Source organism: Equus caballus, chromosome 1, assembly GCF_041296265.1.
Source record: "Equus caballus isolate H_3958 breed thoroughbred chromosome 1, TB-T2T, whole genome shotgun sequence".
Taxonomy (NCBI): domain Eukaryota; kingdom Metazoa; phylum Chordata; class Mammalia; order Perissodactyla; family Equidae; genus Equus; species Equus caballus.
Window position 1 is genome coordinate 197,014,700 of NC_091684.1, and position 72,089 is coordinate 197,086,788.

General features: G+C 43.1%; 1 long non-coding RNA gene across 3 annotated transcripts; it reads right to left on the bottom strand.

Moving 5' to 3' along the window:
• Positions 1–21,026: 21,026 nt before the first annotated feature.
• Positions 21,027–55,131, bottom strand: LOC111769301 (uncharacterized). Of its 3 annotated transcripts, none has more exons than XR_002802202.2 (5): positions 54,784–55,131; positions 39,410–39,507; positions 38,912–38,983; positions 29,577–29,725; positions 21,029–25,836 (listed from the first exon to the last, which is right to left on the bottom strand). It is a non-coding gene; the product is annotated as an uncharacterized lncRNA (long non-coding RNA). The 3 variants fall into 3 exon arrangements; XR_011441209.1 differs by having other exon boundaries at positions 21,032–25,836; positions 52,251–55,098; XR_011441208.1 differs by lacking the exons at positions 39,410–39,507; positions 54,784–55,131 and having other exon boundaries at positions 21,027–25,836; positions 38,912–39,061.
• Between the last annotated feature and the right edge of the window lie 16,958 nt (positions 55,132–72,089).

Sequence of the window (72,089 nt, forward strand, 5' to 3'; positions counted from 1 at the left end):
AAAGATGCAAAAAAGGTGTTCAATAAATTCCTGAATAAGTGAAAGAATACTATTAAAGCCATGTGTGGGAAACCGGCAGGGCTTGACCCTACCTCTCTGCTCCTCTGCTTTTAAGGAAACCATAAGAAACAATGTGAGGAGTTAGTAAAAATAATGAGCTCCTTCCTCAGTGTCCTAAAAGGAGTTTTTCACAGAGATGTACCAAATGTTTTGTGAAAGTTCATTAAAAACACACACTGATGGGTCAAGATGCCTATATAACTCTGAATGCCTGCAGGTCCTAAGTGCACTAACCAAAAAATACCACTCCTGGACCTGGGCACCTGGGCCTGTTGACTCCGGCCTCTGTCTAGTGGACCTGTTCTGGCCCTCCACCGGCCAAGCCTCTCCCCACAGAATGCGGAGGGCACAGGGCCAAGGGCATGAGCCCACCTGGAGATGTGCCTCCCCTTCAAGATATCACCCAGGTGCCCAAACATCCCTGAGCTGGAACCTACATATGCCTCTTCCCGGGTCCATTCTCCCAAGGACAGATAGCACTACAAGCAACCATGTCCATAAATCCAACACACAGCCACATGGCCACAGAGTGACTGTTTTGGGGTAGAATGGAGGTGGGAGACAGAGCCTGTACCTGCATCCTGGGTGTCCACAGGCATATACAAGAGGTCCCTCCAGGACAGGGCTGAGCTCAGGGTGGGAAGACAATGCGGTCAGGCAACAGACCAGGGGCCTCCATTTGTATGAAATAAGTGAAAGAAATGACAGACTTAAAGCTATGCAAATATTGGGGCAGCCACATCGATTGGGTGTCTATCCTTATAACAAAACTGACTTCAGTCTCTCCCCATCTGCTCCAACCATTAGGCCAGAACATTCTTCATGGCTCTCTCTCCCTCCTTCAATATTTTGCAACCAACTTTTTGCCTGCTCTGAGGAATACAAGCTTCCCTTGCAAGCCCTCAGAGCCACTCCCAGGGAGCCACCCTGCATGGTCCTGCATTTGCTGGAAACTCTTCCTAGCAAGCCCATTAAACACACACACACTCTTCATTCACGTTTCCAGCTCTGTGCTTTCACCTCTGCTCCTCCCTGCCTCCGGCATGTCTGCACCCCTCAGTCTATGCAAAAACCATGCCCACATCTCAGAGCCTTCCTGACGTCCGTGTGTCTCATCAAGCCTCTGTGATCACCCAAAGCACGTGCTCAGTGTTCTTGTGCCTGAACTTCCATTGCCGGGATGTCATCCAGTTTCAGTTGTGGGCCACAGAATCAGAAAGCCGGCTGTGCAGGGCCCATTCAAGCCTTAGAGCAATGGCAAGGAACTTATCTTATTAACTAGCCAGAAATAGGGATCTAAGTGCCGTCCCAAAAAGGATCAACTTTATTTAGATGTAAGTGCCAATCTAGCCTTAGGAGTAACCATTAACCATTTTACCCAGAGAGCTCCGGCATTCGGCAAACTGAGCTATTCTTTAAAACAGTGGGACGTTTTCAGTCGGCACATCTCGCAGTCCCAGCTCCAGATCTTCCTGACCAGGGTGATTCTTGGCTTCCCTTTCAATAGTTTCAGAAAAGAGAACGTGCTTTCACAGACTTTCCAGAGACAAACACATTGTCCGGGGATTCGCACACAGCAAGGATTTCCAGGAGAGTTCTGAGGTTGATATTCTCTTCGCCAAAACCCCAAGAATACTTCTGGAGGCACACAGTTTGTTTCAACTCCTTCCGTTCTTTAAACTCCCCTTTTCCACACGCACAAGGCCTCACGGAGCCGGGCTTCTAATAAAGCTCAGTAAACACCTGCGGCTTGGTCAGTGGAGGCTTGTACGAAACCGCAGTGTTTCCATGTTGCCCTTAACTGCAGTCACCTACCCAGAGGTGGGAGCTGAAATACTTGGCTCTTAGACCAGCAAACAAAGGCAAACCACGAAGACGTCTTTGGACGTCTTAAAAAACAGCACTAATAGATATAGACGCTATTTTAATAAATGTTTCCTGACATGCGATTTGCTACATTTTTCAGTGATAAATTCATGTAACAAGTCACTTACCGGCACACGCAGATAGAAGTTTACTGTGTAACAACTAAGAAGGGAAATCCAACAACTCACAAAACCATCAGGGGAAAAAGCACTGTTAGTTCTACCACTGTAGAGGAAAAGCTTTTTGTTTGTCTTTTTTGGTTCATCCATCACTCCTAGTCAGGTATATTACGCACATCATAACCTTCTGAACTGGGACTTTTACATTTTTGGCTGATTGAATCACAGTCAAAAGAAGAAATAATAAGAAAAGAAACAAATCCTCTAAAGAAATCTGGACAAAAATTGTTTTCATATTTTCCCTTTATTATGAAATAGGCAAATAAAAGAATATTGAGGGGCTATTTACCTTTTTATACTTTATTTTGATAAACAGTTGCCTCTGTTTCTTATTAAAACTAACCTACTCACCAACAGGTAGAAAAAATTGACTTAATCTTGCTCTATTTCCACTCTAACAAGATATTTGACCACATTATGTTAAAGAACTTTGTTGAGTTTCTATGCTTTAATGTTTAAAATATTATATATATACATGAGAACAAGATTCCTGTTCAAATGGCTAGAAATTGTGAGCTGATGAGATCTTGCTGTGATTAAATGAAGAAAAGACTCTGCTAGACTGAGAGGCAGATAGATGATAGATGGTACTGTAGGTAGGTAGGTAGGTAAATTGATGATAGATAGATAGATGTTCAGTAATTTTTTTCTGTATATGACGTTTTAAAGATCTTATCAATTTCTCAGCAATGAAAGTTTTCTTTTCTTAGAGAAGTTCCTCTTCAGATTGTTTTATTTTCTCCAAGTCTTTTAGGTGAATTTACACAGTGAAGAGGACAAGAAAACGGACCATGGTGTCAGGCTTTATTAAGTGTTTTCAAATATATGAAGGTTATGAGAAAGGCCCAACTCCACGAGAACCAACAAGATAAGGGGGTTACATCACTTTAAGGTGTTTCCCTGTCTGTATTTCAGACGAGGGAGAAATCTCACTGTGTATAAACACACATGCGTATAATCGGCATGGAATATGCGTTGTCAACTCTCACCCCACCTTACAATTCCTCTAACCTGGTCCCTTTCTGTATGTCTACCATGAGTAAATCTTATCAAAGAACCTCTGCACAAATAAATAACTGTTCACCAAAAACACGAGACTATCTATTGTGAGTGAATATAAAACTGCAAATAAAAATGTTCCAGAATGTGAAGGCAAGTCAGAAACTTCTTATCCTCTGAAGTGAGAAATGAAAAAGCCACCCTAAAAAGAACGTTTATTTAAATTAGTTTAGGACATTTCTCATATTTAATAAGGTGGTTGGGGCTGACATCAAGCAAACAACTGATGTGTAACTTGTTAAACAAATCAATGAAGGATCATCCACCACTTGACTTGACCTTGACAGTGGGAGACAGAGCCACGGAGAGCACAGAGCAGGGATCTGTGTGCAGAGAGGGAAAGGAGACCCTGAAGGAAGAATTTGCCAGTTTCCGCAGATGCCCATGATGGAGGGTCCTCTTGTAACAGGCAGAAACATCCCTGGTGTGTAGAAGAGTGATCCATCCTTCCGGCCTGAATCCTTGTAGATATGCCTGACCGTCATCTGATCCCCTTGGTTTAGAGTCATGCCTTCATTCAACAGCTCTCCATTAAGTGCTGACTTCTGGCGGGTTCTGCTCCTCCTGAGGAGGGTACCGAGAAGAAGATGTTCAAGGTGAGTCCAGTCTAGAGAGAGGAGACAGTACACCCACACCGCGTGGCGTCTGACAACTCTGTTCACTGCGCCACTTGATGACGTATATTCTCTCCCTGAGGGCCTACGGTTGTTGTCCTGCTTCTTGAGTTGGGTGTAATTTCTACCACAAACTAATAAAGCAGTATTCTGTTTATCAGTAAGTCTCTTGTGAATTTATTAGCAAAGCCGGGCTCCGTGTAGGCGGATATACCCAATTTAATTTCTGCATATGCCAAGTTGAGGTCCAGACCCCAAACCCATGAAGATTCCATCCCATGAGGCTCTGCGTGAAGCAGCCCACTGATATCTTCTTAAGAACGCTTAGATGCAAGAGAAACCACTTATCGGCAACGCTCAGCCCTCACGTGACAGGACTTCTATTACACAATAACATTTCCCGAAGTCATTTTTCATGATGAATGCTCGTGGACTTTCAGCTTACTCTATGCCAGTGACTCTCAAACTTTAGCGAATATAGTATCAGAATCCCCTGCGGAGATTATTGTAAATGCAGATTCTTGGGAACATGAAGAGATTCTGATCCAGAGAGTCTGAGAGTGGGCCCAGAAATATGCTTTTTTTTTTTTCAAGCCCTCCAGGGGATTCTGATATGGATGTGTCAAGCCATACTTCAAGAAACATTCTTTAATATGACACAAAATGGTGTCCATAGATTCAAGGTACATGCTTTATTGTGGAGGTGCTAAGTGACCTCCATAATCTTATTTTTAATAGTAATTACAGACTCATGACCATTAGTTTTAAAATTCACCTCAGAGCATCGCAGGATAGGGTCTGCTTAGCCCCATGGCTTTGCTCAGGCATGCCCTGTCCTACCCTGTCACCACCACAGCTGGGAACACCTGGCCTGCTCTGCCGCTCTGCCTCCCGAGTCATACGCTTAATGTCTCCCAGAAGCCTCTGCCCAGCAATAAAAACTCACGACGGCTTCTCCTCTCCCTGCTCATCTCTAGCTCTTAGTGTAGTTATGTAGATTATTCCACATGATACACATTTGTATAAATGTCGTTTTGTTTTTGTACATGGTGTACAACAGTTAGAAATAACACACCAAATTACTGGATGATTTTTAAACCCAAGTGATGGTTGGGCACAAGCAGAAGCGAATGCACTCTCCCTCTGAGACTGGGCCAGAATGCGCCCTGTGATCTCCACACCAGTGTTTCCCCTCCTTCTAAACTAGATTGATCTCGTTTGCATCAGTTATGCATTTGGTCTGGACACGAGCAAGTTTAACACCACAAGGGGACCACGTGTGACTAGACGAAGCAGGAGAGCATGAAGAGCTACCAGGTCTGAAAATTGCAGGTACAAAACTAGGATTCTTAATAGAAATCAGAGGTAACCTCAGCGCTTCAAAACGTTGAGGGAGAACTTAGACTGTTGCCTCAGAAATGGTTGTGTGAAGACAAAGGTGATGAAAGAGACATCAAACACTCCACCTTTTAAAGAAATCTGCAGAAAATGGAGAGCCAGACACGCTCCACTCACTAAGAGAAAGCCAAACCAGACTTGCAACCCCTCAATGATCACTTTAGTCCCCAGACCCTCCTCCACCCCACCATGGAAGGACACTAAGGAAAGCGGGCGGAGAACAGTTAAGTGCTGTGCCTGGTGAGGAAGGAAGGGCTCTAGCTTTCAAATAACCCATTTGTTAACTGGCTTCCTTATTGCCCTTTGTATGCCGCACGCTACTTGATAGCTCAGTTGAGGACATTTCCAGTCGTTGCACAAAGATGGCACCTAAGAGTCAACAGTTCACTTTCAACAGAGTTTCCATCTTTGTCGGTACAGCACAGCAACGGCTGAAGGTTAACGCCCATAGTCTGAAACACAACTTTCTATTGCACAGCCTTTGTAACCCTGTGACTGCAAGTCAAACATTTAAAAGTTATTTTTACTCTTCATAGATTCATTTTTTTTAACCCTGTGCTGGTAGGGGTTAGCCCTGAAAATCAAAATACCCTGCTTGCTTAGCAAATTAATTTCAGGTCTGGTGCCACCCAGGTTAAGCACTCCATTGAGAAGCAGACCTCAGCAGGGTGCTCCTCTCACCAGATGTGCCAGCAGAGCGATTCTCCAGGTTGATGGATTGTTAACCCTCAAGTGAACTGGAAAAATAATCCGAGGCTTCTGCCACTGTCCAGAAGACATTCAAGAAAAAAGGAGACAAGAAGCGCCATATTTCTGCCGTGAGACGTTGGATGGAGAAAAAGTATATCAGATTGAGTAGCCTGGCGGCTCTGAATGAGCCAAACGATTCAATGATTCATTTTGTATCATCCATTAAATGAAAATGATGCTCTTAAGCTTTCAGACACAGTGCCATTCTGTCATCGTCATCCCCACATGCTAAGATGAGAGCAAGAATCCATTTATTTCCAGAGTTCTTTGGTGAAAGATGCTGCGATGTGTGATGCGGTGTTTACCAATGTATCAATTCACGATTGATTGCGATTGTCACAAAAATGTGAAACTTCATATAACACAAAATAGAGATGGACCTTTGCCATAAAATGCAGAAGATGATCATCCATCTGAGTGTGTCTCTGCCTCCTTACTTTCAGTAACTCAGCATGTGGACATGTCTAAACTACATTCCATTTCCATCCAGAACACAATCTGGACCATGTTACACCAAACACTTTACCTGATGGCAGCTAAGACATAAAGGCAAACCACATTGGCCCTCGAAAAATCTGGACTGGGTCCATGGCTTCATTTTGTCACTTACCAGCTGGGCGGCCTCAAGCACATAGTTTAAAAACGCCCAGAACCTCAGATTTCCCATCTATAAAATTCGGGCAAGGTTTTAACTCTTTGGATTGTTAGGGAGTTTTAAGTTAGAAATAGTTGTGGAAACACCTAGCACAGATGTTCAGTAATTAATCTTCTCAAAAATCTATTAATAACAGTATCTTTCTAAGTTATTCTCCATGTCGCTCATTCCCTTTCCTTCTACCTGTAGCTGTGGCGCAGTTTCGGAGTACATATGAAGTGACCCTCGTCAAGCAATAAAGAAACGAATTCTAGAACAGCTCTTTCCCGTCCGACAGTTGGTATGCATACGCTTCACTGACTTGACTGCTTAGCCATGAAACCTTCATCATAAGTGTCATTTGGCTTTAACTTTGCAATAAGGTAATTATACTGCTGGGCTTATTAAAAACAGATTCCATCACAGGAGACTTTGACGGATGCTGGTTGAACTTCTAACTTGACAGGCAAGTGAGATGAGCAAGTGCATGGCAGAGCGAAAGACATTATATTGCAAATGCTGTTTATTTTCTGTCAACTATAAACTATGCAGTAAATAACACATTATAAAAGAGATCCAGAAATAACATTAAGCTAAAATGGAACCATCAATTATTCTCCCTTCTTAGCTTTTGGAAGATTATTTTCCCCTCACTATTGGTATTTTTTTCTTTATTCGTTAATTGCTTTTTTCCCTCACTCCCCTGTTCTGCTCCAGTGCCTATAAATCACTGTAAAAAAGATAAAATGTTACTATTATGAAACGAGTGTAAAAACGGTATTTAAATAAATTTGCTTTTGCCATTGAGCCAGCTTTCTCCAACCGTTAAGCAAAAGTTTAAAGCTTCTACTGAGAGTGTGGTAAACTCTTTTCAGAGATCACGCATATTTCCAGCACCAACGCTATTTGGGGCACTGGGCAGAGTCCACAACTGAAGCAGTCATCAGAGTGAGGGTTGAAAGTAAATTGAAAACATACTAGAGAGGAAGTTTAAGGTTTTACGGTAAGGGGAGCAACTCCGAAACATATTCACCTATGCAATTGAATCACAAAGGATCCTGGATTAGCCAGTTGCAACAGCGGAATGATAACAAGTGGAGTAAATGGGAAGAAGGAGAAGAAAAGAGTACGTGAAACTTAGGTCTAACCTACTCGGCTCCACACTGGCAGCCATGCACACACGATGCCACAGGAGGCGTTCCAGTTTCACTCGGTTCCACACTGGCAGCCATGCACACGCGATGCCACAGGAGGCGTTCCAGTTTCACTGGGTTCCTTTCCCCACTGGAGGATCCAAGATTCACACCTGGATCATAAGTAGTTTCTGAAACTCTACCACATGCCCAGCATCGTGCCAAACACTGCTTCTATAAGGGAGTCATTCATTCAAACCTTTTGAGTTCCTGCAATATGTCACATATTGGGATCCAGTTGTGGATGAGACAAGAGTGGCTCCTGTTCTCAAGAAGCTTACACTTTTCTTTATCTGCTCTTAAGATACTCAAGCTTAATTCTGAAAACACTTTCATTTTCTCCAGGATAATGCCCACTGGATATACCCATGTTGCCACTATGGAACCCCATTATTACACAATCCTTGATGAGCACTGTTACAGGTAAAACAATGTGGGGCTGGAAGCCTTCAGTTACTCCAATTAAATACACCCACATATGTGGGTCAAGCAGAAAAATCAATGGAATTGAATGAGATGGAATTGAAGAAAGTTCTATAATGGGGCTATGTACATACCTCAATTCCATCAATAGGTTATAGAATTACTATTTAGTCAACAACTCTATGCATAACAGAAACCCACGAAGACAAAGACACATACAGTAAAACCCGTTGAGCACAGTCCTGTATTGCAGCTTCTCTAAGAGCTCAGGTTCTCACTGAAAATATTACATAGCTGCAGGGATACAGTGGTACAAGTGGCAGTGGGCACTTTGAATAGTGGCTGAAGTTACTTGGAATCAAAGCAAAAAGGGCTACCAGTCTCTCATTGGCTTTTTCAGCCATATAGAGATAATTCATCCTATGTTAAAAATAGTAATAAACAAATTCTAATACATTTCATTAGAGAATTTTAAATTCTTTGTATCCCTGCAGATAACTGGAGATCACCTAAAATGTCACAAAATGCCATGATTAGGAAGACTATCTGCTTCTCAAAGTGTTACGTGAATTACAAGCCTTTTGGAAATATTAATTGAAAAGAGTGTATATGGGAGTGCAAACTGGTGCAGCCACTATGGAAAACAGTATGGAGATTCCTCAGAAAATTAAGAATAGATCTACCATATGATCCAGCTATTCCACTGCTGGGTATTTATCCAAAGAACATGAAAACACAAATGTGTAAAGATATATGCACCCCTGTGTTCATCACAGGCTTATTCACAATAGCCAAGGCTTGGAAGCAACCTAGGTGCCCATCAAGGGACGAATGGATTAAGAAGAGGTGGTATATATACACAATGGATTACTACTCAGCCATAAGAAACGATGAAATCGGGCCATTTGTGACGACATGGTTGGAGCTTGAGGGTATTACACTAAGTGAAATAAGTCAGAGGGAAAAAGTCAAACACCATATGGTCTCACTCATAAATAGAAGGTAAAAACAACAACAAACAATCACATAGAGACAGATGTTGGATTGGTGGATACCAGAGAGGAAGTGAGGAGGGAAGAGGGCAAAAGGGGTCATTAGGTGCATGTGTGGTGATGGACTGTAATTAGTGTTTGGGTGGTGAGCAAGACGTAATCTACACAGAAATCGAAATGTAATGATATACCCCTGAAATTTATATAATACTATAAGCCAACATTACCGCAATGAAAAAACAAGTGAAGAAAAGAGTGTGTGTCTCTTAGAGGTTTTTGGCTAGCACAAAGTACCCTGGGAATAATTGGAAAGTATTTGAAAATACTACCTATGACTATAATTCAACAGGAATAAGATCTAAGAAACACTGATGTACTTGGATAACAGGATTAAATCTCATTGACAAAGTTCCTCGAAGCCGTCTCACCACACCAGGCCAGCACAGAGAAATGCTGCCCCTTCTTTACCTCTCGGATCACTAAAATCCTCTAAAACTGTCCAATGGGGCTCTGTTAATGCCATTGAAGTCCTCCACTGTGAGGAAAGTGAGCACTGTGATAAGCAAATGTGTCTGCTCACAAGAGGAATGCCTGGGGAAGGCCTACGCGGCACTGAAGACACAGCCAGCCGCACTGAGTCCTCCTCAGTCTGGGAGCTTCATAGAGCTGTCCCCTCTCTAGAACGTAGACATTCACTCCCTGCTGATTCTGCCACTTTTCCAGCAGCATATCTGGGTGCATAGGTCTCCCTACATCTTAGAATATAAATGTGTTTTTGACACTTATTGGCGAGGTGGGAGGAACACAGGGACAAACAAAATCAGGGAGACTCAAATAATGACGTCACTATGAGTTATCTCATTCGTGATGCTTTGGTTTCCTCAACTATAAAATGAGGACAACATCAGAATCTTCGGCCCGGGCCTGTCAAAAGGAGCCAATGAAAGAATCCATGCCAAGGGCCTGGCACTGTGCCAGACATGGTGGTTGCCGTAATTACTATTATGGGTGCTGTTGATATGTTGATGATATCTTTACGAAGAGTCTAACTGACATGTCTATATCAATACTTATCTGCATATACAGAGACAGACAGATAGACAGTCAGAGACAGAAAGACAAAGGATTTATGCAGAATGGGTGGGAAACAGGGCTGAAAAATGATGCATTTTTGAAATAACTGAAGTCTGACTTTCAGACCTCAAATCATCTGAGAACTTCTAAACAATAACTGCATCTTCTTCCAGGTCTCCAATGCGTGGACTTCTACCCACGTATCCCACTGATCCCCGGCAGCCTCCTGCTCCTCCATCCGGCCAACCCGGGTACCCTTCGTGATCGTCGCTCCCGCAGGGCCTGGGCCTACCTGCATGGCAGCACTGCCCACACAATGCTGAGATGATTTCTCCCCCCAGACATCTCCCCACCTCATGGTCCACACCTGAGAAGTGCCCTTCTCTATCTCTGAGACCCACAGCTGTGACACAGTGCCCCGCCCCAAGTCTGAAGGAGGAGGAAAGGAAGAGAAGAGAGCCGAGGAAAGGCAAAGGGAACCAATGAAAGGGACAGAGAGAGAAGAGGCAGGAAGGGCACAACCGAATCTCTAGGTTCTCGTCTCAGAGGACGTTGTCACTGATTTCGAGATCCCACTCTAGAACTCAGGCTCTTTGCTCTGGGCCACACCCTCGGAGATTGTGGATGCTACTGGTCCACAGGGAGACCCAGGAAGCCACAAGAGAAATGGTAAGAAATATCTAGCTATGGGGCTGGCCGGATGGTGCAGCGGTTAAGTTCGCAGGTTCCGCTTCTCAGCGGCCTGGGATTCACCGGTTCGGATCCTGGGTTCGGACATGACACCACTTGGCACACCATGCTGTGGTAGGCATCCCACATATAAAGGAGAGGAAGATGGGCACAAATGTTAGCTCAGGGCCAGGCTTCCCCAGCAAAAACAAAAAGAGGATTGGCAGTAGTGAGCTCATGGCTAACCTTCCTCAAAAACAAAATAAAAGTAAATAAATAAATATCTAGCTACTTCTTTCTGCATATGGCAAGAATTCAAGAAAATATAAATCCTATACGTTTTAAGAAACTCTGATGATGTTTTTTCATGAACTCCTGTCACTGTTTACTACTTACCATAACCCAGGTTGCTTCATTCGTTCCACTGATGTGCAAATCACCTACTGTGTGCCAGGCCTTCTTCTGGGGACTGCAGCCTGCCTTTGTGAAGCCTACATTCCAAAGGGCGGAGAAGGACAAAATATCCCTAAGTAAATTATTAGATGATAGCTGGACTGGGGGTGCGGGAGCGCACAAGGCATGGGATCACCTTGCCGGGTCAATTCTCAGTAGGCTGCTCAGGTAGGTGACTGAGAAGGTGGCATTGGAACAGAGCACACAGGCAGCTATTGGGAGCATTCCGCATGAGGGGAAAGTGACACAAACGTGCCTGGCACCCTTGAAGGGCAGAAGGAGCCCAGTGCTGGTGGAGCATGGTGTGCGGCCATGAAGTCGAGGAGGTCATGGCACAGAGCATGCACAGCCTTGCAGCCACTGCCAGGACTACCATCTGACTCTGAGTCATGGGCCCACCCATTGGAGAGCTGGCCTTGACTCATCTTTCTGCTCCCAGAAGCCTCTCTAGCAGCCTCAAGTTGCTGCCCCAGCCCTCTCTGGATGGTTAGGGGCTTCCGCAGTTGACCTGCCTGCTCCCACTTTGTTAAAGCTCCAACTACAAGAGCAGTCAGTCTGATACCAAAGCTGCATTCCTTACCCCTGGAACCTGGGCCCCTGTCCTGGGGCCATACTTCAGCCCTCCTGCCCTGCTCTGGCCCTCTCCCAGTTGTGCCTGTCATGGAGTGAGGAGTCCAAGAGATTAAGGGACTCACTCACCCACACCTGCCTTCCCCCTGCTAGACCACACTCCACTGCCCAGGAACCTTCCACCCAGAGAGGAGACTCTCACCCCCAGGGCCTGTGCAGCCCGTCTCCTGGTCCACCCTTCCCAGCCAGGCATTGTCACCAGTGTGCAAACCCCGAGGACGGGGGGCCGGAGCGGCTGTTTGCAGAGGGGACAGAGCCTGGTCTTTCAGGTTAGGGGAGGGGGTCACATGGATTGACTGGGGGCCCCCTGAGGTGTGGATGGAGCCAGAGGGGGCGGGCTGGGACCAGTACCCTACCCACACTCCAGTTCCAGCCCTTTGCGTGTCAAGTGGACTAGGTGTCACGGCTCTTCAAATGATCAGTGAGCACACTGGACCTCTCCAGCCCAGAGTCGGGGTGGAAGCTGTCCACTCCAGCGGCTCCAACAGCAACGAGGAGCTGCCCTGAAGTGCCTCTCTTCCCGCTCGCCCAGCTCATCACTTCATCAAAACAGAGCTCAGATTCACGGAGACAGGACTCCTGCTGCTCCCTGAGCACCTCTCTCCAGGTCCCCATGCTCCCAGGCGGCAGCTTTCTATGAGATCAGTCCCAACCACCCCTGAGCTTCTCTTTTCAGCCTCAGGTCATCAGACACACCTCGGAAGTTGATTATTCTACTCGCTCCAGCCGGGAGGCAGTAACTGTCCATCAAAGCGGCCGTCACCCGCAGCAATCACTTGTAAAAGGGACTAAGCACTTAGGAACAATTTTAACTGAACAGAACACATTTTCAACAGTTAAATAGTAGCTTTCCCCAGAAGAGTACTTCTTTTTAGAAGAGCTTTCCGATCTATCATCTTCGTTTATTGTCTTAATGTCTCTGTGAAGCCGGTAAAGCAGTTGAAGGAACAGAATCCCAGGGAGGACAAGGGTTTGACCTCCGCCATGTACAAAGGGCGTGCTCCTCCCAAGTCTGTACTTCACTCTAGACCCACTCTGATCACCTCCCCAGCGCGCCGTGCAAATCCTCACCCCTCATCTGCCTTCTGAATCCCTCCCTTCCCACCAGAACATCCTCAATTTCTTCAGCCATTTCCAAATCTCATGCGCTCTCTCCTCCTTCCTGGGTCTGCACGTCAGTGTTCCCCGCCTTAGAATGAAATAAACCTAAGAGGCTACACGTTCTCCAGCGAGACTCCATGTCTCTTCATTCACTCACTAACGTTTGTTGAGTGCCTCTTCTGTTCCAGGTACCATGTCTGGGGAATTCGAAACTGTCAACATCCCTGCTTTCCTGGAACGTACATTCTAGAGGAGCACAGTGGATACAGATGCTAGAACGCACCTACAGGCACAGGAGGGGCTCTCTGGCTCCTCATCTCCACACGCACCGTCCTAGCGCATGAGGTCCGACAGCATCCTCCTGTCAGCGCCTATGGCTTCACTCTGAGACTTTCTCCCCCTTGCCTGCCCTCACACAGGACAGGCCTAAGGGCTGGTGACTTGACAGGCCTGGCAACAGCCCTCAGCCCATGACAGATTAGAGTGAATGGGTAAACACCTCGGCTTCCTCACCTCCCAGGGGGACAACGGTGGGGCCTGCTCTTCCATGCCATGTCTCAGGCCTCCCAGCGGCCAGGAGCCCCACCTGCCCACAGCACTCACCTGCCCATTAAAGTACCTGCATCCATGTCCATTGCTTCCATCCTGACTTCCACACTCCCCTACCTGTGCCCCCTGGGATCACCTAGCAAAAGTACTTAATCCCAAAGCCTTGTCTGGGGGCATTTCAGCACAATGAAGAGAGAAGTCAGTGTAACGTGAAACAAGGAGACAGAGGGAAGAAGGGGCGATATGAGACTGCGTGCTCAGGGAAGACTAAAGGATGAGGTGCTGCTGAGCTGAGACTTGAATGACCAGGAGGAACCTGCCGTGGAACAGGGGACCTACGGGGCAGTGCTCCAGGAGAGGGAACAGCAGCCGGGAGACCCCAAGGCTGGAGGAAGCTCGGGTGCTTGGAGAACACGACAGGCCAGAGAGGCTGGAGCAGAGGAAGTCAGAGAAGTGAGAAGGAGCTGTCCCAGAGCCCTGGGGCCACAGGAAGGATTACTGGATTTCACACTAAGCACGATGGAGAAGCCGAGCCACAGAGTGACGCGACGCAGTCCAGTTCTTTCAAAGGTCATTCTGGCCGCCGTTCGACCCTGTGCCCTCCATGCCAACACCACACAGTACACACAACCAGTTCCCTCAGACGGCTGAGCCAGACAGCATGGGAAGTGTGGTTAGAGTGATCTTCAGCAACAATCCAAAAGATAGTGATTCAAGAATTGTCCTCTGGTCAACAGAGGACTTCCCTAGTCTCTAGCCCCACACGTCCCTCACACCCGACGTCAGAAACGCACTCGTCAAGCCCTCTGGGAAGAAAGGTCATGGCTATAGCACTTGGCACATTCTCACTCCCAAACTTGTCTCCAGCAGCAACGTGCTCAAGAGTTCTGCCTCATGTACAGGAAGTTTAGAGAATTCAGGTTCTTCCCCAATAAGCCATTTAGAAGGAAAAGTACAAGATGTGTTTTGCTAATGGGAGAGAAACGAACGTGGCTATATCTGACCATCCAGCCCCGGATTTCAAAAGATCACGGCTTCAAAGCCTTGCTCTGGTCGGGGCTGGACCCCCACAGACGCCGCCTGACGAGAATGGCTTTGCCATTCTGTTATTTAATGCCGATGTGGTAGAAGCAAAGGTTAGACTCCTGCACCTTTTAGGGCAAAAGATAAGGCTAGTTAAGCTGATGCTTGACAAGCAGGCAGAATAAATTGGTTTCCCCTCTCTGAAATGTGCCTTTGTCACCACTTTAGCTCAGCTAACGCTGTCAAGAGCAGAACATCCGAGAAAGAGACGCAGCGAAGCCTACTCCAGACCACTGCTGGGGTCAGAGGCTCACGGGGCCCACGCCCCCGGCCCTGACAGCAGAGGTGGGTCCATCCTCACCCTGTTTCCAGGAGTGACCACAGGGAGGCAGATTCTTTTGTGGGAGAATGTTAATTCCTTAATCCATGCACTCTCTGAAGGAATTATCCAGGGAGAATTTCTCTCAAAATTAAGCAAAAGAAAGCCATCTCCCACATTTTTTAAAGGGAGATTTTGTTTAAAAGAATGAAAAATAGCAGTTTTATTCACTTTTAATTCTGGATGTTTTAGATCACGAAAGAATCACCCCTTGGTTGGATGTGTTTGCAACTGCAGCTCTCACAGCATTGTCCTCTGTGATCTGAGTGTGGCGTCACCAGGTAGTGATGGAAAGTCACACATACCTGAGATCTGAAAGGTGGTTACGTTCAGCTGGAGAGTCGTGTCTGCGTTCCGTCGTCGGCTACGAGGATGCTGACGGTGCAGGAACAGGCAAGGTCTCCTGTGAGCCCTTCTGCGTTCAAAGTCACTGTTGGTGGACAGGCGTCACGTGGTTCGTGATTCTGACCCCATCTGAGCAAAATGGGAAGTGACATTTTGACTTTTGAACTTCTGCTTTGTGTTTTAAGTTGCATCACTTTTTCTTTATTCTCAAAGCAATTATCCATTTTGTAATATTTTGTAAATAACCATTCAAGCTTGTCAAGTGTGTCTGTGGAATAAACCCCAGTGAAATCACCTGTTTTAATTTATACATGTGAACAATGTAGAAAAACATTGAGTACAATTTCTATATTATTAATGTGTGTCAGTATAGTCATCAAAACAATATGGGAGAGTCATCATTCCATCATTCATTCAACAAACGTTAGGGGCAGCCTGTTCTGTCCCAGGCACTGTGCTCGGCCCTGAAGAGCAGCAATGAACATGAAAGACAAACCCTCCCCGGGGGAGCTTCCATTCTAGTGGGGAAAGATGCACCAGCAACAAGCCAGACACGTGTATGTTTATGCTGGAGGCAGTGAGTGGCAAGGAGAAAAGTAGAGCTGAGATGAGGAACACAGGGGCTATTTTAAATAGAGGGTCAAAGAAGCTCCACCGATGAGGCAAGATCTGAGCGGAAACCTGAAGGAGGAAAAAGAGCCATTCCTAAATCCAGGAGAAACATTCCAGGCTAAAAGAATGGCAAGTGCCAAGGCCCTGAGGTAAAAGCAGGCTTGCGATGTATGAGGAACAATGTAGAGGAAAACGTGGCTGGTGCTGAACGAGCAGCAGGAAACAAGAACGAGAGGCAGGGGCTGGCCCTGTGGCCGAGTGGTTAAGTTCGCGCGCTCCGCTGCAGGCGGCCCAGTGTTTCGTTGGTTCGAATCCTGGGCGCAGACATGGCACTGCTCATCAGACCACGCTGAGGCAGCGTCCCACATGCCACAGCTAGAAGGATCCACAACGAAATATACAACTATGTACCTGGGGGCTTTGGGGAGAAAAAGGAGAAAAATAAAATCTTTAAAAAAAAAAAAAAAAGAACGAGAGGCAGAAGCAGAGGGCTGCAGAGACCACGCAGGACTCTGGGGGTGGCTGTAAAGGACCGTGTTACAAATGCCAGACACCAAGGTCATGGCAGCAACCAGGACAGCCAAGGGCCCTGCTGTACAGAGTTTACTCCTGGTGGACACACACACAGACATACACACAGACACAGACACACACATAGACACACAGACACACACAAAGACACACACAGACACACACATACACAGATACACACAGACACATACATATACACACATACACACACACAGACACACACACAGACATAGACACAGACACACACAGAGACACACACATACAGACATACACATACACACAGACACACACACAGACATACATACAGACACACACATACAGAGGCACACACACAGACACACCTAGAGACACACACACAGAGATACACACACAAACATACAGACAGACACACACACACACATACAGAGACACACACACAGACACACCTATATACAGAGATACACGCACACACACACAGACGTACACTCAGAGACACGCCTACACACCCAGACACACACACAGACATGTACACACACATACACAAACACGCACACAGAGATACACAGACACACACATACATACACACACACACAGAATCTGCTTCCCTCCCTCACCCCTTTCCTAGTCCTCCAGCCACTTCATAACCCTCCCCAGCCAGTCGAGGAAGCCAGACCAGATTCTGCAGGAACTGAAACTGCCTGCCCCCACTTTGCCCTGAGCGTGGCTGGCCCTGACTCCCAGCTCGTAGGGAGCCGACGCAATACATCACTTGTATTTTGTCAGTAATGACAGCAAACACATTTTAATATCAAGAAGTTATTTGTGTTAAAACAAGATATTGTTAGCAAAACTAAAACAAAGTTCAAATATAAAAATACCTCTTCTCTGGAGTAACATTTTAAAAAGCAAATCTGAACCTAAGATACAGACCATTTCCAACAGCTCCCAGGACTGCTGGGCATCATGTTATTAATAATTCTTATGAATTCTTGCTACATTTTAACTTGGAAACAAGCCGTCGCTGTCTGCTCTAGCTCATTCCTTGGTTTAGGTTAAGACTTCAAAGCCCTCAGTGTTTCTACTTTGTTCCTGTCAGGAGCAAATTCACCTGCCACCCTCCGATGTTGTTCTGGCAACAATTAGCACTGCAAGCATGGGGCCACCCACTACCTACCACTCACCACCTAAACGGGCCACCTGAATAAGGGCAGCCAGGGAACACCTGTGTCTCTCGGGCCGTGTTCCCAGACTGAGCGAATCCAGACCTCCTGGACCCCACAGCACTGCGTGCTCTTCCTGCCCGAGCTGGAAGGAACTCTTAGCCATCCAGGAATTTCACAGCTCTCACCCACCGCCCCCCACTGATACACACACACACACCCCTGCACACTCAGACACCCCACACACATGGTTAATAGGGCCCTGTTACCACCTGCGAGGCACTAACCGACAGCTCATTTCAGGCTCGAGCCTTCATTTTACTCCCTTTGAGCATCTCTTCTCCATCAAGGTCCTGAGTTCACACCCTGCCTCTTCATCCTTCTCCCTCACAGACTCCTAAACCACAGCTACTAACTTCCTATTGGGAACTAGAAGTGGACAAGGCAGGAACCAGGAACAGGGCTGGAGCCAGGCTGCTCGTCCCCAACCGCCAAGAGCAGTGAAGCACTCCCGCCCTGGCCCTCTGCTTCCAGCCGGACTCAGTGGCTTAATCTGTACACAATGACAGAGGTTAATTAATTAGCTGCCACTGCCCTGGTTGCCCCTAGCAACAGGCTTGGCTCATAACTAAATCCCGGCTAGAGATATTTCTTACAGATTTTGTTAACCTATAATAGAAATTTGAGCAGAATTTAGAGCAGAAAATTAACTGGTTGTAAGAGAAAACTTTTCCATTGATTAAAATCTCTAAATCCCCATCTTCTAACAGCAGTTATGTCCTCATTACTCAAGGGCACAGTGAGAAAGCCCCTGATTACCTGATGTTCTGTCGAATTAAAGAAACAAACATTTATTGGCCTTTAAATCAATCAAAAGCCCCTCCTTGCAGGGTCCTCGAACTCCAATATGAACCAAAGCGAGGCCCTGTGGGGGCTGCCGAAGGCTTCACAATTCCCGCTGGCCGGGCTCGGCCGCGGCCATCGTTGACTGATACACACCCCAGCCAGCTCTCCTCTCCGTTATGGAAATCACTCTGTGCCATTATGGAAACTGTTTGTGCCTTTTCCAGCCCATTAATTTCTCTGTATTTAAGTGGAGCAGCATTTCCATCTCTTAGATTAGATTTTGTTCATTAACCCCTCATCTCACTTCCCAACCTGCCAAATTTTCATCAGTAGAGATCTGGGATTCAGACACCACAACCTATTAACCACAACATCTTGGAATTTACAATTTTGCTTTACAAAACCCTCTAAAGACAATCTATCTCACATATCTGAGCCCAGGAAAAGATTAAATATAAATGGATGTTTTCTAAAGCATTTTGACTATATTATTATCAGCTTAACACTTTACAAACTAGTTCCACTTCGAGAATATTCTTAATCCTACATAATACACAAAGACTGCTTGTGTTTAATTATAACTACTTAAAGTAACCATTCGTTAACTTTCTTTTTTAAATTTTTTTTACTATAATTAGTGAGGGAGGGAAATATACATGATGGTTTGGGAGCATGTTGTTTGAAAGTAGAGGACACTGATGATCAAATTGCACCGCGCCAGAAAGGGGGCACTGAGTGGGAAAGCCTGATGCCATGGAGGGAACAGGAGAGCCCGGTCCCTCTGTTTCCTTGGGTGTGTCCCCCGTGATCAAAGGAGGCTGGTCATGGAGGGAGGGTTAAGTAATTCCAGGGGACAGCTGGGCAACATCACCCTTCCAGGTCAGCCCTCAGACTTCTTCCTCATAAGCAATGGGGCATCACCTTCCAAAGAAGGAGGCGCCAAGACCAGTTGGACGGATGTTGCTTGCAGATGCCCGAAGCGTAGAGACCCCTTCACCGTGATGGGGAAGGAGAGGCCCCAGAATAGAGTTCTGTCCCACCCACCCACCCCCACCTCTGTCCCCCTGGAAAGACAGCCCAGGGGCAGACAGCTGGGAAAACTCACAGGCGGCAGGCTTGATCCAGATGAAGATGAGTTTAACAGCGGGAGGAAGCAGCGTTAGCGGTTCTGCAAATAAGTCCTCAGCCTCGGGAGACTCGGGCAGGGCTGTCCTCTGAGGCAAGTCCTGTGCAGGGTTACGTATGGGGACCCGCATTCTAATGTGCAGTTAATCGTATCAGCAAGGAAACAACTCAGATACAATTTCTCACGTTTCCTGATGGGGCTGCTCCGTATGTGATTAACACGGTGATCACAATAAAAATGTTTTATTTCGTGGCTGACTGTAGGTGCCGGTATCTACGGTTTCCAAATGTCTCCTTTTATTACCCTTGTTCAAGAAAGTCTTAATATTGAGGTGATTTACTGATCACTTAAAATGCCAGCCTCGCCATTAGGAGGTACATTCAGTATACGTTGCTTAATTTTATAGTACATTATTTCTTTATAAACAGACACATTACTGTAGAACGTTAATTAAGCCTTTTCCCCATTACGCACTCCATTCTGAGGACACCAGTGTGACTAAGTGTGGGCCTGACGCGTGTGCCTGTGACTCCATTTCCTGGCTCCCACAGAAGGCGCCCTCCATGAGCAGGGGTGCTCCTGGGACTCCGGGAGAGGCAGCAGGCGACTCTGATTCGTGAAAGGCCGGCCTAATGAATACTGCATGCCGATGCGCCTCCACAACCCAGTTTGCTGAACTATTTAGCATCAATAACCTAGCTGCAATAGAAACAGCAGGCCTTTTAGAGCCAGGTTAGGGGGAGAGTTTTAATAAAATGACATCCCATCACATCCGCATCAGTAGAGCCTACTGTTCAGATTGGTATAAAAAGAAAACTTTTGAAGCCACTTTTTTGGGAAGCCCTCTCCCAGAAATACGTCGGCAATGGTGCTGTGCCAAGACCAGCCACTGGGGAAGGATCTGAGGAAGCACTGAGCAAGTCCCCTCTGACAAGGCCACGTTGGACCTCAGAGACGCTCTTGAAAAGGACTCTAGTGAGGAGCACACAACCACAAGCAAACTTCCCATCTGCTCGGAGATGGAAGGACAAGCACTACATCAAAATTTCCTGTGGAATAACGTATTTTCTAACGTTAATGGAAAAGGGCAAGAGCAGTGTCAGAAACTAATCTTCAGTAAATCATTTGCTAAATGTATATGAATTACCTATTTCATATCTCCCAGTGGACCCCTACTCTCCAAAACTAAGAAGCAAGAACAAAGCCCATGGCCTAATACCCGAGAAACCATGAAAATGCTGTGAACAAGGTATCCAGCTGGCATCATTTAAACGACAATTTGTAATTTAGTACCTTCCCATTGATAAGAATAAGAAAGACACACCCGCGTCAAGTTTCCCGCAGACTAATAATAAATGGACACAACTAAATTTGACAAAAATAGAATTTTTCTGTTGCATCAGCAGCATTTATTGAGTGAACAGAGGTGAGTTCAACATTCAGTATTAATCGTGCACAATCTAGAGCAAAAGATTGGTCTGGACCCCTTGCTCCATACACAGTGGCCAAAGCCATCTTCCAAGGGGAGCATATTAAAATTCCCCCCAAACCCAGGCTTGCTGTGTCCTGAGAGGTCTTGAAATCCAGTGACCTCTCTGAAGCCTAGCAGTTGGCCAAGCAGGAGCTGGGGCTTGGGTTCAAGCTAAGAGCTAACCCAGCTCTAAGCAGACTCTGCCATGGTTCAAGGTTTTCTAGCCTTTGTAAAACATCTCACATGCGCGTCAGACCACATGTGGGGGAAAGCTCTGCCTCCGCAGGTGACTTAACTGCTGTTCAGATGTGAGCAATTAGGTCCTCGGAGAAAGCTGTAAATGCAAGACCTCAGGCTTCTGCTGAGAAGGGAACTGAGGAGTGCTGAGTAGCTTCTACACGCCAGCATAGAGCTGGGTGACCCACACACTGTCACTAATGATTAGAAAAGACGAATATTGGAATCGACAAAACAAAATGAAGGTAAAGTGCGTGGAGGAACCAAAGGAGATATTTTTCTGATGAGGCTTTGAGAGAAAGATAAACTGAAGTAAAGACAGGCCGACAGGGGCCTGTGGCACTACACTCTTGTCTGTCTTGGAGAAGGTGCTGGATGAGCACATTAAGAGGTTCTGCCACATCCTGGCATGGCATTTACCTGAGCAGCAGGAAGTCATCTGTCCCGTGTACTGAGGAAAAGGATGGAGAAATAGCCCACAGGCACGTTTCTCCTTAACAGCCCTGACCTCCGTGGGTTTATAAAAATGCCCAAAGCTTCTCCTAAGCCAGGTATCCAGACTGTTCTGCTGAGGAGTCATTACTCACAAGTGAGGCAGGACTCTGGCTGGGGAATTAACTCATATTTTACCTCAATGAGCCTCTCACTTTGTAGGAGAGGAAACCAAGGTTTCTAAATGTAAACTGTCCATGTCACAGACAGCTGTGGAAATTAGATCTGGCTGGCCCCAAAGCCCTGAAATAGTGCCTCCCAGGTCCGAATAGAAACAGAGCATTCAAGCCAGGGATGCAACAGCATCCAAATACTGTGACTGAGTCAAAGATTCTCATTTGTGCTATGAATTAATTTCAAATCCTATCTTAAAAGAGGAAAAGATATTGCAAAAGTCCCTTAAATTCAACATGTCCAAGAACAACTCATGACTTCCCACTCCCAACAAAGTCTGTTTCTACCCGTGTTTCCTCTCTCAGTGAGTGGTACCGACACCCGTCTAGTTCTGCCAGCCAAGGATGTGGAAGTCATTCTGGACCTTTCCACGACCCCCACAGACACACACACGTACACACCATACCCAGTCCATCACCAAATCCTGCCGATTCTACCTTCTAAATATCTATCAGAACTATCCACTTCTCTCCATACTGGCTGCTCCCTCTACAGTCCAGGATATCACCTCCCCTGGACATCTGCAGCCTCTCAGCATCTCACCCCTACACCAACCATAGCCTCACCCAGCTCCTTCCATTTCGTGTATTGCAGCCAGAAGGTTCTTTTTGGAATGTAACCTGACCACATCCACACTTGGCTGCCCTTTCCCCAGTTCTTAAAACATCCCAATGGCTTCCCATTGTTGATAAGACAGAGAACAAAGTCTTCAGGATGGCCCTGCATGGAGTGACTGCCTGCTTATCTCTGCAGACTCAAGTCGAATTATTCTCCTTCCCTGTGTGTTCCAACCACTTGCAGTCTTATTTGCAAATGGTCAAACATCCCAGGCTTCTTCCCTTCATAGACCTTTGTAGGCACAAGGAATCCACACAGAACATTCCTCCCCACCCTCACCCGACTGGTGACTGCTCTCCATCCTCAGAGTTCAGCTCAAATGCTGCATCCCAACAGAGGCTTTCCTTAAGCCCCCAAGCTGAGACGTGCCTTCTCCTTAGACCCTCACATAGCGTCTGGCAGCTTCCGATCGTCACCCTCATCAAGGCTTAAATTACACTTGTATGTACGTGATTGTCTGCTCCTCACCTTTGCCCAGGCGTAAGCCCCGTGGCGGCAGAGATGCATCTGTGTTCCTCCTCTGAAGCACTAATACCAAACGCGATCCCTGACACCCAGGAGGTGCTCACTAAGTTCTTGTAGAGGACAGAAGGAAAGAAGAAAGGAATGTGCTGGAGACTGCTAACCTGCATCCTAAGTCTGGGATTGCCTTGGGACGTGGGCGGGGTCAGGAGCCCAGCCACTAAGAGCGAGAGAAGAGCTGGTTATGAGGAGGCTGCCGCCAGGGCTGCTCTACCCTCCCTGCAAATCGCCTTGGTGGCCACCTTAGAGAGGGCCTGAGCTGGAATCTCCCTGATGGGACCTCCTTCAGCATCTGTCCTACTTTTATATGGGGCAAAATCAGAGAGTAGTTAGGATCTGAAAAAACATTAATAACTTGCATTGAACTAAAATTCTGACCACATTTATGTGAGCATTACCTGTCCAGTACAGTGACTACAGAGTACTTGGTTTAGGTAATCCTTGCATGTCTCACAAAGTGACTGCAGGGTACTTGTTTTAGGTAAAGCTTGACCTGTCCCACAAGGTGACTGCAGGGTACTTGGTTTAGGTAAGCCTCACCCATCCCACAAGGTGACTGCGGGGTACTTGGTTTAGGTAAGCCTCACCCATCCCACAAGGTGACTGCGGGGTACTTGTTTTAGGTAAGCCACACATGTCCCACAAGGTGACTGCGGGGTACTTGTTTTAGGTAAGCCTCGCGTGTCCCACAAGGTGACTGCAGGGTACTTGTTTTAGGTAAGCCTCACCCGTCCCACGAGGTGACTGCGGGGTACTTGTTTTAGGTAAGCCTCGCATGTCCCACAAGGTAACTGCGGGGTACTTGTTTTAGGTAAGCCACACATGTCCCACAAGGTGACTGCGGGGTACTTGTTTTAGGTAAGCCTCGCGTGTCCCACAAGGTGACTGCAGGGTACTTGTTTTAGGTAAGCCTCGCGTGTCCCACAAGGTGACTGCAGAGTACTTGGTCAGTCAGTGTTGTGCTGTGTTTTCCCTCGCAGCTGTTCAGTACTAATGTTTCTGTGTGGCCCCACCAGACTCCTTTTCCAGGTGTCACCACTGCCCAGACTCTCTCCCTGCAGCGTCACCTTCCCTTCCCCCTGTTCCCTGTGGGGACTGCAGTGAGGGAACCTCATCTAGTTCCACTTCCAGTTCCTGGGGTTGCTTCCTGCCTCAGACCTCCTCCTCTGTGAGGTTGGCACCTGGTGGTTCTTAGAGAGACACTGACTCCCATACGAAGCATAACACGCCTCTGGGCTGCCATGTCTGCACCATGTCAATCCTGCTTCTGTGCTCAAAGGGCTCCAAAAGCACGTTAATTACAGTCCACAAGCTGATATCCTGGGTTTAGCGCAGACAGAGAAGGATGTCCGTGCACACGGCCTCGCCTGCGCCTGAGCGCTCTCTCCTGCTCAGGTGAGAGGACCACTTGAAAAGGCACTACCCGTCGCTTCCCTGCCAGGGTGGCTCAGCAGCACCACATTGCAGACACTCAGAAAGCTCCTGCCACTGGCACCAAGACAACGTTTCTGGGAAACAGAGAGCAAGAGGCTGCAATAATGCTGGTAGCACCCAGGGCCCATCACTTATCTACTGATTGCGAAACAAACCAGGGCTTCAAAGAGAAGAGCGTGTGCTGAAAAGTCTATTTGATCCGCCCTTTAAAGTGAAAATGAAGCCTCTTCATGAGGAGCAGACCGACCCCATAAGCTTATAGCTCCAGTTTCTTCCACCCACCAATACAGCGTGCAGGTAGCTCACCAGGAACTAAGACACCATCTTCAAACCGAGCTCCCATTCTGGAAGCATCGGCTTCAGCAGACAAAAGGGAATGCAGACCCACCAGCTAAAAAGAGTAATGTTTTTCCTGGCCTAGAGGCTTGAGTACTTTCATCAGAAAGAACTGGGTGGGAGAACTCTCGGGTACGACTTGGGTGGGCCCCTGCCCAGTTCTGGAGGGGAAGCTGCCAGGAGAACATAGACTAAGTAAACATGTCCCCACTCCACCACAGTTTGTGGTCTGGCGCTTGCTCCATGTGGCCCCGAGAGGTGGGAGCTACAAACACAATGGGACAGAAGCTACAAAAGGACAGATTTGGGTTCAACATGAGCAGGAAATAAGAGAGCAGCCTCAAGACAGTGTTGGCACCCTCTGCAGCCACGAGCTCTCAGTCAGTGCATGTCCCATCACCCATATGTGAGTGAGGAACCTCAGGCTGGATGGGGTGAGACACCTGGCATCCTCCTCCAAAGGAATTACATCTGTAGGCAGCGTCTCAATGGGAATCACAATCAGAAAGCCCAGAACATCGTCCAAAGGAGAAGAAAAGGAAAACAAATACATCCAAAAGAAACAGACATGCAGGAGAGAATCCTTATCCAAAGACAAAGGAAGAGAAGCAAAAGCCAAGATTTAAAGTGAAGGATGAGAAGCAAAGCCTTGCAGGAGCTCCTGAGGTGAGCAGCAGACTGAGACAGCCTTCTGGTCTCGGGTTTGAAGCACCAACGTTGGGCCGTGACTTGATCGATCTAAAGTGGACAGCTTCTTGTTTGGGTGTCATAGAAGGCAGCCAAGCTTTGGGTGAGTGGTGGGACTTCATCAGTGTTCCGATGGAACTGCTACATCTCCAAATTACATGTCGTCCTTCGTGAGTGCAGGCCCATGTTTTTCTGGAGAGTTGACAGCTTTTGTCAGATTCTAAAAGGTGAAACACCACAGTTTTAGATAAACTTCAAAGCAACTTCAAATTCTATATGCATATTTAATATCGAATACGAGGATATTTGGAAATATTCACTTTCTTACTTGTTATTAAATAATTAAAAGTTAAAAGTTGTAACTAGTATTAGTCCTTGTTCTTTGGGGGCCTAAGAATAAAATAGTAGATAAATAGTCCTCCTACTGAATGATTCTACTTCGGGTGGTCTTCAAGTTTGGGAGCTTTATGGAGTCCCAGGAATACAACATAACATCATGCCTATATATTGAGTCCAGTACAAGGGGGGATCGATATGGTGTGTGCAGTGGACATTTGCCCTTTGCCTGCCCAAACTCCTTCCCCCTTTCTGACAATTGCCTTAATTTTTGTTTGAGGATCTGCCCCTCCCACTCTTAAACAATGTAGTCTGGGTGGGCTCCCCCACAGTTTGTGGGTGACGCTCCTTCAGTCAGAGTCAGACCTGCCGCGGCCACAGTGACTGGTGTAGGGTCGGCAGGTAGCCTGAGCCCATCTAGTCCTGGTGACTCTCAGGACGTTCCCTGGGAACACTGGGACAAGGATCTGCACGTTTTCACTGGATTTAAATCTCTGAGTTGCTGACAGGCACCTCGCAACTACGTGACATCCCAAAATAGAGCCAACAGTAGAGAAGCAGATCCAAGAAATGAGTAGCCGGAACTCACGCTTGGTGTGTGGTCTGAGCGTGAATCAAGGTGCACCTGAGGCTGGGTCTCATCTAGGATGTGCCAGTAAACCCTCTGTCAAACAACCCAAGACAGATGGGGTTGGGTGTTCCATCACTTACAACCAAAAGAGTTTTGACTAAAATAATCTGTGAAAATGTAAAAGCTACAGTGTGACAGTTGCCGTGAAGTAAACCTTGGTCAATTAACATGGCTTTCCCCAAGCACACCAAAATGTGAGAGCCTTTGACCTGCTTTCTCCTCATTTACATCTCTGCTTCCTCTCTCCTCTTCTAAAGTGCCTCCAAGACAACACGAATTCCCATGAAGATCCACATTTCCATTTAAAACACACTCTGAAAGGCAATCAGCTCTTGAAATCATTTCACAGAAAGCTTAACAAGGCAGAGCAGCAAAAGGAAGGTAAAATGTAATATGGCCAAGGGTTTTGAGCAGGGGGTGTTACAGCACGATGAGGAGACAGACCTCCTTCCAGGCTCGTGTACCCCAAGAAGCCAAAATCATGGGAAAGGTAACGATACCTTTACACAGAAATAAATTAATTTTTTCATGGAGAAAAAAATTAGTTTTATACCTTGACACCTAATCCTCTGTTTATAATTTGTGAAATTTCAATTCAAATGGCAATTAGCAAGTGACCAAAAACCAAACCTTGTTCCCTGAAGACTTGAAGGCTGTTTACAGAAGAGGCAGAAATGAAGTTAAATAAATGAACCACTCTGCCGGTTTAGTCAATGAGCTCACGAGTACTTAGTAAATTGCCAGTTAGCACAGGCCTTTCTGTAATTATTTAAACCACATACAGTGACATGGTGGTCAGCCAGACACACATAGTCACACCTAACTGATCATCTAATTAAAATTAGACAATCAATCAATCAATAAAACTACTGGCCTAATACAGAAAGTTTTTTTGTGAACAACTGAAATAGCAGCAAAAGGAGCTCAGAACTGACAATGTACAGAATTCTGCATATTGTGAAATTAGTCTAGAAGACAGACTATTTGATAAAGTAGCCATAAACAGGAATAAAAAGGAGTTTGGACAATCTCTCCAAGATGTCTTGAGTCTGACATAAGAGTTCACAAAAAAGTAAATATATGTAAATCCCCAAATAGCTAAGAATTTTTCTCAGTGGGATATTTTCCTAGACTGATTTATATACTGTCATTCTAGAAGTAAATAAAATATCTGTTGAATGGGTTCTTGGGTTTTCTCAAGTTCATCTAGAGACACATATGCAGATGAAATAAGTGATTAAGTCACCCAAGTAAATTAAACTCAAACATATACAGTTTCCTAAATTTCTCCAGTTCTAAAGGTTTCCTTTTGTACTATACTTAATTGCAGAACTTTTGCCTCATAAAATCATCTCACCATCCCTTTAAAAAGACTAGCTCAGAGGAATATTGGTCAGGCCCAATGACTCAAAGCCCAAAGATTTGGAAAATTGTGGTACTAGATTTTCCAACATCCTTGCTCTCCCATTTCCTATGAATTCTGAAGCATTCAAATTGAATTCTAAGCAAGTTAATTTTAAAACTTTTGTAACAGATTTTAGGATAATTGGACAGCCATACCGTCTGATCAGATCAATGTTGCAGAGCCCTCTCAGAGCAATCCTAACCCAGCTCTTAGAGAAGCATGGGCTGTCCTGGTCTTGGGGCCAAGTTCTGCCCACTTGAAGGTCCAACATCCTTAGAATCGACTAATGTCAAAATATAATGGCTGAAAGTAATCAAGTCTTTAAAAGATATTTAATTGTGTTTACACTAAGCACAAAAGCTTATGAATAGCAGATCAAAAATATAAGCAGCTCTTTATATGGCTCACAATTTTACAGTCTGTAAAAGAATATAAAACTAGCCACTTGAGATTTGATGTGGCGATGGAAATGGGATGTTGGGAAAAAGCGATACAAAAGCATTCCCCAAAACCCGTAAGCATTTAAAGCACAAAATATGCTAACGTATAAAAATAACATCTTACAAATAAGCTTTCAAACCTAAAATAAAATGGAAATACAATGAAGAATAAATTCGGAGCCTAACACACAGTTCAAATGAAATTATTTCATTTTTAAATGCATTTTAAATGCATTCCTTAAGTAGTTTGTTCCAGGAAATAACACTCATAAATGAATCTATCTTTTCTGTAAAATAGTAATAGCTAATTAAAGTTACCAATTCACACAGCTGGAATATGAATTGCTAATGAGCTTAGGGTTGATAATAAGATAACATAAGAGGCAGCTTCACACTGTAAAATACCAAGAAACAGGAGAGTCAAGGGAGGGAAAACCAGCTCTCCGAAGGAAGAAAAACAAAGCAATCTCTACAATTGCACTTCAAATATTCATAAAGCAAGGAAACTAGAGATTCCTGGTAAAAGTAAAACCCAATAATATAGTTTTAAAAATCTATTAACGAACATTATTGATGGAGTTAACTCCTAGACAGAGTAATAACTATTCTACAGTCAGCACAAGAGATATAGGTTTTTCTTTGTATTGGTATGGCTATCTACTTGTTAATGTCTGGGGGCCAGCCCATGGCTGACTAGTTAAGTTTGGCCCAGGGTTTCGCCAGTTCCGATCCTGGGCACAGACATGGCACCACTCATCAGGCCATGCTAGCCTGGCGTCCCACATAGCACAACCAGAGGCACTCACAACTAGAATCTACAACTATGTACTAGGGGGCTTTGGGGAGAAGAATTATTAAAAAAAAAAAAAGAAAAATGTACGTTTGAAGGACTATTTTTCAAAGCATCATATAAAGCTAACCAGCAAGTGAACCAAAAATATTAAGGCTAGCTCTGAGTTACAACTGCGTAACACCAAAATTCCCGCCTGGAATATCCTTTTAGAAGCCAGCGCTCCACAAAAGAGATTGACTAGCAACAGCACAGAAAGGGATATGTGTATGCCAGGCAGAGCCAAGAGTGTAGGAAAACAGGACAATTTGGGACCGCAAGGCAAGAAAAAAAAGGCTGTCTTTCATCACTGCCCCACCTTCCAGAGAGTTCTCATTTGTATGGATTTATCAGCAGTTCCCATTCATCAACTCAGCAGTGCAAAAGAAGCCAGATTCATCATCCAGGTTCTGACATCCACTCCGTTTCCAGGTTTTCAACCAGAGTGTGTATCCATAGCCCTCTTAGCTGAAAAATTTTAAATGAGAAAATTGGGACAGTTAACTATGGTTAGAAACTTCGAGCAGGTAATTCATTAAGGTACTAGCAGGAAAGAACCTCAGTTCAATACTACTGCATTCTCACACTGAAATTGAGAAAGTCAGGCAGCCTTCTTGAAGGGACTTGCACGAGAGCCTTAGATCAGTAAGTTGTTACCCACGGTAGCCCTGTGTTTACCCCACCCGTTCCATGAGTGTTAAAATAAGCAATGTGACTTTTCCATTCACATATGTGTTTTTTAACTTCTCTGATTGTTGTAGATCTTCAAGTTCTATAATCTGTGGAATTGAAAAACTCAGGTATCCTTGAAAACAAAGGCAATTATTATCTGCCCATACAGGAGAAATGATATTTAACTCAATTGTAAATCAGTTAGCACTTAATTAGTGCCTACTATGTGTCACAGTCTATTAATAGAAAACGTAATGAATGAGAACACAGAAAACTCTAATCACAGATAATTTCAAAACTTTATTTTAGCCGAAGTTGCAACCTAATAACTGATGACTCGGGTCTTTTCCAGACCCTTCGATGTTGGTGGGAGTTCTCATCTTCCCTTGCCTCTTGCACTTCTGGTGCAGGGTCTCACAGGCTGTGGCAGATCTGAGGGTGAGACAAAGAAGTGGAGCAAAGCAACAAGACTCCATAGATCACCACCCATCATCTCTCTCTGGAAAAATCTTGTCTTGAACTTTTATCTGCTGGTGACCAACATTATATTCGAGAAGACCAAGCTGGCCTGAGGCAAGGCTCCCGAGGGAGTGGGCTGACTTTCAGAGGCCCGTCACTTCTTTCAGCACATCTCTGTCCCCAGAGAGTGGCTGGCTCCATCCCAGCACAGAGCACAGTGTCTGGCCCAGAGGAGGTGGTCAATAAATATCTGTAGCATCAACTAATTACTTACTTAATAGGTTGATTATATTCCTGGATTCCTTGGCCACCATCGGCCAAGTTCTATACCACCAATGAAGCGTGGCCCCTATCCTTGAGCACCTTATCACAGCTGGCCATCCTGTGAGAGTCATCTCAGATTCAATTAAAATGCTCACAACACGGAGTGGACACTCAAATTTGAATATCCCAGGACAGATAAATCAACCAACAACTTTTTACCTGAGAGCTTCCATTAATACAAGGAATCTCCAGTGTTAAATTCTCAGACATTATCAAAAGCTGAGGCCAGTGGGGAGTCCCTCAGATCACATCACACCTGCCCCTAATCAACTTGCCCCCTCCTGAAGGCAAGCACTACCAGCTCTGCTGGAGAAAGGAAGAGAGGGGAATTTTTTCTTTATTTCTGTGTATTTTCCATTGTGTTCCTCATTACTAACAAATGAATTTGAAAGCAATTATGCCAAAATCATTTTAAAATATATCACCAGGCCAACTCAAGAACAACAAAATAGTCTCTTTTGTTTACTATTAACACACATGCTATTCACATAGAGGCACAACGGTACACTGGATAGCAGCACAGACTCTGGAAGTCGTCTTAGTTGTGCCCTTGGACAGTTGCTTAACCATTCTGTGGGCTCCGCCTTCTCGTCTTTCAGGAGACAGTGAAACACCGTCCTCACAGAGCTGTCATGAGGATGAAGAGCGCCCGGCACAGAATGACCACGCCGTAAGGCAGCCATTTTGGTTTTTACAACGTAATCACAAACCTAGGTACGAAAACAAGAACGGGACTTTCAAACAGATGAGCAAAGACTTAATAGTTGGGGCCTCAAATTAAAATAATAAGTGAGGAATTCACATTCTAGAAGTGCTCAAATATTTTAAATTAGCATGATGAGTTATTGAAAGTATAAATTCAGGTCTCAACCAACAAATGGGAATTTTAAGAGGTAATGGCCCTCCTAGCACCTCAAAAATACACTGCAGAGAAAGTTAATCTCTCAACCCAGCCATGATAATTAGCTGAAAAAGATATTAAAATATTAAAATGCTTCCCTACCAATTGGTAAGTAGCCTCTGCCTCACACATGTCCCCAGCCTCCCCTCAGCCCCCTCGCTAAGGGCTTCTAAATATCCTCACCACTCAGCCCCAAAGGCCCAAGCCTGACACAAGCTCATCCAGGGGCCTCCAGACCTGACTCCAGGGCCGCAGCAAGCACACATACCAGCACATACCATTCGTTACAGGTTGAATTGGGTCCCCAAAAACAGTATGTCAAAATCCTAACCACCAGTACCTCAAAATGTGACTGATTGCAAATAGGATCTTTCCAGAGGTAGTCTATTACAACGAGGTCATTATGGCAGGCCCTAACCCAGCATGACTGGTGTCGTTATAAAAGGGAAATTTGGAGCTGGAGACAGATACGCACACAAGGAGAACACGTGTAAAGATGAAGGCAGAGATCCAGATAATGCATCTACAAGCCAAGGAACTCCAAAGACTGCCAGCAAACCACCAGAATCTAGGAGAGAGGCATGGACCAGATTTCCCCTCACAGCCTCAAAGGAACCATTCTCCTAACACCTCAGTCTCAGACTTCTAGCCTCCAGAATTGTGAGATGATAAATTTGTGTCCTTGAAGCCAGTTGGTTTGTAGTATTTTGTCATGACAGCCCAAGCAAGCTAATACACCACTTCTAACTGTACCTTTCCATGAGGTGGGCTCTATCTCCTGGCCTTTTCATTAAAGGTAAGCATGGTTCCTCAAATCCTGGAAAGATAAAAACAAGACTGTTCTGCAGCCCCCTGAGTATATTCTCACAACCCAATCAGAAGTCCAGAGCCTTTAGGAACTAGACGGGATTTGAGAATCAAAGGTTAAAAAAAAATCTGGATAACCAGGCCTCTCAAAGTCTGGGACAGGGCAGGTCTTCCTGTTCCCGGACATTTCAGAAGCCGGGTTTCACTAACAAGCATTCCTTGCAGCCCCACCTGCTCTTTAACCCCGCTCAACGGCTCTGTGACACCTGAGAGACATGAGTAAGTCCCCTGGGGAACCCATAAAACTGGATCAAGTTCAAATACAGGGTCCTGTGGAGTTGCTTTCCCAAGCATGCCGGGAAGGAACAATGAAAATGCCTGCTTCCGAAACTCAGGTTACCTCCACCTTCTTCATCTTAAAACCTCGTGATGTCGGTTAGGAATACTCACAATAGAGGTCTCAGGAGATCATGATTTGATCTGATATACTTGTACCCAAAGTTCTTCCCTTTTTGTAGAGAAAGAAAACAGGCACAGAGACCCATAGTCAGTCAGTGGAGGGGCTGAAACTAGACTCTAATTAGATTTTACACCAAACCACTCAGTCCACTCAATTATCATTAAGTACCAATTATGTGCTACAGATACAGAGGTGAGAGCAAGGAGGAGGGGTGCAGAGTGGGGATATGGACGCCTGAAGAAGGAAAGTAGAAATGCGGTGTAGTGAGAACTCTTGTGGTAGCCATGGAAGGGACAAAAGTCGCCCGAGCAGACTCCCTTTGCTTTGAGCTGTACCTTAGAAAGTCAGTCAGTGCTCACCAAGCCAGTGTGGAGGCAGGCAGGCTTCCCAGTCAGAACAGTAGGAGAAAAATCCAAGCTCAGACGGGAGGTCCCCAGTGGGAAGTGTGTGGAGGTGGGCAGCCTGGGCCTTTCTTTCACCGGCGGTGCTGAGCCACTGAAGGCCTTACGCAGGACACGATCAGCTGTTTCTGAAAGCTTGCTGAGTGGCAACGTTCAAAACATGCCAGAGCTGGAGACAAGCTGGATGCAGGGAGACTTATTAAAAGGTTATTTCATGAGTTCAGGAGAAATAAAAGGTAGAAAATGATGAGTCATTTCACAAGGAGAACTGACAAATCTCGGTGGCCAGTTGAACAAAGGAAAGGAAAGTGAGGCCAAAGATCACCCTGAAGCTCTAAAGGTCAAAAAAAAGTCACAGGAGTGAGGTCACTAACTGAGAAAAGAAACTCAGGGAGAGTTGGCAATCCTTGGGGAACTCCCAGATTGCCTCTCCTAGCCTCTTTCTGACCCTATCAAGATCATAAAGTTGTGTAGAATGAGCATCAAGCTGTGTGATAAAACCCCTATCCATTAATTGAAGGTAAAGAAAAGCAACTTTTTCTTTAAGTGTTCAGCATCAACATTGCACATATTTCAAATACTTCCCAGGAAGTATCTGTGTATAACCTAATTCTAACATAGATGATTATTGTGACTTTGAAAGACAATTCTCAAATGGGAGAAACAACAAATATTTCTCCTTGTAAGTTGTATTTGTAAAGACGTCAACAAACCAAAGACAAACAATTGATTTTAATGATTCAGGATTTATATTTTAACACAAAGAAGTACAGTCTAACTCCAAACTAGATTTATGCCTGGGAGTGGAGAGGTATTCATTCAATCAATGGGATGACACAAGAGGAGATTGAAAGATAAATAGAAGTTTATCACCGTCCTCAAGGAACCACCACTCTTATTCATGATGAGTGTGAACAAAATACAGGACACGCATGAGTGTATGTCCAGTAGCACTTGTAAAAATATATCCAGGACTCTGTGAGACTAGCCATCAGCATGGACTTTGAAATCATTCATGGGAGTAGCCTCAAGTCTTCTCACTTTATACACTACCCTTAGGCCATCTCTCCCATGTAACTGTTGTCTGATGATTCCAAATGCAGTCATCTTCTGGCCTCCAGATCTTCTTCATCTGGGAATCATGCCTCTCAGCTCAAACTCAACACAACCAAAACCGAAGTCAAATCTTTGTCACTCCAAATCTACCGGCACCTCTTCCCTTATTGTCTCTCTTGGGTAACAGAATTGCCATTTACCTAGGCTCCCTAAGTATGAAGCTTCAGAGTCATCCAGGTGACTCATTCTAAACACCTCAATTAGTCCCCACATCCATTTTCTAGCCAAGCCTACCCTCTCCTCTTCCAACCATATTGCCACTGCCATGTTTCAGGATCTTACAGTTCTTGGCAGGGACAAATGCAATATACTTCAGATTTTTCACCCTGCCTCAAATATCTACATTTCCAACAAAGTGATCTTTCTGAAGCATAAATCTCTAAAGCATCACCACATTCTTTGACTAAATATGTGTTGATAGCTTCTCCTTGCCTTCAAAGTGAGTTCAAACACCTTTTGTAGTAAGCATAGAACAGCCCTCCTAAAATGTCCCTGTCCTAACCTCAGAACTAGTAACGCAGCTATGAGCCAAGGAATTCAGGCAGCCTCTAGAAGCTGAAGAAACTAAGGAACAGATTCCACCCTGGAGCCTCAACAAGGAACACAATTCTGCTGACACCTTAATTTTAGCCCCATAAGGCCCATTTTGGACATCTGTCCTCCAGAACTGTAGGATAATAAATTCGTGTTGTTTTCAGCCACCAAGTCCGTGGTAATTTGTTACAAAAGTGATAGGAAACTAATACTCCTTCGTATGGCATACAGGGCCATCCGCAAACTGGGCCCTACCTACTACCGGTACCATGCCTCTCCACTCAAACTCAACACAGCCAAAACTAATGTCAAATCTTTGGTCAAACAAACCTGCTGGTGCCTCCTTCCTCATTTTCTACCTCGGTTAATGTAATCACTGTCTGTGAGCACACCAGTGTTCCTACTCTTCTGCCAAACCAAATAATCATGTTTTCATGTTTCTATGCCTTTGTCCATGCAATTCTTTCTACCTTCTCTACCTCTCCTTCATGAGCCAGTAAAGCAGCGCCTGCTTTGTTGAGATGGAGTCACACGTCCCCATGCTGTGTCCTTCCAGTCTCCTACACCTAATTTGGCTCTGTATTGATCAAAATCTATGGCATCGGCTGCTTTGTCTGCACCTTCCACTAAACCACCAGCTTCTTGCAAACAGACACCCTGTGCTAATTCATCTCTGCATCCCCAGTACCCAACACAGTGCCCATCTCATAAAGGCAAATTGAATACAACGGATGGTAAGAATAAAAATAGAACAGTAGATCAAGAGGAAAGCAAGGTTAAAATAAGGGGATTCTAGGATGGCGAGAAAACTTTAATTTATGGTAGATAAATGGGAAAGGAGCCACTGGAGAAAGAGGGATTAAACATGTAAATGAGAAAAAGGGAGAGAAATTTATTTTACTAGCCTGAAAGTAGTCCAAAAATAAATGAGATCATTGACAAAAATGGAAGAACTATCCGTGAAAAGGAGGAAAGATTTTTTTCATCCAAGTAAGAAAAAAAGCAAAGGATTAATACAGAGATATGAATTCATTACAAGATTAAAATACAGATGCAAAAAGGAAAAACGTATCCTTTCACAGAGTCAGAGACTTAATTTTATTTTAGGGCATCATGTTTATGTCATTACCCTACATTATCTTTCTCCAAATCTCTCAGCATAATTAACAATAGATCAAATAGCTGCTAGCTCTTGGGAATTTTTTAGGGCATCGGATTCTTTCCAAGTTGGAAAGCATCTGAGTTTTCCCAGGTGCTTCCTTCCACGAAAGAAAAACACCATTTGTTTCCAATCAGTTCAAGTTCTGCCAACAGAGCATGTAACAACGCTCTTTCATGCCAAGGCAAAACCAGAGGCCTTGTACCTGGTCTCTCGGCCACAGGACCTCAGCTGTGTTCTCTTAAATATATTTTTCACAAGCAAAACACTCTGAAGTTTCCTAAAAAAATTCCATCCCTACTGAAGTCAGTGGTGATGTGATGTCCACCAAAATGCCACCCAAATAGAGGAATACTGAGAAACCTTGACACAGACACGTGCTTCAAAGAACATCTACATAAGGGACCACCACTGACACAGCTCTCGCCTGCACACATCTGGGGTCCGAAAGGCCTCTAATACTAACAGACTTTGGTAGTAAGACAATCTTGCAGGTAAATGTGCTCCAAGCAGGCAGCAATGCTCACCAGGGAGGAACATGCTGTGAAGGCCCAAGGAGAGGCGCTCCCTGAGTCCGTGTTTCAGAGAGAGCATCCCCTCGCTACAAACAGCCCAGCAGAGCAGCTCTGCCCGGAGCAGAAACTGCTCCTGGGCCAGCAGTCTTAGATTCATTTGTTTAGTTTTTATCCCCTGTGACTTTCCCCACAATATGTACAAAGGTTTGTTCTCACTCAAAGTTTGTCAGACTCTTAAAACCTAATGAAAAAAACCATGGTCAGGCGTCAGCTGTGGGACTGGAAGCGAATCTCCATCAGAGCTTCCGTTTCCCAGGCAGCAGGGGCTCAAGCAAGTCATCTTGTCCTTCAAGCAGAAACTTCGGTTCCTTTTTTCTAGTTTCCGGGGCCCTACACAACCGGCTGCCACCACACGCGGCATGCCCATCTGCAAGGCTCACCCCATTTCAGGCAGGTTTGAGGCCATTTCTATGGTTTTCTTTAAGAAACTGTTTCACTTAATTCAATAAACAAACACAAAAAGACTCATTCATTTATCCAGTTAATATTTTACCCTCCTTCTGCATGCAGGCACCGGGCCTTCCCAGAAAGGAGGCCACATAGACTGAATGTTGATGTCCCCTTAAAATTCATTGTTGACACCTAATCTCCACTGTGATGGTCTTAGGAGGTGGGCCTTGGGAGGTGATTAGGTCAGGAGGGTGGAGCCTCGTGAATGGGATTACTGCCCTTATAGAAGAGACTCCAGAGAGCTCCTCACCCTTTCCGCCATATGAGGACACAGCGAAAATATGAATCTATGGACCAGGAAGCAGGCCCTCCCCAGACAGCAAATCTGCCAGCACCTTGATCTCGGACTTCTCAGCCTCCACAGCGTGAGCAATAAATGTGTGTTGTTCATCAGCCACGCCGTCCATAGCATTTTCGTTGTCAGTCTATAGTATCTTTGTTGTAGCAGCTGAGCTAAGCCAGAAGCCAAAGGCATTAGGAAGCTAATTTCATCGTTCATACTGAGGTCCAGGATCAGCTGGTCCTTGGCATGTCACTCACAATCAATAAAGATAATTTCCTGAGTCTCTACTCTGTTCCCAGCATCACAGGGTTACAGGGGACTTACAAAACATGGTTCCTACTCCCACAGAATTGACACGGCAGACAGAAAATCAACACACAGACATGAAAGAAGGAGAGAAAGAGGAAGAGCCAGTGAAGAGCTCCTTTCAAGGCAGGTGAGCGTTACCAGGAGGGCAAGGAAGGAGAAATTCAACGTGGGCTGTCAGACAGGAGGCGGAGGCCCAGAGCCCTCCCTTGGGCTGAGGGCACCATCCAGGATGGTTACGTCTTGGATGCATCACAGGAAGAGGAGACACGTGAACCAGGAGCCGAGTTGAGCTCCTCAACAGCACTTCGCACAGCATTTTGAAGGCTGTCCAGGATATTTCCCACTTTAATCAAAGAAGTGACCAAAGATATTCGCCTCAAACTAAGAAAATACAGAAAATATCCTGGGGGTGGGGAGGTGTATGTGAAAAACTATTCATGGGGTGACTCTCGGTAAGGAGATATTACTCTCCCTTCAAGGGGGTAAATAACATGATCAACTCTCATCTCGTTACATTATTTTAAAAAGAAAAACAAAAACAGAAGTCTTGGGAATTTTAATCTACTATCCGTCTACAAACCATCATAAAAAGAGAACATTCTCCCCCATATGAAAAAAAAATGCTCCTTTTACTGGTATTTACACGTCACATTATGTGTGGAAATGACAATACAAATAAGCCACCCCAGCTTCTATCGAGTTGGGCTGGTAAGCGACACTAGAGACCAACAAAGACACAGAACTGCATGCCTCAGATTGGATAAGCCTCATTTTCATGATTTTCTAAATCTCATCATTTCTAGGAATATTACGTAATCTTCATAATTCTCAGAATAAAAGCACCCCTGTCAGATTCCTGTGGGTGTCAAACCAACAGCCATATTACTGCTGTTCAGTGACGTGTGTCAAATTGATACTTCCAACATTCAGAATTAGTTTTGAAAAAGCAAATCAAGCATAAACTTCACAACAAAGAAAGAGACAAAGGGGGATTCATAATATTACAGTGGTGTCGCATTACCAGCTGAAAACATATCCACCTTGCTAACCCGGCAAGAACCCAAGGGGCGAGAAGTTTGAAGACGCAGCAGACGGGTCTACCGCACCACAGAAACAAGAACCGCCCGCGCCTTCGGGCTGCTTTGTCCCGTTTCAGGTCATTTCAGTGACCTTTTATTAATCTCCTAAATTGATCTTTACTCACCCGGGAATAGTGAACGAATCGTTCTCCAGGAAGATATGTAAGAGCCCAAACCAATTGCATTTTGACAGTGATCTGTCAGAAAAGAAAACTTATCTTAGTCAAGGGCTGCATTCAAAATATTGAAAACAAGTCTGTACCGCTGCAGCAAAGGAAGCTTGGGGGTTTTGTCTTTGTTGAATAGAGAGAGGGCTTGGCAAGAGTTGCTGTATTTTTAAAAGAACGGAACTGCATCACTTAGCTAAAAGGGCTTTGTATATTGAAGGTGCTCAAAAAGTACTTAGTAAAGGAATACTTAGTAAAATAATTAACTAAGTTTTTCACTGTGAAAGTTTATAATAAAAAAACTGACTAATCAGGTCAGCCCAGCCTATCCAACGAGGAGAATTCTCTTGTATTTTCCTCCATCATCTCGTCACCCTCTTGCTCTAATTTCAACCAGATCTGCAGGCAGTCATCTTCAGCTCAGTAAACAGGAACAATGCCGTATTATACAATTACCTGTTATTGCTTTTCCTCTATAAACAAACACAGAATTTCAAAAAAAGTGGTTGCATTGGGCCCAGATTATTTTTCATGTTCTTCCGCTTGGCAGAAACCTACGAAAAGCAGATGGAGAAATAGTGGTGGTTAAAAACAAAAAACAATACGCGTATAGTCCTTTATAGTCTTTTTATAAAACTGGAACAGTTCTGCATGCAAATATTTAATCTGCCTTGATAGACACAATGAATATTCAATAGGTGTAGTCAAGAAAAAGACATACTTGATACAGAAGAATATCAAATGATATTTGATACCAAACAAGCTATACTTTGACGACCTGAAACTTCTCAGACACCTGAGTAACACGTTTTTGGAAAATGAAACTCATTGAGGGTTATTCAGGTTACTCCCTCTTATGTTCCTCCCCCACAGGTCAAAAAGATGAAAACAGCGCTGTTGTAGTTCACAGGATTTCCCAGTCTGCCTAGAAAGAGCAAGAAATATCTGATAAATGTTGATAGTTTTTCCAGTGAGGTTCTATTACACTGAGACCCACCTACAAAATTAAATCTTCCTAAAAGTTGTTAAGAATAATAATTACCTCTTACAGTGTTTACCAAAGGCTCATCTCAAGTCCCAGAATTTAGAATACATCATTTAAAAAAACTTTTTCATCAAGAACCTAGCTCATCATCATTACTAGCACTATTATTTAAATGAAGCAAAGATATTTCCAACAACAACAACAAAAAAAAGAACTCTAATCAGAAGGATGTAAGAAATCCAAAAATTCCACATAACGTAAAATAATATCAGGGAAAGATACATGTTACTTAACAGTGCTAACCATGGTAGTAAAATAAACATCAAGAAAGTTAAGCACAGCTGCTTATTCCAGTAAAACTTCTGGAATTCTTGCTGAGTGAACGTACTATTTCTTTGATGGCAGGGGATTCGATATAAACTGCCTGGCTTAAAAAGAGAGCACTAGAGCCAAAACCACTGAGCTCACGGTATCGAGAAACTTCAGACCACTTCACAGTAGGTAACTCTTCAAGTTACTTAAGTGTTGACAATAAAAACGTGTGAAATTTGGAACCTACATGCACACACACACATACACACACAGATTTACTCACATATAGTTAAGAACTGTGAAGGTCTGAGGTTTTAACTTACTTGCAAACTGACAAACCAGCCTGCCACATCTTCATGGCCATGGACAGAAGACAGGGGACTCCCAGGTCAGAGACAAAGGACATTATTGCTCACAGCACAGCAAGCACAAGCTTCACATTTACATTGGTTCCCCTTGTCCCCGAGTCCCCTGGGGATAATGTCAAGCAGCCCAGGTAGGTGCTGTGCACACAGTGGGTTTTCATCACAGCCAAAGAACACCAAGCTGAAGGAAACCTAATCTTTCATAATAGGCAGCGAGCAAACCTACCTACCTCTGCCCCAGAGGGAAATATTGCCTTTATTATACCAGACACTAAATAAACCTGCCCCCACTCCAGAGGGAGACATCGCTGTCTCACCTTCCACAGCTGCTCATTATACAAACATCCTTGAAAGGATTCTCTGCAGGAAAAGGGGTCAGTGCTTTTGCTTGTAAGAGAACAGAAATCCAAGAGACCCACAGATAATCGCCTCTTAATACATAGATCTTATTTGTAACCTACGTATATATATATATTGCTTGTGAACTATAAGTCCCATTTTGCCAGCCTGGAAAACCTCCTATCTCTTTAAATATTATATTTTAATATGACTCCAAGGCCCTCCCCCTGTATTGTGAGAGCATCTTTGGTCTCCCAGGGCCCTGCCTTCCTTATTGCTTCTGAAAGCCCTAGGGGTCTGGTCAATGCAAAGGCCCATAGTGATTGTTCTCACATCTTCCCCGGATCTGGACTCAGACTCGCCCCATTACTGCTGGGCTGTGTGGTGCTCTCCCCCAATGCTAGATGCTCTATATTACCTGTGTATTCATATTCTATTGTTGCCATACGTAACGACTTTTCTCAAATTCAGCAGTTAAAACAATACCCATTTCTTACTTTGTAGTGTCTGTGAGTTATAATTCTGGGCACAGAATTATTAGTTCAACTGGGTTCTCCACTTAGTGTCTCACAAGACCAAAATCAAGGCATTGACAGGGCTGCATTCCTTAATAGATGCTCTGGGAAAGAATCCACTGTCAAGCACATTCAGGATGTTGGCAGAATTCAGTCCCTTCTCATAGTTTCCACATGGCCCTTCCATCTTCAAGCCTGAAGTGTTATGCCAAGTCTTTCTCATGCATGGAATCTCTCTGACCTGCTCATCAAATCTGTTCTCTGCTTTTAAGGGCTCATATAATTATATTGGACCCTACTCAGATAATCCAGGGTAATCTCCCTATTTTAAGGTCAATGGATTAGTAAATTTAATTATATCAGCAAGGTCCCTTTTGCCTTGTAAAGTAACATAGTCACAGTTCCAGGGATTAGGGCATAGGATCTTCTTGGGGGCCATAAGTCTTCTACCACACTCTGCTACACAGTGTGTCCTTGGACCCTCAGCATTAACATCACTGGGTAATTTGTTAGAAATGTGGACTCTCAGCATTCACCCCATATCCAACTAATCAGTGCCTACATTTTCACAAGATGTTCAGATGATTCCCATACACACTACAGCCTAAGAAGCACTGGACCTCTACAGCAGCTGCCAGATGCTGTTGCTATCACTGAAAAAATTAGAGACAGTCAAAATGGTGGTAGTCAGAAAATACTCTGCCATTGCTTCCTGCTAATGCCAGTTGTTCCAGAGTCTTCATTTGACAAAACCTGGAAAGCTGAAGAGTTGCTGCTGGGGCTAAGATTCTTGCCTCCTTGTTACCACTTGCTGCTGGTTTGGACTCTGCCCAGGCAGCAGGTTTCCTCAAGTTGCAGAAGGAGGCCATTCCTTCCCTGTTATAATCCTTCACTGCAAATATGCACAGCCAGTTTTCTCAGGGCGTGCGCACAGTAAATTGGATTAGTAATAAAAAAGCTTTACATTCTTGGCCTCATAGCATACCTGAAACCATTCTTCCTCCTTAACCCCCAAGGACATAGTAGAGATCCCAGGTCATTTGACCAGAAGAGCCTTTACATTATGAGTGTTTCCTTAGGAGCTGGTGCCTTCTTACAGCTGACCTGAGTTGGGGCTACTTCCATCCATCAAAGATATTTTAATAATTTTGGATCTCAAAAGGAATATCCTTAGTCCCTATGCAATTTTGCAAAACTAAATCTGATTCCAATAAATCCAAGACTCTTTCATTTCATGTAATTTCACATTACTCACTATTAAGGGGAACAAAAACTAAATTGGAGTTTAGAATCAAGGCTCCACGTCACTTTTAATTGGACTAAAAATGGTTTTGTTAACTAGTAATATAATGCTCCTCATTCTTTAATATACAGAGAGCTAGAGGTTGCATTTAAATTAAGATTTAAAACAGTGACGTCATCATCATGGTAGAATAAGAGTTTTCTATTGCCTTTATCCCAAATAAGACTGATTTAGACAATCACCCATGGACAAGAGAGCCTTTGCGGAAGTTCAGGAGTCCAACAGAGAAGTTCCAGCACATCACTGGAGCCAACAAATGTGAGACTGGGGGCTGGCCAGGGGGCATAATGGGTAAGTTTGTGCTCTCGGCTTCAGCGATCTGGGGTTTGCAGGTTCAGATCCCAGGTGTGGGCTTACACAGCACTCATCAAGCCATACTGTGGTGGCATCCCACATACAAAATAGAGAAAGATTGACATAGATGTTAGCTCAGGAAACATCTTCCTCAGGCAAAAAGAGGAAGATCGGCAATAGATGTTAGCTCAGGGCCAATCTTCCTCACCAAAAAAAAAAAAGTGGTATTGGAAGCATTGAAGAGGGTAAGAGGAACAGTTACACTTTCCCTTCATCACCCCTCCCCCAAGGATGCACAGCTCAGCACCAAGAGAAACCTTCTTGGCCCATAATTTCTCCCACAGGGGAAAGTGAGAAAACACAAGTGAGTGCCCAGCTTCTCTTTGACAGCACGACACATCAAAGAAACCACCTTCTTTCCTCACCCCATCCAGAATACTGAGTCATGAACTGCAGGCCTGGGGGACAGGGAGCAGCTTGGAGGACAGCAGCCAGGGGCCAGAACAGAACATATTGGGGCCAGCCTAGTGGCATAGTAGTTAAGTTCACACACTCTGCTTTGGTGGCCTGAGGTTCGCAGGTTCAGATCCTGGATGCAGACCTACACGCTGCTCATCCAGCCACACTGTGGAGGCATCCCACATACAGAGTAGAGGAGGATTGGCACACATGTTAGCTCAGCAAAAATCTTCCTGAGCAAAAAGAGGAAAATTGGCAACAGATGTTAGCTCAGGGCCAATCTTCCTCAAAAAAAGAAGAAAAAGGAACAGAACATATCAAAGATATGTGAATCCTACTAAGTGCTTCACAGACTCCATCAGGAGACCTGCCCACAAGCCGCTGGGGATGTCTCACCTGCAGGTTCCCCAATCTGGTGCATGGGCACCCCCAACACTCCACATACCCAACCCACACAACCCCCAATCCCATGACCAGTTTCCTATGCACACTCCCAATGATGAGGCGGGAGAGCTTTTGCAGACATCTAGTGGGAATGCACAGAAAGCTGGCCCAACCCTGCAGACATGGGAGAAACCACTCAAACTTCAGCACTCAGCACCACCCTAGGGAAAGCAAAAGGGAAGCCATCAGCTCCTGGCCTGGCATTGCAAGAACAAGAGAAGGTATACAAGCTTAAGAATTCTATCGCAGGGGGAATAAGGAATGTGGAGCAGTCATAATCATAGGAAAAGCCTGAGAAAGCTTCAGAATTCCTAACAAGGCTGATGGAAGGTGTTTCTTCCCTGAAGCCAGTCAGTAAATGCTAGAGGAGGCGACTACTGTTTCAAATGCAAAGACAGCAACGCAAGACTTCAAGGAACACAAAAACATCAAAGAAACATGTCACCACCGAAGGACACAATAAGTTTCCAACAACCACACCCAAAGAAATGCAGATCTGCAAGTTTCCCAATAAAGAATTCAGAGTAATTGTTTTAAGTAAGCTCAGTGAGTTAGAAGGAAACACAGAAAGACAGCTCAATGAAATAGGAAAAACAATACACAAACAAAATGAGAAATTGAACAGAGAGATAGAAATCATATAAAAGAACTAAATAAAAATTCTGGAGCTGAAGACTACAATGAATTAAATTTAAAAATGCAATACAGAGCATTAATATAAGACTAGACCAAGAAGAAGAAAGAATCTGTGAAGTAGAAGACAGATCATTTGAAATTAGCCAGTCAGAGCAGAACAAAGAGAAAAGAAGGAAAAAGAGAGGAGAGAGCCTAGATGAAATATGAGGTACCATTAAAAGAAGCCCCAGAAGCAGAAGAGAGGGAGAAGGGGCAGAAAGCTTATTTAAACAAATAATGACTGAAAACTTCTCAAGTCCAGAGAAAGATTTGAACATCTGAGTTCAGAAGCTAAGCTAAGGTCAGCCCAAAATTTCAACCCAAAATGATCTTCCCCAAGACATATTATAATACAATTGTCTAAAATCAAATATAAGCAGAGAATTTTAAAAGCAGCAAAAGAAAAAACTTCCTCATATACAAAATAATCCCATAAATCTATCAGTGGATTTCTCAATAGAAACTTGCAGTCCAGGAGAGAGTGGGATTGTATATTTAAGGCGCTGAAAGAAAAAAACTGTGTACCAAGAATACTTTTCCCAGAAAAGTTTCCTTCAGAAATTAAAGACATACAAAGACTTTCCCAAACAAACAAAAACTGAGGGAGTTCCTCACCACTAGATCTGCCTTACAAGAAACGCTGAAAGGAGTTCTTCAAGCTGAAATGAAAGAACACTAATTAGTAACATGAAAATATAAAAACTGGTAAAGATAGGTATATAGTCAAATTCAGAATACTCTAAGAATATTACATAGTGCTGTGTTAATGACTTGATCCTAGAATATAGGTTAAAGGACAAAAGTATTAAAAATAACTATACTATAATAATTTGTTAATTGATACACAATAAAAAAGAGGTAAATTGTGACATCAAACACATAAAATGTTGTGGGAGAAGTAAAGGGCAGAGTTTTTGTATGCAATTTAAGTTGTTATCAGTGTAAAATACACTGTTATATCTACGTTTTGCATAAGCCTCATTGTAACCACAAAGCAAACACCTACAGTAGATACACAAAGGATTAAGAGAAGGGAATCAAAGCATACCACTGCAGAAAGTCATCAGTTCACAAAGGAAGACAGCAAGAGAGGAGGAAAAGGACAAAGGAACTATAAACAGTCATAAAAAAAACTATTAAGATGGCATTAGGAAGTCCTTACCTCTCAATTATTATTTTGAATGTAAATGGAGTAAATTCTCCAATCAAAAGTCATAGAGTGGTTGAATGGAGAGAAAAACAAGACCCTACTATACGTTTCCTACAAGAAACTCACTTCAGCTTTAAGGACACACGTAGGCTTAAAGTGAGGGCAAAGAAAAAGATATTTCATGCAAATGGAACCCAAAAGAGAGCAAGAGTAGCTATATTTATATCAAACAAAATACATTTTAAGTCAAAAACTGTAACAAGAGACAAGGAATGTCATTATTTAAAGATAAAGGGGTCGATTCATCATGAGGATATAACAATTGTAAATATATATGCACTCAACATTGGAGCATCTAAATATATTGAGGAAATAATAACAGATCTAAAAAAATAGGCAGAAATAGAGTAATAGTAGGGGACTTTAATATCTCGCTTTCAATAATGAATAGATCATCCTAATGGAAAAGAAATAAGAAAACAGTGGACATGAATAACACTATAGGCCAAATGGAACTAACAGATATATACAGGATATTCCATCCAACAGCAGCAGAATATACTTTCTCATCAAGTGCCCATGTAACATTCTCCAGAATAGGTCATAAGTTAGGTCAAAAACAAGTCTTACCAAATTTAAGAAGACTGAAATCATAGCAAGTACTTTTCAGGCCACAGTGATCTGAAACTAGACATCAATAACAGGAGAAAAACTGGAAAATTCGTAAGAATGTGGAAATTAAACAACATACTCTGAACAACTATTGGATCAAAGAAGAAATCAAAAGGAAAATCACAAAGTATCTTGAAACAAATGAAAATGAAAACAAAACATACTAAAACTTATGGGATGCTGTAAAAGCAGTTCTAAGAGGGAAGTTTATAGTGCTAAACATCTAAATTAAGAAAAAAGAAAGACTTCAAATAAACCATCTAACCTTGCACCTCGAATACTGGAAAAAGAAGAACAAACCAAGCCCAAAGTTAGCAGAAGGAAGAAAATAACAAAGATCAGAGAAGAAATAAATGAAATAGAGACCAGAAAAACAAAGAAAAGATCAGTGAAACTAAGAGCTGGTTTTTTGAAAAGATAAACAAAATAGACAAACCTTTAGCTAGAATAGCTATGAAAAAAGAGAGAGGCCTCAAATAAATAAAATCACTAATGAAAAATGAGACATTACAAGTGATACCACAGAAATACAAAGAATCATAAAAATTTACTATGAACAACTATACCCCAATAGAATGGATAACCTAGAAAACATGGATAAATTCCTAGAAACATGCAGCCTACCAAGACTGAATCATGAAGAAACAGAAAATCTGAAAAGATCATTAACAAATAAGGAGATTCAATCAGTAATCAAAAATTTCCCAGCAAAGAAAAGTGCAGGATCAGATGGTTTCAATGGTGAATTCTACCAAATATTTAAGGAAGAATTAATGCCAATCCTTCTCAAACTCTTAAAAAAATAGACAGGGAAGGAACACTCCCAAACTCGTTTTATGAGGCCAGCATTATTGATACCAAAGCCAGACAAGGCCACTACAAGAAAAGAAAACTTTAGGACGATATCTCTGATGAATATAGATGCAAAAATTCTCAACAAAACACTAGCAAACTGAATTCAATAGCACCTTAAAAAGATTATACACCATGATCAAATGGGATTTATTCTAGGGATGCAAGGATAGTTCAACATACACAAATCGATAAATGATACACCACATTAATAGAATGAAACACAAAAATCATAGGATCATCTCAATAGATACAGAAAGAGCTTTTGACAAAAGTCAACATCCTTTCATGATAAAAATCTCAACAAATTGGGTATAGAAGGAACATACTTCAACATAATAAAGGCCATAGATGACAAACCCACAGCTAACATTATACTCAATACTGAAAGGTTGAAAGCTTTTCCTCTAAAACAGGAACAAAACAAAGGTGCCCACTTCCACCACTTCTATTCAACACGGTACTGGAAATCATAGCCAGAGCAATTAGGCAAGAAAAAGAAATAAAAGACATTCAAATTAGAAAGGAAGAAGTAAAATGATCTCTATTTGCAGATGATATGACCTTATAAATGTAAAATCCCAGAAACTTCAGCAAAAAAAAAACCTCTTAAAACTAATAAATTCAGTAATGTTGCAGGAAATAAAATCAACATATAAAAATCAGATGCATTTCTGTACACTAACAATGAAGTATCTGAAAAGAAATAAAGAAAACAATCCCATATACAATAGCATCAAAAACAATAAAATATTTAGGAATATATTTAACCAAGGAGGTGAAAGGTCTGTACACTGAAAACTATAAGACATTGATGACAGAAATTGAAGAAGAGACAAATAAATGGGGAAAAATGCCATGTTCATGAATTGGAAGAATAAAGATTGTTAAAATGTCCAAACCACCCAAAGCTGTCTGTAGACTGAATGTAATCTCTATCAAAATTTCAATGACATTTTTCACAGAGATAGAAAAAACAATCCTAAAATTCATATGGAGGGGCTGGCCCAGTGGCGCAGCAGTTAAGTGTGCACATTCTGCTTTGGCAGCCCGGGGTTCGCCGGTTAGGATCCCGGGGGCGGACATGGCACCGCTTGGCAAGCCAAGCTGTGGTAGGCGTCCCACATATAAAGCAGAGGAAGATGGGCACAGATGTTAGCTCAGGGCCAGTCTTCCTCAGCAAAAAGAGGAGGATTGGCAGCAGTTAGCTCACGGCTAAACTTCCTCAAAAAAAAAATTCATATGGAACCATAAAAGACTCTCAATAGCCAAAACAATCTTGAGAAAGAACAAATCTGGAAGCACCCCACTGCCTGGTTTCAAACTCTATTATGAAACTATAGTAATAAAAGCAGTATGGTACTGGCATAAAAATAGACACATAGATCAATAGAACAGAATCAATACCCAGAAATAAGTCCATGCATAAACAGTCAAGTAATATTTTACTAGGGAGCCAAGAATACTCAATGCGGAAAGCATAGTCTCTTCAGTAAATGGTGCTGCGAAACTGGATAACCACAAGCAAAAGAATGAAACTTGACCTCTACCTTACACAAGACACAAAAATTAATTCCAAATGGATTAAAGATTTGAACATAAGACCTGAAACCATGAAACTCCTAGAAGAAGACACAAGGCAAAATCTTGGCATTGGTCTTGGCAACGATTTTTTGGATATGACACAAAAAGCACAAGCAACAAAAGCAAAAATAAATAAATGGGACTATATCAAACAAAAAGCTTCTGCACAGCAAAGGAAACCATCAAAAAAACAAACCTTCACAATGGGAGAAAATATTTGCAAAACCACTTACCAGATAAAGGATTGATTTCCAAAATATATAAGGAACTCACACAACTCAATAGGAAAAAAACCCCAAATAACCCAATTAAAAGCTGGGCAGAGGAACTGAATAGACATTTTCCAAAGAGTACATACACATGGCAAGCAGGTACATGAAAAGGTGCTCGACATCGCTAATCATGAGAGAAATGCAAATCAAAACCACAATGAGTATCACCTCACACCTCTTAGAATAGCCATCATCAAAGGACCAAAGATAACAAGTGCTGGTGAGGATGTGGAGATAAGGGAACACTTGTCCACTGCTGGTTGGAATGTAAACTGGTAGAGCCACTATGGAAAATAGTATGGAGGTTCCTCCAAAAGTTAAAATTAGAACTACCATATGATCCAGCAATTCCACTTCTGGGTATAGATCCAAGAAAATGAAAACAGGATCTCCAAGAGATATCTATACTCCCTGGTTCGTTGCAGCCTAATTCACAATAGCCAAGAGGTAGAAACAACCTAGGTGCCCACCAACAGATGAATGGATAAAGAAAATGTGATACACACACACGTGCATGCACGCACACACACACACACACATATATATGAATATTATTCAGTCTTAAAAAAGGACATCCTGCCATTTGTGACAACACAGAAGAAACTTAAGGGCATTATGCTAAATGAAATAAGTCAGAGAAAGACAAATACTGTATGGTATCACTTACACATAGAATCTAAAAAAACCTAACATATTAACAGAGAGTAGAACACTGGTTACCAGGAGCTGTGCTGTGGGGGAAATGGAGAGCTATTGGTCAAAGGGTACAAACCTCCAGGAATGAGATGACTAAGTTTGGGGATCCAATGTACAGCATGGTGAATAAAGTAACAAGACAGTATGATATACTTGAAAGTTGCTGGGAGAGTAGATCTTAAATGTTCTCACCACGCACAAAAAAATGGCAATTATCAAAGGTGATGATGTGTTAACTAACCTTATTATGGCAATCATTTCACAATGTACTATATCAAATCATCACATTGTGCACCTTATATTTGCGCAATATTAAATGTCAATTATATCTCAATAAAGCTGGGGGAAATTTAACTAATTAAGACAAATAATAACAACACCACTAATTTAGTTATACCTAAATTTTACAGAGCATTTCCAAATAATTTCTAATGTGGCCCTCATTCCTTGCTTCATCAGATGAATAAGCAAACATAGCATTATCCCCATTGTATGGATTAGAAAACTGAAATACAAATGAACTAGGTGATTTTCTTTGGTAAAGGCAACTAATAGTAAGAGAAGCAGGATCATAATCAAGGACTCTGACTCCCAGAATCACATACAATTTATGGTGACTGCTTTGGTACAGAAACGTACCTAGTCTACAAATTCAGGGTTTTTCATCATAATTTCCTAAAGGACACATCTTCCAAGCTTCAAGCAATAGTACAAAAGGAGGGGATATGTATTGAGGAAGAAAAATATATTTTAAGAAACAAATAGGGTAGACACCCTTCCATACATCCTGAATACTATAGAAATTCATGTTTCCTCGCTAATTCATATTATCCAGAGAATGTACATCTTTAAAGTGTTCTGTGGTTTAAAACATATGTCAGTTAGAGAAAAAACTATTGGTCTTGATATGTTTCTGCTGTAAAACATATAAAATTCTATCGTTAGTGTAGAAGTGATCTGTAGAGTGTGCCTTTACTGGGAAGTCAGTGAAATACCATTTACCTTTTAGTGAAAAGTGGTGAGATACATAAACAAAGCAACTTCGGAGCCTTTGTAGAGGGATGCTGGCTTTGTAGATCCCTTCAGGTGAATGTGATTTATTAACCAGTAAAGTGCATTAGATACTTTAGGAATCAACACTCTGTAAAGACATTTCAAAATGTCTCCCAAGCAGTTGAAATTGTAGATCACAAGATTCCTTAGCTTTACTCAGCAAATCCTCTTTGGAATAAAGGGAAAGCAAATACTTCCAACAATCTACTACGATGGAGAGAGAGAGAAAGAAACTCAGACAGTAACATCAAAGCTTTGTGAAACTGAACCACGGCCATTGAAAGTTATCCCACAGGATGTCGTCTGTGCACGCACCTCTCTTCCACATCACACTGCTTTTCTGTGACAACAGAAATGCTACCCTGGCCCTTTCCATCCTGACAATGCTGTTTCACTCAATTATGTGTGATCCACTTGGCAGGCAACATTTTTACTCTCAATTTAATTCCAAGTCTCCAAATTTAACAAGAAAGTCACCAAAACAATAATTGTGCTACATTATTTGTAATTGGTTTGTGTATTTCATATAAAATGCTACTTAATAATTGTGATGGATCATAAGAGATTATGTGGACTATCTCCAGGGATAGCTAAACTACGCATATCACCAATGACTTATTTTCTTCTTGAATCTTTCCAGGGAGACGGTACCTAGAATCCTTAGCCAAATACTAGTAATAATAATTACCATTTATGGACCAGATATAGGGGACATACACAGCAGTAGGCACTGAATTGGATGTTTTACTTTGGTCTCAAACTCATAACAATCCTGCAAGGACAGATATCCCCATGTTGCAGTTAAGAAAGCTGAGGAGCAAAAATCCAAGGCTATAGAGAAAGTAAATGGCAGATCAGAATTCCAACCAGGACTACATGCTTCCAAACTCTTGCCGTTCAGCCAGTCTTCCCTCTGTTTACTTCATCCAATAACCCTACAATCTCTAAGTATCAGTTACAAAGGCCCCATATTACCATGCCCTTGGAATTTTTTAATCTTCCCCTCCTAGAATTACGAGTTACCTATGCACCGGTTACGTTATCTTTCTCCACTAGCTATGCCACACATTTTGCCTAGACAGGTGATTTATCTATTCATTCAACAAACGTTTATTCTACGTCTATTGTGGGACCATCTCTGTTTGATCAGCAATATGGCAAATCACTAATTCCATCCAGATTCAGGTGACTTTACTATAAACAACATAAATGGCTATACAGTTGCAGCTTCAGAAAGGAAAAGAATCAGCCAAGTGTACATTAAGTTAATTTCAGAGTCTTACTTGTTGCAACCAACCTCCCCAAACACGGAGATCTCCCTTCTCACCTGCTACGTATGGAGTTAAGCAGACACACTTGTCTTCTTCTGGCAGTTTTGTTTATAGCCCCTCTCTCCAGATCCACAACATTCTCCTAAGTGTTGTCTTAATCATATTCCCCCAATACCTCCTCTTCCCATTCTTAGTAAAATAGCTTCTAGAGAAGAGTATTTGAATATAAATATGGAGTTCTAACTTGTATTACTAATTCCTCATAACTACAGAGTTGAGAATGATCATTTAGCCTTTGGACTCTATTTGTCAAAGTCCCTTTCCCAGGAATAATAACTCTTGATCAAGGTTAAATGGAAGTTATATAACTGGTCCTGTGCCATGAAGCTCTTGACCTACAGGGGTATGAATGGAGACAAACAGGGACAGTGATGGACAAGCAAGTTGGCACTAAGTATAGAGGGGCTTTACGGATCAGCTGGGAGGGGTTGGCTAATTTTTTTCCTACAAGAATGTCTTTTGAGAAGCTTTGCTTTTTTAAAAAGGAAGGGAATTCTAGTAGTTATTTGGGGCAGGGACAGTTCAGGGGAAAGAATGAAGACAGAGGCCACTTAGGACGCTACTGTAATAATCTCAGGAATCAGTGACAAGGGCTGACCTAAAGCAATGGGGATGGCAATTCAAAGGAACGGAGAAATTGGAGACATTCCAGAGAAACAATCAACAAGATTCCACTCATTCATTCATTCACACATTCTTCTAACAGACACTTATCAAGAACTACCACATACCAGGCACTGTGCTGGGGGCTGGAGACACAATGTCCACAGAGGTAGCTATTGTCCCTAATCTCACAAAATGCACATTCCAGTAAGGGAGTAAATAAGCACACAAGCACATAAACAAAAGATTTACAAATTGTGACGAAAACAAGCAAGATACTGAAAGAAGAACCCCAGGGAGGGGCGATGAGTCGGTCAGGACAACAGATGGGTTGCGGAGAGACGACAAAGAATGGAGCCCAAAATCCCTCTGAGGACTCAAGCTTGGGTGACTGCAAATGGAGGCATCACTAATAGAAATAAGGATGAGCTGGTTTGCCGGAAGGCACAGCAAAGAGCGCTTTAACCTCAGATGCATCAAGCTGGAGACACTTAAGTCGTAGAAATGTTCAGCAATTAGAAATGTTGGTCTGAGTTTAAAGAAAAGTCTGGGAGCTGAGGATGCAAATCTGGGTATCAAACAATAGTTAAAGACTTGGATTAGATTTCTCCATCAAGCAGAAAAGTGGAAAGGGAGAAAAAGTCCATGAATAGAACCTTAAGGAATATGCACTCTTGTGGAATAAGAAAGAGCAGAAGAAGCCAGTGAAAGAGATGAAGAAGCCACAGAATGAGGAAGAGAAGATAACTGAGGTGGTTCTCTCACCTACTGAAAGAAAGGATATCAACAAAGAACATCACCAGTTGTAAATTTCTACTAAGAGTTCTAGGGCAATGAGATAAAATTATTTGGGATTTGATCCTAGAAGGCTATTGGGGACTATTAAGGAAGCATTTTCGTGAAATTGGGGGTGGGCTCAGTTCACAGGTGGGAAATAGGGTAACCCAAATCCTGGATTTTCTGGAACACTCCCAATTTCAATTTATTCTCTCTCATTACACACCGCATGTGTTGATTTTCCATTTGAAACTATGGAAACAGTGTGGTGAAGAGACAGAAGCAATGCAGTTGGATCTTTCGAGATGCCTGTCAATGAAAGGAAAGTGAGCAGTAAGTCCTTAAAATTGGAAGGAGAATCAAGAGAAGGTGTTTTAGGAGTGGGGAGTCCTCAACACGTTTGTAAGCAGTGGGAAAGTGAGTAACTAGTGAAACAGGAAATCAAAGATTCGGCAAACAAAAAGGGAATTATTGACAGCACTAAGTTTCAGGGGAATGCTCAAGTTGGGATGAATAGCACAAATGGATGGAAAATGGTGATGTACTTCTTTCACATAGTAGTAGGTAAAGGGTAAAGATGTGAGGTGACATGTGTAACTAACTCCACGGGGGAATCCTTTCACAGAGCATGCGCATATCAAATCAATACGTTGTGCACTTTAAATATCTTACAATTTTATTTGCCAATTATACCTCAGTAAAGCTGGGGTGGAAGAATCGATAAAGGTGGAGACATTTTCAAGAAGAAAGAGTAAAATGGAGAGGGGGTAAGATGCTAGGATATGAGGTCACTAAAGTATAAGCTCCTGGGGATCAGGATGATTGGATCGTTCTGTTTGACTGGCTTTCAACAAATATCAGCAAAATCGATTCTGTGCCCGCAGTCCAACCAGGTAAATGAGGAAGCATCTCCATCTCACAAAGGCAAGGACCTGGCAGGAGCTTAAAGAGGGATTTGGAAAAGTTCTGTAGAGTGACACTGAGTCCCAATGAGATGGACAGAATCATCGAAGCTCATTCACAAGGGCTCCCCTGCCCCTCGCCCCCACCACCCCCAGCCTCGCCCCAAGGCTACAGCAATGCTCTGCTCTTCACCTCCTCCAGCTCTTTAGCTTTCGCAGTAAGGCCTTCCCGGGACAGTCCACCTACCACGGCCCCTCCTTCTCCAGCCATCTCTACCCCTCTTCCTGCCCCAACTTCATTCTTCTCCTTAGGGCTTAGGCTCTCCGCTGTGCTGTATATTTGACTTTGCTGTCTTGTTTATGATCCATGCCCCTCCAGAAATGGGAGCTTGGGCAGGGATTTTTGTCTGTGTGTTCTCTTCTCCCTCTCCGGTGCCTAGAACAAGGCACGGTGAATGAATGAATGACTGCCTCCGTGTGAGATAGAGTCATCAAAGTTAAGTGACTTTCTTCAACAACAGGGAGTTATTTGGGGGGTGAAAATAGATGATGGAAGTGTTCCAAAGTGAATAGCAGCAGAAACTCAAGGGAAAGAAGAGTTCTAGAATGCTAACAGCTAGTGCACAGTGAGGTAATTGGGGTCAGTGCGATGAAACAATGAAGCACAGGGCAATTACCATCATGCCAAGAGTAGCTACCAGTGCCGCCCCCTCTTCAGATGGTTGTGGAGCGGGGAGAGGCGAGGGGTATTAAGTGTACAATCCATGTAAAAAACAACATTGCTTGGCACACAGTTACGTGATAGGTAATTGTTAGCTGGTGCGATTTGAATACTTTTCACGTTGCTCTAGTCCAGAGCCACTGAGGGCAAGTCCATCTCCTAAGTCTGTATCACACTGCCATCTGATCAGAGGAAGAGCCTTCAGATGGGAGAAGAATCCTCATCTCACTAACGAGCAAGTCGCAAGCACAGAACATGCTTCTGTCTGGAAAATCTGGATTTGCCAGGCTTGACCAGATATAACTAAGTCACCCCCATCTCACCTCTGCTGAGCCACACCATCCTGGCCCACACGCGCATGCGCACACACAGACAGACACACACACACACACACACACACACACACACTTTTCTGGATCATCCATATTTATCCACAACTTTGAAATTATGTGACTAAACCTACATGGATTCACACCCTAACACAGGCCTGACACTGGCAGAGCGTGATGGAAGGAACTCTGCTGTGCCCCTTCATACCATCCACTGCCGACAGTCAGATAATGGCCAACTCCAGCCCCAAGGATGTGTTCATCCACTTAACCTTTCTCCGTGTCACGTCTGTATTATTGAATTATTGGTCTATAATTGAAAGCATGTTCTTTTGCCCCGGTAGATAACCTCACTCGGGGTGGGGGTAGAAATAGAATCATCTTTCCAAGTTGAAGGTCACTTTTAAGTACCAAGCTAACAATTGATCTCGATGTGAGTTGGATTCAAATACAGTGCATATATCATCATCATCATAATCATCCTCTGAATTGTTCGAGTGAATGAAGGGGAGAGAGCTACAGATGGGAAAGCTGGGCATCAACAAAGCCAGGTCATTAGCCCAAGGTCACATAACTTGTGCATGGTGAGACCCAAATTACTCTGACACCAAAGGCAACATCACCTCCCAGGTGTAAGATAGGGGACTTCAGCGTTGTCCATTTCTGAATGCTGAGAAAGGCATCATGGCATACCAGGCTCTCAGAAAGGGATTGTACACTTTTCCTGCAAAAATCTAAAAGAAATCCTTTTCTGAGTCCATAAACAATATCTAATATCCTTCAACACTCTGCATTCAAATTTTGAAATGTCTTATTTGTTAGTTAAAAGAAAACATATTTCTGCACCAGATTTTTCTGGCCAGGAGTTAATTAAATCCCCTTTGGTTAAGAACTATGTTTTCAGCAAATTTTTAAGAAAAAATACTAATTGTCATGAAGCAGTTTAAATTTGCTTTCGTACATATTTTCAAGTTGTGCATATGTGATGTGAGTTTGAACAGAAGCTATCACATGGTTGTTAGACAATATTCCCTTTCACACATACCCACATGCGTGCGCGCACACACATGCACACCCACAGCCATGTTTCTTCGCTCCCCAGATGTGACAAATCTTGATCTACACAAATGACACCAAGTAGGAAAAGAGAAGGACATCTTGACATAGAAACTGCCTTCTGTCCTATCTGAGAACTTCATCATGAAATGTAAAACTTGTCATTTATTAGCCATTTTTAACGTGCAGGATGTTATAAAAATGCAAAATATGGTCTTCTCCAAAAAAGAGAACAAATAGTAAACAGAAATAAAGATATGTAGGAAGAGATATGTACATTTCCATCCATGCAATTTTTCTTTAATCTCCCGGGTAACAGTTTTATGAACTATTTCTGGGGGTGGGATTCCTCCCTATAGTAGTTGTCTGTTACTGCATAACACATTACCCCCAAACTTGGTGACATAAACAACAAACATTTATTAGCTTAGTTTTGAGGGTCAGGAATTCGGAAGTGCCTTAGCTGCGTGGTTTTCACTCAAGGTCTCTCATGAAGTTGCAAACAAGATGCAGGCGGGGCCGCTGGCGGAGGCCGGTGGTGGCTGATGGCTTGACTGGAGCTGAGGATCCACTTCTAAGCTCAGTCGCGTGGTTGCTGGCAGGAGCCTCAGTTCTTCTCTGATTCTTGGCCAGAACAACAGTTCCTTGCCACCTGGGCGCCTCCACAGGGCTGCTTGAGTAGCCTCAGAACATGTCAGGTGGCTTCCTGCAGGGTGAGTAAACAGAGAGAGAACAGGAAAGACCCTCAACGTCTTCTACGGTGCTGACTCAGAAGTCACACTGGTCAGTTCTGCCACAGTCCATTCATTAGAGGTGAGTCACCAAGGACAGCCCAGACTCAAGGGGAGAGTAACCAGGTTCCGCATTTTAAAGGGAGGAGTATCAAATAATTTGTGGGTACCTTTTTAAACCACCACAGCCCTAACACCACATTTTTCTGCCCCTCCCCCAGTCCTTTCCCAGACCCCTGGGAACACGGAACTTCCAGGGCCAGCATTAACCATCACCTATGAACGCATTTATTTCAGTATCCACCACGTGTCAGGTACCATTCTTCACACGTAAACAAATGAAACCAAAAATGTCCCTGCCCTTATTCAACTAGTGGAAGGACTGACTGCACACAGATGGGTATGTAACATGGAGGTGATAAACGCCTTGTTAAAGAGATAAGCAGAAAACAGGCTAAGGAGTTAGAAAGTTATGAGTAATTAAATAGTCCAAATATACTACAGATCAACATATCATGCATTTAGTGGATACACTGCTTCTCAGCCTTGAGAATTCAAGTGACCTCAGTGGGCAAAAATCGTTCTCTTTGTCCTTAACCACACGCTCTTTCCTTTTCCCTAACATTCACACAAGACTTGCTTCTGTGTTCTTCCTCTCAGCTTTGCCAGGACTCCACTGTATACGCCAAGTCTTAAAACACAGCCAGAAATTCTCTCTGAACCCTCCTTCAAACAGCCATTTCTTCTTTCTTCTGTTGCTGGCCCCTCTCCATGAAGACTTGGCCCGCAATGCCTCCCCTTCTGGGAATCTGCAGGCTCTCCTGGAACTCTGTCTGCCCTCCGCCTGAGGCCCATCAATAACAAGTCCTCTCCACTACCAGGAACTCGGAAACCGTTCTGTCTGTTGGTGGTTGCCATCTGGGCTCATTGTCTCACTACTGCCTTATCTATCTTGGCTCAGGAACCACCCCCTCATCACTGGGTCCTGCAAGTTTCCACTACCCAGTCAGGAAGCCGGCACCCTTCTGAATGATGTGTGACGAGGACCTACGAACCTCCCTAAACACCAAATAACACAAAGGATCTTTATGTCACAAGACTTTGTGGCGTCTTATCCCCTATTACAGGTACTTAGCACCATTTGCACTTCTAACAACTCTTGTATTTGGTCAACTATGAGCTTAGGAAAGACTCAGATTAGAAGACTAATTACTTGTAATTATAGATTTTAAATATTGGGCTACAATTGAAAATTTGATTTAAAAAAAAAAGTTGGTTTCCTAAAAAGCCGGGAGCCTCTTGCCTATGCTTTATTTATTCTGTTATTTCGTTTCCCCTCTCCATCTGTGCCCTAGATGTTTATTTCCATGTACTTGCACCCAAGAGGTGGGAGGCTGATGCAGTATATTTAGAAAACCAACTGGGTCTCTCTTTCATCTGCCGTAGTATTCCGGACAGAAATAAATGCTGGCATATCTCGTAAGCCTTCTTGGCTACCTTCTGTTCACAGTGGCTATGCCTGAGGAATATGGAAATTGGAAGTTTCCACCAATAGTGGACAACAGAACTGAATTACAGAGTTCCAAATTTTCTGAATGGCACTGGGTTGCCCTTCGCCGCTTGCCTTTTCCTACTCTGGCCTGAATCTGCCATACTAACGTCTTTCCATGAAAGTTCTCAGCACGCCATCTTGTGGTCTAAAGAAAGGAGGCTGTGTTCTCTTGAGTCTTCATCAGTTCTTCCTTTTGGCATTTCATTCTCTCATTAAGTGTCTCCTAATCTTATAACCTGTTGTACTAGACGAGTTATAAAGGCTATTATTTTGCTTAAAATAACACAGTATCCAGCAGGTGATAGACATAAATTATTCTAGTTTAATACATTCTAGTTTAACCACTGACTAGAGGAAATGTAGTAATGGGATCACCACAGGGCTCCCCAAACACCTCCACGACCCGGAGCTCCGCACACACCTTCACAACCACACCCACCCACAGACGTGCGCACGGAGGGAAATTCAAGGATGGTTCCGTCAAGGGTCAACCTTTTGGGAGTACATCTTAGTCAGCTCGGGCTGCTATAAAAAATTACCATAGACCAGGAGTTCAAACAACAAAACTTTATTTCTCAAAGTCCTAGAGGCCGGGAAATCTGAGATCAAGGTGCCCGCATGGTGGGGCTCTGATGAACGCCCTCTTCCTGCTTTGCAAGTGGCTGCCTTCCTGCTGTGTCCTCAGGAATCAAGCTCTCTAATGGGGGCTCCACTCTCATGACCTAATCACCTCCCAAAGGCCCAACCTGCTAATACCATCACCCTGGGGATTAGGGTTTCAACATACGAATTGGGGGGGGGACGCAAACATTCAGTCCATAGCAGGTACTAAAATAGCACTGGAAAAAACTGAAAACATTTTACCAATTATCTCATTTCCCCATATAACTCCTTATATAATTCAATGGAAATTGGCCTCAATCCTGCCAAAAGAGTGACATGAAGTGAATTTTTTATAAATTTAAAAAAACACACACACACACTTCTCATCAGTACCAACTGACCTGTACTGATATTGAGTGTTTTCCCAGCACACGTGTACAAGATTCAAGCACAACCAAAGCCACCCCAGGGACCCTGAACCCGGGAGCTACTGGTCACTGCCGGCCAGGGCTCTCGATCTCCTGAAACTCTGGTGAGGCGCTGATGGCATAGTGCAGCTTCCTGGAAACACATCACTCGTTTCATTATCCAAATTTTAAACATTTTAATATGTCTCCCAATACATTGTCTTATATGAAAAATTACACAAGAAGCCTGGAAGGCGAAAAAGAATTACTGAAAAAAATTTTTTTAAAAACTTTCTAACACTAAGTCCACAATAATCATTTTTAAACATTTTCAACGATGGTAATATTTCAAAAATTATTAATGTGCTTTTTCTTCTGCCTTTTTGAGCATGAGACCATCACTTTAATTGGCATCTGACTGGGGACAGAGATGGATTATTTCACTGAAAGAATGGAGAGAGAAAGAATGAAGTAATATCCAGCTTCTAATATGCAAAATAGATTATGCAGCAAGAAACAAGCTTGAACATTAGGCATTCACTTCGAGAGATTACAAGCTCCCAGAGTACAGGTATTTTCTCTGTTTTGTTCACTGCTGCATCCGCTAGGAACAGAGCCCACTACAGAGTAGACATCCAACAAATGTTTAGTGAGTGAATGAATGAATGAATGAATGAGGGAGGGAGGAAGTTTATCATTTCTTTTATCTCCTCCTTTAATATATCAGCAACCAAGCCTGGAGTTCCCAATTCAGCCTGAAGTTACCAAACTCAGAGAATTCTCCCACACAGTAGAAAATACAACTTTCTGTAATAATGAAGCTCGCTGTTTTCTCAAAGAAGAAGACTGTGATGCTGGGGGCAAGAAGTGGGGTTCACCATCACCTCCCCAAGGAGATTGTGGAAGAAGAAGAGAAAAGAGGGAGCAAGACAGCCTGCAGTGTGTACCCTGGTTTCCGTGCAGTACATGGGTAAGGATAGTATGGAAGGCATGAGGAAACCTTACCCTGTTTTCTGTTTAGGACTCCTGAAAAGGACAGTCCTTGTGTGGCTCTCACACCGACCTGGGGAGATGTCACATCAATTTGTCAGCGCAGTTTGGTCAGATAAAGAGAGGTGCTGAGGTTTAGCATTTCTGAGCAGCTCTGCCTGGTTCTCCTGCAGCACGGGTGAGACCCAAAAGTAGCTGAAGGACCAGCCAAGGAGACCAATAGAAGGGTCACCATGGTGGGGGGCAAAGCGGTCCTGAAGCAAGGGCTGCAGAGCAGAAGGTCAGGTTCCAGCTGAACGAGAGTCAGAGCTACCTTCAGACACGAAACTGCTGATGGAGTGCAGGTCTCTCCAGGTGTGTTAGTTTTCTATTGCTATGTAACAAATTACCACAACTGAGCAGCTTCAAATGCTGCACAAGTTGTGTCTCACAGTTTCTGTGGTCAGGAGTCCAGGCGTGGCTCACCTGTGTCCTCCACTCAGAGTCTCAGGCTGCAGTCAACGTGTTGGCAGGCCGCACTCTCATTTGAAGGCTCAAAGAATCAGCTTCCCACTTCATTCAAGTTGTTGGCAAAATTCACTTCACTGTGACCATAAAATAGACAGCCCTGAATTTGCTGGCTGTTGGCTTGAGGCCACTTTCAGATCTAGACACCACCCACAGTTCCTTGCCACATGGGCATCCTCAGCGGGGCTGCTGACTTCATCAAATCCACAGCAAGAGTCTCTACTGTTTGGAGTCTCTGAGCTCCAGGAGGGCCAGTCCTTCTTTTAAGGGTTTCACTGATTAAATCAGCCCCACTCAGGATAACCTCCCTTTTGATTTACTCAAAATCAACTGATTTGGGATCTTGATTAGATCTACAAAATCCCTTCACCTTTGTCATATAATGTGACCTAGCTCCAGGCATGACACCCCATCACCTTTGCTACATTCTGATGGTTAGAAGCCATTCACAGGGCTCACCCCAGCTCAAGGGGAGGGGACTACACAAAGATGTCAACCTCACAATTATTGGGGGTCACCCTCGGGCCTGTGCTCCACCCTAGGAGACCTAGTGAGGAGCTCCCTGTACCCAGCAGAGGGAAAGAGCAGGCTGTGGATCGTGTGGGGCAGACAGCAAGCAGGGCGACGGCGGGCAGTGTCCTCCCGGAGGCCTCGGAAGCCACGGATACCCCACCACCTCGAGGTCACACCTCACTGTCCTCTCCTCAAACATCCAGGAACAATCTCAAAAGAGGACAGGAAAGGGAAAGGGACTCAAAATCTAAGAGATCGACCATTTTTACCTCTGGAAATTGAGCTTTACCTAAACTGTTCGAATCATGAGGGCAGACAGTTTGAAATCAGATAGAGGGGGCCGGCCCTGTGGCCGAGTGGTTAAGTTCACTCGCTCTGCTTTGGTAGCAGCCCAAGGTTTCACCGGTTCAGATCCTGGGCACGGACATGGCACTGCTCATCAGTCCACACTGAGGCGGTGTCCCACATAGCACAGCCAGAGGCACTCACAGCTAGAGTATACAACTTTGTACTAGGGGGCTTTGGAGAGAAGAAGAGGAAGAAAAGAAAAAGATTGGCAACAGTTGTTAGCTCAGGTGCCAAGCTTTAAGAAAATAATAAAAATAAAAAAATAAAATCAGCTAGAGTTAACAGTTCATTCTTTATCTTTTAAGGACCAGAGTAATGAGAGACAAAATAAAGTACACCCATTTTTGTCCACATACCCTTCACAGATGTGTACCCAAAAACCATTTTGACTTTCTGCTTGTATTTTTATGAAGATTTTGTAAATAAACCCCATGTAAGACATGTCTGTCCTTGGTGAATATGACTAATGTTATCCAATTATAAGTGATAGAACACTAAAAAATAGGACGAATTTAATTAAATTTAAAATGTATAATACTCAGTATAAATAATCTTCTTATTTTGAACATGAAGAACAAGGTATATAATTTCTGCCAAGAGAAAGGCAGATTTTCCTCGTCTCTACTAAATACATGTTGAATACAGAATGCCCAAGTAAATGGCTGTCGGAGTGGATGACAGTCAGTGCCCATATGTGTCTCAAGCTGGACCTTCAGCCCTGCATGTGGATGCAGCTCACAGCACGAGTCCCTGTCAGTCATTTGTTAGAACTTGGAAGACATTTTACCACATTAGCCACCATTTGAACCATTTATTACATGCTCAGTACTTTGTATATAGAATCTCAGCAAATCATTAAAACACTATGAAGAATACATAACAGCCCATCTCATAGATGAGAGAACTGAGACATTGAAAGGTTAATTTGCCTGAGGTCACACGAGGAGGAAGGGGTCCTGCAGGAATTTAAGCTGAGATCCACTTGGTTCCAAAGGCCAGGCCTGGATCCCTGTCCCACACCTGTTAGACTGGTCTTCAAAAGCCTGTTCAACTAAGAACATAGCTGAATCCAACACTGAGTTTGGACCTACAGCTTCCAGAAAGGGTACAATGGGAAAACATGCGCCAAGTCTCACCTGGGGGCAGAAGCCCTCCTCTCCCTTCCACAGCCCTGCAAAGGATAAGAGCACAGCCCTCCAGGGCATCATTGTTTCCCACCTCCAGGACCAAAGAGGAGGCACCCGGGTCAAGCCTGTGCTGGTTGTCGTTCTCACAAGCAGAGGCAGGGTTGGCGACGGATGTTTTCAGGGCTTGGAGGGTGAGCCTGGGAGTCCCCAGTCCCTGCCACTTTGAAGCCCCAGGTCACTGCCCAGCTGGGATGGCCCCTCTCACCTTCCTACTTTTCCTCCTCAGGCCTCAGGGATTGGCCTGTTCTCCTTCCTTTCCACCACCGCTGTTTATTGCTCCCAGTCCAGCTTTTTCTCTTCTCTAACCTCCTGCAAAACAGCAGCTGCTCTCAAGTCTTCTGCATTTTAACCTTCTTGTCAGAGAAAAAGTAAATCAGAAGTTCCCCATCCATCCTACCCGCCCTGTAAGATGTGGAAGCTCACATTTGCATGTAATTTTCAGTGACCAGACTGAGAGATTCAGGTGAAAAGGAGGTGAATATAACCAGTTGCTATGACAACAGCAAGATATAAAATGGCATAGCAATTCACAGGACAAGCTTTTAAAATTACATAAATTTGAATTATACAAGAAACCATTCAAACTACATATGTAAAAATGACTGGCCAGTTGGAAGGATGAAGTCTATCACACAAGTAAACCACCTTGAGTTAATCAAGCAATTAAAGATAGATATACAATTTTAATCCTCAAGAGACTGTGAGAAAGAGGGAGAATCACTCACGATTCCCGGCGCCTCTGTAAAGCTGCTTGTCAATCAGACCGATCCAGCTGCATTCACGTTAAAAATTTCCATGTCTGCCACAACTCTGAGAATTAAGTCACAACTAATCTACAAGGCCAACCGCGTGTGCCTTCCATTTCACACTGTTGACCATCCCTCTCTCTTAAGTTTTCTCTGTCTCGATTGCCTAACACCGTGCTCATCCACAACCTTCCTTGCTCAGATTGGTCCTCTCTTTCTCCTTCTGGCTTCCCCAAGGTTTGTAGACGGTACTCATCCCTTTGGTATCTATTCACGTGTCCTTAATGATTACCTCTTGTCTGATGACTCCCAAACCTATGCCTCTGCTCCCAAACCCTCTCCAGGTCTCCAGAGATGCAGACCCCACATTCAAACCACATGAAGAAATCTTCACTTGCATGTGCTAACGGCATCTCAAAATCAGCACTCCTCTATTCAAGCTTAAAGATGGTTTCTCCTGTTCCTGGATTTCCTAATGAGGTTAATGGCACCAACATCTTCCAGAAATTCAGGCAAAAAATCTTTTTAGTCATTGTCTTTCCCTTCTCTCTCATATCTGGCACTAAGCCTTATTAATTCTACGTCTGTAATAGCTATTGAGTCTGCTCCAGGACAATCAGGATAAGCATCGCCAAGTCTGGAAGAGTCCATTATCTCTCATCCAGACCACGGGGACGGGCTCCCAACTTGCCTCCCTGTTTTCAGGCTTTCCTTATCCCAGTGTTGGCCATACCTGATCATCAGAATAATATGGGTGGGTTTTAACGTAGGTTTCCAGGTCCTGCCCATGTCCTACAGAATCAGGATCTATAGCAGAGGGGCTTGAGAACCTCTGCTGTCCTACGTAGCCCCAGATGATTCCTCTGATCAGACAAACATAGTCTACTCAGGGCCACCAGACTGAATTAATTCACGGCCCTTGACCAAAACTTTCCATGGTTTCCATTGCTGGTAAAGTCAAGTCCAAATTCCCAGCTTGACATTTGAGGCCCTCCACAATCCTGTCTACACATATCCTTCCAGTCATCTTCCCCGTTATTTCTTCTCACGAACTCTATGCCAAAACCACGTTATTTGTCACTCCAGAACTTTTTCTGTTTTTTCCACCATAATGTTTTGTTCACAGAGTCCCCTTAATCTGGACTGCCCTATACCCATGTCTCTGTGTTCAAACCCCAACCATCCGTCAAAGTTCATCTTAGCTTTCTTCATGCCCCTTTTTCAGAGCATCACCAAAGCAAGTCAATACATCTATTGTGCTGTTATATTGCTATCTTTCGTGTATATGTCTGCCTCTTCTCCAAACGATGTTCTCTGAGGAAGGTGACGATGCTATTACTCGTTTTTGTATTCTTGGAGCGCTCGTAGTAAGCAGCACACAGTTGGTGCTCAAATGTTTGGATGAATAAGTAAGTGAAATAGCAACAACAAGCAGAAGCAACTGCTTAGGGCAAATCGACCTGCCCATGATTCCCTCTCCTCGCCTACATGGCCCACATCATTATCCTGCCTGAATGCCCTGCTTTCTCTTCCTCTTTACTAGTCAAGTCCTACACTCTTTAAGACACTGTCCCTCAAATTATGGGCCAACAACTACTTGCATCAGAATGATGTGGGTTGTTTGTTAAAATACGGGTTCCCAGGTTACTACTCCCAGACCTGAATTACAGCCTCTGGGAGAAGAAGCCCAGTGACCTACATTTTTGACCAGCACCCCCAGGTGATTCTTTTGCACAAGAATGTTGAGAACATGTTTTTAAACCTAGTTAAAGCCCCTCCTCCTAGAAAATCCAACAATTTGAGTCCTTACCACGGGTTTGAGGCCACGCTGCTTCCTTATGACCTTGTTGCTGTTGACTTATATTTTTATTTCATTTTGTAAGCTATCAAATAATTATGATCTTTGTAAGTTGTAGATACTAAATAATACTATAGAGAAAATGTCATATAAAACATATACAGATCAATAGTTTAAAATGTGCCCCAGGAATCAACCTGCCTCTGATCACATCCCAGCTCCAGCACTTACTAGCTACATGACCTTGGGCTGGTTACTTTATCCCTCCATATCTCCACTTTCCCATCCATAAAATAGAATCATGATGCTACCTACATCATAGCGTGGTTGTGAGGACTACATGGGATAATTCATGGAAAGTACAAGCAGAGCACCCCAAGAAATGTTAGTCATTATTACTATTGCATGATTATCACTCTCCAAAAAGTCCTTTCACTCTACGTGGGCAAACAGGACGCAAAACTAAGGCAGACTCACCATGAACTCTTTTAGGGCTCTTTGTCTTTTCCATCTGTCTCCCTCACAGTACAGAGCTGCCCCGTACGTGGAATAGTGGGCCAAACAATATCAGACACAGAGGAAAGGGCTCCACATTTAGAAGGATCCAACACTGAAACATCACACACAACTCTGATATTCAGGGCCTTATTCCAGGAGGCACAGTCTACCCGATGGTTCTAGATCTAAATGACACAGAGAGAATTTCTACGAACTTGACAAATGTCAAGAACTGAGATTCCTTCTCTGTTTAGAATTTCACTAGCCAATCTCATGTCCCAGGGGGAGGAGAGTAACCTCTCAGCTTGTGATTTTGTGACTTCTGTTCTAAGGTATTTTGAGCAACGCTTCTTCTCAGAGGTCTAGACAGCCTCACCCTGCTCCCAGTTCACTGCTTTCTTTCCCTCTCATTATCTCAGCTATTATTCTACTGCAGAGAATGCCCAAGGAGATATGTTCTCTGAAAGATATAACAGTCCCTTTGTGATCTTTCGTGAAACAGTCTGGTGCAGGTTACCTCTTCCTGGTACACCTTTTTGTCTTCTTGTGGAAAGATGAAAGAGGTAGAGTAAATTCTATTACTCTCTTAGGTGGGCCTGAAGGCTCCACTATTCCCTATAATCATTTGTCAAGTGTTTTTGGTCCAAAGCATGATTTCTGGATTCAATTTCTTTGTCTAGTCATTATTGTAGGTCATGGCTTCTGCACTGGCAAAGATTCTCTGGGGACGAGTGTTTCCTGTGTGTAACACTGAAGAACGCTCCCACACCGCTCTGTATTAAGAGCCAGCCAAAACCCAAGGTGGTATATCGTCGTGTAATTCATTCTCAAAGGCTGTGTGTTTGCTTTTCTGCACAGTTAGAGGGCAAATTTTCTTTTCTGAGAGTTATTTTTTTTGAATCTTCCAGTTCTAATAGTCTTTTGATAACAGCTTTATTGAGGTATAATTCACATATAATAAAATTGTCCTTTCTAAAGTGTACAATTCCGTGTTTTTTAGTATATTCACAGAGTTGTAAAAAGATTACTATCTAATTTTAGATTTTCATTACCCTCAAAAGAAAGTCTGTACTCATTGGCAGTCACTCTATTCCCCCCTTCACCTCCAGCCTCTAGAAATCACTAATTTCTATCTGTATGAATTTGCCCATACTAGACATTTCATACAAATGGGAATATACAACATATGGTCTTTTGCCAGTGACTTCTTCCACTTAACGTGTTTTCAAGTTTCACCCATAATATGGAATGTTTCAATACCTCATTCCTTTTTATTGTTGACTGATATGTCATTGTATGGATATAGCATGTTTTATCTATTCATCAATTAATAGACATTTGGGTAGTTTCCAGTTTGGGCTATTATGAATAATGCTGCCGTGAACATGTTTGTACAAATGTTTGTATGGCTATCTTTTCATTTCTCTTGGGCATATGGCTAAGAGTAGAATTGCTGGATCATATGGTAACTATATGTTTAACATTTTGGGGAACTGCACAACTGTTTTCCAAAGTGGGTCCACCAGTTTACAATCCCACCAGCAGTGAAGGTTATAGTTTCTCCACATCCTCGCCAATACTTGTTATTTTCCTTTTTTCTCTCTCTTTATGGTTTTGATTTGCATACCCCTACTGACTAAGAAGTTTAGCATCTTCTCCTGTGCTTATCAGCCATTCGCATATCATCTTTAGAGAAATGTTTATTCAAATCTTTGCCCACATTTTATTAGGGTTCTTTGACCTTTTTATTTTCGAGTTGTAAGAGTTCTTTATATATGCTGAATATAAGTCCCTAATCAGATACATGACTTGCAAATATTCCATCAAATTCTGTGAGTTGTCTTTTGCCTTTCTTGATGGTGTCAAAAAAAAATTTCATTTTGATGAAGTCCAATCTATCTATTTTTTCTTTTGTCATTTGTCATACCTAAGAAATCATTTCCTCACTCACGGCCACAAAAATGACCAAGCTTTCTTCTAAAATTCTTAGAATTTTAGTTCCTACATTTATGTCTGTGATTCATTTTCAGTTAATTTTTGGCTGTGGTTGTTAGGGATCTAACGTCATTGTTTGCTTGTGAATACCTAATTATTCTAGCATCATATATTGGAACCGTTCTCTACTTGTGGAATTGTCTTGGCACACTTGTCAAAAATCAGTTCACCGTAAAATGTAAGGGTTAACTCCTAGACGCTCAATCCTAGTCCGTTGATCTATATATATATATATCTATCCTTATGCTAGTGGCCTTGACTTTTTCAGGTTTGTAGTAAGTTTTTAAGTAGAACAGTATGAATCCTCCAAATTTGTTCATATTTTTCAAATTATTTTGGCTATTCTGGGTTTCTTGCACTTCTATATGAATTTTCAGATAAACCTATCAATTTCTGCAATAAGGACATCTGGATTTTGGTAGGGATTGCATTGAATCTGTAGGTCAATTTGAGGAGTACTTCCAGCTTAACAGTACTGTCTTCTAATCAATGAACACAGGACGCAATTCCATTTATTTAATTTCTTTCAATGATGTTTTGTGGTTTTGTGTGTATGAGTTTTGTACCTATTTTGTTAAGTATATTACTAAATATTTTATTCTTTTTTGATGTTATTGTAAATGGAATTGCTTTCTCAATTTCATTTTTGGGTTTTTCATCACTAGCGAGTATACAGAAACACAATTCATTTGTGTATATTTTTCTTATATCCTGCAACCTTGCTGAACTCACTATTAGTGCGAAATTGTGTGTGTGTCTGTATTCCTTAGGATTTTCTATATACAGGGTCATGTCATCTATGTCATCTGTAAGTAGAGATGGTTTTACTTCTTCCTTTCGAATCTGCATGTCTTTTATTTCTTTTACTTGCCTATTGCCTCAGCTAGAACCTCTGGTACAATGTGGAGTAGAAGTGGTAAGAGCAGACATCCTTGAATTATTCCTTTGAGGGGGAAAGCTTTCAGCCTTTCACCATTGATTATGATGCTGTCTGTGGAGTTTTCATAGATTCCCTTTATAAGATTAAGGAAGTTCCCTTCTATTCTTAGTTGATTAAGTGTTTTCATCTTGAAAGGGTGCTAGATTTTGTCAATGCGTTTTCTGCATCTACTGGATGATATAGTGGTTTTTGTCCTTTATTCTGCTAACATGTGACATGGATTGATTTTCTTCTTTTACAGCTTTATTGAGGGAGTGATATACAAAAAAGCTGCACATATTTAATGCGCACAATTTAATGAGTTGGACACATCCATACACCAGTGATACTGTCACTACCATAAAGGTAATAAACTTACCCATCATCTCCAAAAGTTTCCTTGTGTCCCTTTGTTGTTTGATTTTGGGGTTTTTTGGTTTTGATTCTTTTTGGGGAGGCAGGTATTGTTGTTGTGTGTGGTCAGAACACTTACCATGAGATCTACTTTCTTAACAAATTTTCAAGTACACAATACCATATTGTTAACTATAGGCACTATGTTGTACAGAAGATCTCTAGAACTTATTCATCTTCTATAACTATAACTTTATACTCATTGAACAACTCCCCACTTCCCCCTCCCTCCATCCTCTGGAAACCACTATTCTATTTTCTGCTTCTATAAGCTTCACTATTTTAAATATCTCATATAAGCGTATGTATCTGCAGCATTTGTCCTTCTGTCACTGATTTCTTTGACTTAGCATAATGCATTCCAGGTCCATCCATATTGTTACAAATGGTGATTTTCCTTCTTTTTTTAAGGCTGAATAATATTCATCATATGTATATACCACATTTTCTTTATTTATTCATCTGTCGGTGGACATACGGGTTGTTTCTATATCTTAGTTATTGTGAATAATGCTGCAATGAACATGGGACAGCAGATATCTCTTTGAGATCCTAATTTCAATTATTTTGGAGATATACAGCCAGAAGTAAAATTGCTGGATCATATGGTAGTTCTTTTTTAATTTTTTAAGGAACTTCCATACTGTTTTCAATAAAGGCTATACCATTTTACATTCCCACCAAGAGGGTACAAGTGTCCCAATTTTTCCACAACCCTGCCAACACTTGTTACCTTTTGTTTTTTTGATACTAGCCATTGTAAAGGTGTGAGGTGATATCTCATTGTAGTTTTGACTTGCATTTCCCTGATGATTAGTGATGTTGAGCACCTTTTCATATACCTCTCAGCCATTTGTATATCTTCTTTGGAGAAGTGTCCTTTCAAGTCCTTTGCCTACTTTTTTAATCAAGTTATTTGGGGTGTTTTGCTATTGTGTTGTAGAAGTAACTTATATATTTTGGAAGCTAACTGCTTATCAGATATATGGTTTGCAAATATTTTCTCCAATTCTGTAGGTTGCCTTTTTACTCTGTGGACTGTTTCCTTTACATGATTTCCATATGTCGAACAGCTTTGCAATCCCGGGATAAATCCCTCTTGGTCATGGGATACCATCCTTCTTATATGTTATGGATTTGGTTTGCTTGTATTTTGTTGAAGATTTTTGCATCTATATTCATAAAGGATGTTGATCTGTAGTTTCCTCTTCTTGTGTGAAGATGTCTTCATGTGATTTTGGTACTAAGGTAACACTGACCTCAGAGAATGAAATGGGAAGTAATCCTCTTCTATTTTTTTGAAAGAGATTGCGAAGAATTTGTATTAATTCTTCTTTAACATTCATAGAATTCACCAGTGAAAACTTCTAGGTCTTATTGAAAACTTCTGGGTCTGATTGGCACATATTTTATGGCCTGACTTATGGTCTATCTGGAAATGTTCCTTGTGCACTTGAGAAGAATTTGTATTCTGCTATTTGGGGCTGGAGTGTCCACAAATGTCTTTTAGATCTAGTTGGTTTGTGTATAGTGCTGTTGAAGTCATCCTCAGGGACAGTTTCTATTGACTGCTTTTTTCCTATGAATGGGCCATAGTTTCCTGTTTTTTGCATGTTGCATAATTTCTTTGTTGAAAACTTCATATTTTAAATAATATAATGTGGCAACCCTGAAAATAAGATCCCTCCCCGACCAGGGTATTTTCTTGCTTTTTGTTGTTGCTGTTGCTGCTGCTGTTTTCTTAGTAACTTTCCACTGAAGCCTCTGCTCAGTTAGCTCAGTGGTCAGCTAATGATCGTACAGAAACTTCCTTGAGTGGTTTGAACCAACAAGTCTCCCAACCCTAGCAGAGAAGCTCTCTGTGTGTGCCGGAGTGTGACTTCAACACTCTGGCAGTTTGAAAATGTAGCTCTTCCTTTCTTCCTGCTTGTGCAGAGTCTCAAGGCCAGCCAGAGGTGAGAAATTAAGACGTTCCCAGTTCTTTCCTGGGCACAGCACAGCGCAGCACATGCACACAGCTTCTGTGTCCCCAGGAATATTTCAGAGCTTTCCCAAGCCCCTCTGTACATATCGATCCCCATATTTTACTATTAAGTTGTTTGGCCAGCCTCTTGTTTGCCCCAGTTGGTGTTATTGTCTCAGGTAGCTGGTGTTAAACAGTTACTGCTGATTATTTTGTTTTTGACAAACATCCTAGGAAAAGCACTTTTTTCACTAAGTGAGTTCTAAGGTAAGTCAC